Source organism: Zea mays, chromosome 3, assembly GCF_902167145.1.
Source record: "Zea mays cultivar B73 chromosome 3, Zm-B73-REFERENCE-NAM-5.0, whole genome shotgun sequence".
Lineage (NCBI taxonomy): Eukaryota > Viridiplantae > Streptophyta > Magnoliopsida > Poales > Poaceae > Zea > Zea mays.
In genome coordinates this window covers 17,925,200-17,997,093 of record NC_050098.1, presented here as the reverse complement: position 1 = coordinate 17,997,093, position 71,894 = coordinate 17,925,200, and the positions used below count along the sequence as shown (strand labels likewise).

General features: G+C 43.3%; 3 protein-coding genes and 1 non-coding gene across 4 annotated transcripts; 3 read left to right on the top strand and 1 right to left on the bottom strand.

The window, feature by feature from the left end:
• The first annotated feature begins 40,765 nt into the window (after positions 1-40,765).
• LOC103649783 (protein IWS1 homolog 1) lies at positions 40,766-47,334 on the top strand. The gene is made up of 11 exons (XM_008675497.4): positions 40,766-40,920; positions 41,015-41,525; positions 43,429-43,548; positions 45,253-45,470; positions 45,565-45,694; positions 45,787-45,849; positions 45,937-46,014; positions 46,097-46,188; positions 46,286-46,345; positions 46,428-46,578; positions 46,709-47,334. The coding sequence occupies exons 1-11, from the start codon at positions 40,910-40,912 to the stop codon at positions 46,805-46,807; spliced, it is 1,533 nt and encodes a 510-aa protein (XP_008673719.1). The 5' UTR covers positions 40,766-40,909; the 3' UTR covers positions 46,808-47,334.
• Positions 47,335-48,426: 1,092 nt separating this feature from the next.
• On the top strand, positions 48,427-53,491 carry LOC100284897 (membrane protein). Its single transcript, NM_001157792.2, has 6 exons — positions 48,427-49,005; positions 49,349-49,512; positions 49,682-49,845; positions 49,930-50,189; positions 50,276-50,402; positions 53,072-53,491. The coding sequence occupies exons 1-6, from the start codon at positions 48,602-48,604 to the stop codon at positions 53,195-53,197; spliced, it is 1,245 nt and encodes a 414-aa protein (NP_001151264.2). The 5' UTR covers positions 48,427-48,601; the 3' UTR covers positions 53,198-53,491.
• A 9,027-nt stretch (positions 53,492-62,518) lies between these two features.
• LOC103649779 (factor of DNA methylation 1) lies at positions 62,519-68,456 on the bottom strand. The gene is made up of 7 exons (XM_008675493.3): positions 68,087-68,456; positions 66,885-67,974; positions 65,612-65,793; positions 63,805-63,894; positions 63,442-63,723; positions 63,107-63,319; positions 62,519-63,006 (listed from the first exon to the last, which is right to left on the bottom strand). Exons 2-7 carry the CDS (start codon positions 67,939-67,941, stop codon positions 62,773-62,775), a joined length of 2,058 nt encoding a protein of 685 aa, XP_008673715.1. The 5' UTR covers positions 67,942-67,974; positions 68,087-68,456; the 3' UTR covers positions 62,519-62,772.
• Positions 64,200-64,273, top strand: TRNAW-CCA (transfer RNA tryptophan (anticodon CCA)). The gene has a single exon. It is a non-coding gene; the product is annotated as a tRNA-Trp (tRNA).
• Positions 68,457-71,894: the final 3,438 nt, after the last annotated feature.

Below are 71,894 nucleotides of genomic sequence, written 5' to 3'. Positions count from 1 at the left end.
ATCAGATGTTGATTATGAAATAAAGGTCTAATTGGAAGTTGAATGAATATTATCATATGGTGAACAATCCAAAATTATGTGACATATTCTCTATCTAGTTAATTTGGATTTGATTCTTCTATATTAGACACTCACCATAATATGGATTAAGTCATCCCTTTTGAAAGTTCCCTTTGGCCCGGGAACAGGATCTGGATGTCGCCTAGAGGGGGGGGGGGGGGGTGAATAGGCGAATAAAAATTATCACTTTAAAACTTAAATTCTTACTCTACTCGAAGGCTGGATCGCAGTGGAATGAAGAACCCTTCGAGTAGGTTGCAGCGGAATGGAAGTTTCTGTCTCAAAATGTCTTGCACTTCAAATATAGCTTATACCACAGATAAATGTTGAAGTACAGATATAAAAGCGAGTAAGACAAAGAGTCAGAACACAATATAGAACAGAGCACACGGACGCAAGGATTTATCCCGAGGTTCGGCCAAGCCTGAAATGCTTGCCTAGTCCCCGTTGGAGTTAGCCGCACCTGGGCTTGGAGTCTATTTCAACTCCTTCCTCCGTTTGCTCAAATCTGTCAATATGACAGATAGAGCCTTCCACTATGATGAGTTGGGTTACAACAAAGCCGCGGCTGCTTACAATCTTCTTGGCAGCACTCCGGCACAGTAACAATATGCTCAAGACCTTGCTCTAGCTCTTAGCAGCACTTCTCCACTCTCTAAAGGCTTATAGCTTGCCTTTTACACAAACTAGAGTGATGCACACAGGAGGGAGAGTGAGAATTGATCAGAGTAATGTCTACACTTGTTGGTTGCTGTTATTTTCTTATTGGAGGCGCCTAGGAGTCCCTTTTATAGACCAAGGGGGCCTAGGAGCCGTTGGACTTCATTTGGAAGGCAATATCAGCTTTCTGTCGGTTGGTGCACCGGACAGTCCGGTGCACCACCGGACACTGTCCGGTGCCCGATTTCCTTCCAAGAATGGCGCAGTCGACCGTTGCTGTCTTGGAGCCGTTGGCGCACCGGACACTGTCCGATGCACACCGGACAGTCCGGTGCCCCCATATGACCGTTGGCTCGGCCACGCGTCACGCGCGGATTGCGCTGCCGACCGTTGGCCCAGCCGACCGTTGGCTCACCGGACAGTCCGGTGAATTATAGTCGTACGTCGCCAGACTTCTCTCGAGAGCGGCCTGTTCACCGGAGTTCAGCCTGGCGCACCGGACACTGTCCGGTGCACCACCGGACAGTCCGGTGTGCCAGACTGAGTTGAGACTTGGCTGTACACATCCAAGCCTTTTGTATTTCTTTTCTTTTCTTCTTCTTTCTGTTTCTAATACTTAGACAAATATATTAGTACACGAAAACCAATGTACTAAGTCTAGAAACATACCTTCTCTTGATTTTTACTTCTATAGCATTTGACATGCTCGAGCTTTGATGTTGGACTCATAAATCATCAAGTCAGCTTGCCTTGATCTAGATTAACGTTTCTGAGCTCCATCATCCTACGAAGGTCACATAGAACATCTCCAAACATGGGAACAACCCAAACTAAAGGTCAAGGTGCACTTAGCTCTTTTGGGCTGCTTCCAGTCCTGGTTTTGACATTTGTTCTCCTTCCAGTGACCTTGTTCACTTCTTAGAGCTTGATCTTGAGCTTTATGACTTACACCACATAACTATAACTGTTACCTCACTGGTTGTAAGTCATGTCCTTATATAGTGATCCTTGATGTGCCATAGCTCTTCTCAACTCGATCACCCGTGACTTTGCAAGTCTTCTTCTTCACCCTTGGCTTTGGGTTTCTCAGCCTCTTTGACCTTCTCCCGTGCACTTGGTACCTCGAAGCTCTTCTTGCCTTCGTCCTTGGCTTGATCAGTTGTTTCCGAGCTACACACCCGAGTCTCACTTTATGCAATGTCCATCTTACTTGTGATGCCCATTATCTATCCATCATCTAGTCCTTGGACCATCACACTTGTTCACTTATGTTGAACCCTGTTAGCTTTACATTAAGCACCTGTTCAACACTTAACACACTTGTTAGTCCTTTAATTGAGTTGTCATCCAAACACCAAAACCCATAAGAGAGCTTTCAATCTCCCCCTTTTTGGTGATTGATGAGAGCACCTAGAGGGGGGGGTGAATAGGTGATCCTGTAAAAACTTAAACTTATAGCCACAAAACTTGATTAGGTGTTAGCACAGTTTATGCCAAGTGGCTAGAGAGGAGTCAAAACACAATAACCACAAGAATCCAATCACAGAGATGACACAGTGGTTATCCCGTGGTTCGGCCAAGTACAAAACTTGCCTACTCCACGTTGTGGCGTCCCAACGGACGAGAGTTGCACTCAACTCCTCTCAAGTGATCCAATGATCAACTTGAATACCACGGTGTTCTTGCTTTTCTTTTCTCAATCCCGTTTGCGAGGAATCTCCACAACTTGGAGCCTCTCGCCCTTACAAAAGATGTTCACAGAGAATCACAGAGCAAAGGAGGGATTAGCAACTCACACACGACACAAAGATCACAGCGAATACGCACACACAAGACCCAGACTTGAGCTCAAAAGACTAGCACACTAGAACGGAGCTCAAATCACTAGAATGTCGAACAAGTGCGCGAGATTGATGTGTGAGTGATCAAGAGTGCTCAAGGAATGCTTGGTATATCCCTCCATGCGCCTAGGGGTCCCTTTTATAGCCCCAAGGCAGCTAGGAGCCGTTGAGAGCACATCTGGAAGGCTATCCTTGCCTTCTGTCGTCGGGCGCACCGGACAGTCCGGTGCACACCGGACACTGTCCGGTGCCCGATTTCTTTCCTTAACAGGCGCAGCCGACCGTTGCCGACCACTGCAGATCTGGCGCACACCGGACAGTCCGGTGCTTTCTTCCGACCGTTGGCTCAGCCACGTGTCGCGCGGCGATCGCGCGGCCGACCGTTGGCCCGGCCGACCGTTGGCTCACCGGACAGTCCGGTGCACACCGGACAGTCCGGTGAATTTTAGCCGAAGTCGCCGGAGAAAAACCCGAGAGCGGCCTCTTCGGCCGAGGCAGCCTGGCGCACCGGACACTGTCCGGTGCACCACCGGACACTGTCCGGTGCACCACCGGACAGTCCGGTGCCCCAGACCGAAGCAGCCCCTTGGCTGTACACAGCCAAGTCTTCTCTTCTCTTCTTCTATCTGTTTCTAACACTTAGACAAATATATTAGTACACAAAACCAATGTACTAAGGCTTAGAAACATACCTTAACTTGTGATTTGCACTTTGATCATCCTTGGGCATATTTTCACATTTAAGCACTTGTGTTTGCACTCAATCACCAAAATACTTAGAAATGGCCCAAAGGCACATTTCCCTTTCAATCTCCCCCTTTTTGGTGATTTATGCCAACACAATATAAAGCAACTAGAACAAGTGCAAAATCACTTTAAATAAAAACTCAAATTGGTTTTATTCAATTTTGGCATATATGGATCATCCTTTGCCACCACTTGGTTTGTTTTTGCAAATCAAACTCAAATCTCTATCTCTAAGTCAAACACACATGTTGAAGTATAAAGAGAGTCATTCCAAAAGAGATTGATCAAAGATTTCAAAAACTCCCCCTATTTCCCATAATCAATACTTCTCCCCACAAGAAGCCAACTTTTGACAAGAGAGACAATAAAAGCTTTTGACACAACAAAAACTCTATTCTACTATTTTCAAAATCTCTCAAGTGGTAGCTGATCCATTTATCGCTTTGGCCTTTATTTTCTCCCCCTTTGGCATCAAGCACCAAAACGGGATCAATCCTGGCCTTCTAACCCCATTGCCTCACCAAAGTCTTCAATTAAGAGCAAATGGCAATAAGATTTCATGAGATGAACTTGGAATTAGTTACCCTCTCATCGGAGTGCAGTGGAAGTCTTTCATGGTCCAAGTCCACCTTTTCCCTTTCAATCCTCCTTCGAGACTAAATTACCAAACTCAAGCACATGGTTAGTCTCAAAGGGTCAAGTTGTAACACATCTCCCCCTAAACATGTGCATCACTTTGCAACGGACTTGTGAGGTCCAGGGAGTGTTTGTACAACTTGAGCACCATAATAAGCAACATAATGCAAAAAGGAACATGATCAAAAGCATAACTACATGTATGCTACAATTCAATCCAGGTTCCGCGAATCTAAGACATTTAGCTCACTACGCAACCTGCAAAAGGTCTTCTCATCTAGAGGCTTAGTGAAGATATCGGCTAGCTGGATCTCGGTGCTAACATGAAACACTTCGATATCTCCCTTTTGCTGGTGGTCTCTCAAAAAGTGATGCCGGATGTCTATGTGCTTTGTGCGGCTGTGTTCAACAGGATTCTCCGCCATGCGGATAGCACTCTCATTGTCACATAGGAGTGGGACTTTGCTCAGATTGTAGCCAAAGTCCCGGAGGGTTTGCCTCATCCAAAGTAGTTGCGCGCAACACTGACCTGCGGCAACGTACTCGGCCTCAGCGGTGGATAGGGCAACGGATGTTTGTTTCTTAGAATTCCATGACACCAGGGACCTTCCTAAGAATTGGCACGTCCCCGATGTACTCTTCCTATCGACCTTACATCCAGCATAGTCGGAGTCAGAGTATCCAACTAAGTCAAAGGTAGACCCCTTTGGATACCAGAGCCCGAAGCAAGGCGTAGCAACCAAATATCTAAGAATTCGCTTCACCGCCACTAAGTGACACTCCTTAGGATCGGATTGAAATCTAGCACACATGCATACGCTAAGCATAATATCCGGTCTACTAGCACATAAATAAAGCAAAGAACCTATCATTGACCGGTATGCTTTTTGATCAACGGACTTACCTCCTTTGTTGAGGTCGGTGTGTCCGTCGGTCCCCATCGGAGTCTTTGCGGGCTTGGCGTCCTTCATCCCAAACCGCTTTAGCAGATCTTGCGTGTACTTCGTTTGGGAGATGAAGGTGCCGTCCTTGAGTTGCTTCACTTGGAACCCAAGGAAGTAGTTCAACTCGCCCATCATCGACATCTCGAATTTCTGCGTCATCACCCTGCTAAACTCTTCACAAGACTTTTGGTTAGTAGAACCAAATATTATGTCATCAACATAAATTTGGCACACAAACAAATCACCATCACATGTCTTAGTGAAAAGAGTTGGATCGGCCTTCCCAACCTTGAAAGCATTAGCAAGTAAAAAGTCTCTAAGGCATTCATACCATGCTCTTGGGGCTTGCTTAAGTCCATAGAGCGCCTTAGAGAGCTTACACACATGGTCGGGGTACCGTTCATCCTCGAAGCCAGGGGGTTGCTCCACGTACACCTCCTCCTTGATTGGCCCGTTGAGGAAAGCGCTCTTCACATCCATTTGGAACAACCTGAAAGAATGGTGAGCGGCATATGCTAGCAAGATTCGAATTGACTCTAGCCTAGCCACAGGAGCAAAAGTCTCCTCAAAATCCAAACCTGCGACTTGGGCATAACCTTTTGCCACAAGTCGAGCCTTGTTTCTCGTCACCACCCCGTGCTCGTCCTGTTTGTTGCGGAACACCCACTTGGTTCCCACAACATTTTGCTTCGGACGAGGCACCAGTGTCCAAACTTCATTGCGCTTGAAATTGTTTAACTCCTCTTGCATGGCCAACACCCAGTCCGGATCTAGCAAGGCCTCTTCTACCCTGAAAGGCTCAATAGAAGAGACAAAGGAGTAATGCTCACAAAAATTAACTAATCGAGATCGAGTAGTTACTCCCTTGCTAATGTCACCCAGAATTTGGTCGACGGGATGATCCCTTTGAATCATCGCTCGAACTTGGGTTGGAGGTGCCGGGTGCACTTCTTCCTCCATCACTTGATTATCTTGTGCTCCCCCTTGATCAAGCGCCTCCACTTGAGGTACCTGTTCGTCATCTTTGGTTGGGGGATGCACCATCGTTGAGGAAGAAGGTTGATCTCGTTCATCTTGTTCCTGTGGCCGTACTTCTCCAATCGACATGGTCCGTATAGCGGCCGTCGGAACATCTTCTTCATCTACATCATCACAATCAACAACTTGCTCTCTTGGAGAGCCATTAGTCTCATCAAATACAACGTCGCTAGAGACTTCAACCAAACCCGATGATTTGTTGAAGACTCTATACGCCTTTGTATTTGAGTCATAACCTAACAAAAACCCTTCTACAGCTTTGGGAGCAAACTTAGAATTTCTACCTTTCTTCACTAGAATGTAGCACTTGCTCCCAAATACACGAAAGTAAGATACATTGGGTTTGTTACCGGTTAGAAGCTCATACGACGTCTTCTTGAGGAGGCGATGAAGGTAGACCCTGTTGATGGCATGGCAAGCAGTGTTCACGGCTTCCGTCCAAAAGCACTCGGGGGTCTTGAACTCTCCTAGCATCGTCCTCGCCATGTCAATGAGCGTCCTGTTCTTCCTCTCTACCACACCATTTTGCTGTGGTGTGTAGGGAGCGGAGAACTCGTGCTTGATCCCTTCTTCTTCAAGGAACTCCTCCACTTGAAGGTTCTTGAATTCGGACCCGTTGTCGCTCCTTATCTTCTTCACTTTGAGCTCAAACTCATTTTGAGCCCTCCTGAGGAAGCGCTTGAGGGTCCCTTGGGTTTCAGACTTATCCTGCAAAAAGAACACCCAAGTGAAGCGGGAAAAGTCATCAACAATAACTAGACCATACTTACTTCCCCCTATGCTTAGATAGGCGACGGGTCCGAAGAGGTCCATATGCAGCAGCTCCAGGGGTCTTGAAGTGGTCATCACATTCTTGCTGTGATGCGCTCCTCCCACCTGTTTCCCTGCTTGACAAGCTAACCCTTCTACCTTGCCTTGATTCCCATCACCGAATATGATTGAATCTTGGGAATCCTTATTCTTGACGTAGGAGGTGAACATCTTCTTCTCCCCCGTCATATGGTTTGTGCATCCGCTATCAATAATCCAGCTTGAACCCCCGGATGCATAAACCTGCAAGGCAAATTTAGGCTTGGGTCTTAGGTACCCAACTCATGTTGGGTCCTGCAAGGTTAGTGCAAATATCCTTAGGGACCCAAATGCAAGTTTTGTCTCCCTTGCATTTTGCCCCTAACTTCCTAGCAACAATTTTCTTATCCTTTCTACAAATAGCAAAGGAAGCATTTAAAGCATAATAAATTGTGGAAGGTTCATTTGCTATTTTCCTAGGAGCATGAATAACATTCCTTCTAGGCACATGATGAATAGCATTTCTTTTAGGAACAACATTTCTCCTAGTAACATTTCTATCATACACATAAGAGGAACTAGGAGCAAACATGGTATGAGAATCATAAACATATGAATCATAAGCATCATGACTTACATTTCTAGTTTGTCTTCTATCATGATACAAAAATGCATGGTTCCTTTTAGCACTAGTAGCCATAGGGGCCTTCCCTTTCTCCTTGGCGGGAATGGGAGCCTTATGGCTTGTTAAGTTCTTAGCTTCTTTCTTGAAGCCAAGTCCATCCTTAATTGAGGGGTGTCTACCAATTGTGTAGGCATCCCTTGCAAATTTTAGCTTATCGAAATCATTCTTGCTAGTCTTAAGTTGAGCATTAAGACTAGCCAGTTCATCATTAAGCTTGGAAATTGAAACTAGGTGTTCACTACAAGCATTAATGTCAAAGTCTTTACACCTAGTACAAATTTCAACATGTTCTACACAAGAATTGGATTTGTTTGCTACTTCTAATTTAGCATTTAAATCATTGTTGCCACCTTTCAAAGTAGAAATGGTTTCATGACAAGTAGATAGTTCAAAAGAAAGCATTTCATTTCTCTTAACTTCTAAAGCATAGGATTTTTGTGCCTCAACAAATTTATCATGCTCTTCATACAACAAATCCTCTTGCTTTTCTAAAAGTATATTCTTTTCATTCAAGGCATCAATTAATTCATTAATTTTGTCTATCTTAGATCTATCTAAGCCCTTGAACAAACATGAATAATCTACTTCATCCTCATCACTAGATTCGTCCTCACTTGAAGAAGCATAGGTAGAGTTGCGAGTACATACCTTCTTCTCTCTTGCCATAAGGCATGTGTGACGCTCGTTGGGGAAGAGGGTTGATTTGTTGAAGGCGGTGGCGGCGAGTCCTTCATTGTCGGAGTCGGACGAGGAGCAATCCGAGTCCCACTCCTTGCCTAGATGCGCCTCGCCCTTTGCCTTCTTGTAATGCTTCTTCTTTTCCCTCTTGTTCCCCTTTTCCTGGTCACTATCATTATCAGGACAGTTAGCAATAAAATGACCAAGCTTACCGCATTTGAAGCATGATCGCTTCCCCTTGGTCTTAGTCTTGCTCAGCTGTCCATTGCGACCCTTTAGCACCGTCTTGAATCTCTTGATAATGAGGGCCATTTCTTCTTCATTAAGACCGGCCGCCTCAATTTGCGCCACCTTGCTGGGTAGCGCCTCCTTGTTCCCTGTGGCTTTGAGAGCAAAAGGTTGCGGCTCGTTGATCGGTCCATTCAAGGCGTCGTCCACATACCTTGCCTCCTTGATCATCATTCGCCCGCTGACGAATTTTCCTAGTACTTCTTCGGGCGACATTTTGGTGTACCTGGGATTCTCACGAATATTATTCACCAAATGAGGATCAAGAACGGTAAAGGACCTGAGCATTAGTCGGACGACGTCGTGGTCCGTCCATCGCGTGCTTCCATAGCTCCTTATTTTGTTGACAAGGGTCTTGAGCCGGTTGTATGTTTGAGTTGGCTCCTCGCCCCTTATCATCGCGAACCGTCCAAGCTCGCCCTCCACCAACTCCATTTTGGTGAGCAAGGTAGCGTCATTTCCCTCATGAGAGATCTTGAGGGTATCCCAGATTTGCTTGGCGTTATCCAAGCCACTCACTTTATTATATTCATCCCTGCACAATGAGGCTAGAAGAACAGTAGTAGCTTGTGCATTCTTATGGATTTGCTCATTAATGAATATAGGACTATCCGAACTATTAAAGTGCATTCCACTATCTACAATCTCCCATATGCTAGGATGGAGAGAGAATAGGTGACTACGCATTTTGTGGCTCCAAAATCCGTAGTCCTCCCCATCAAAGTGTGGGGGCTTGCCGAGTGGAATGGAAAGCAAATGTGAATTTGAACTATGCGGAATACGAGAGTAGTCAAAAGAAAAGTTAGAATTAACCGGTTTCCTTTGTTTGTCGTAGTCGTCGTCCTTTTGGGAAGAAGAGGACTCATCGCTGTCGTAGTAGACGATCTCCTTGATGCGTCTTGTCTTCTTCTTCTTCCCATCTCTTCGCTTGTGGCCCGAGCCCGAGTCATTGGACTTGTCATCCCTTGGCTCGTTGACGAAGGACTCCTTCTCCTTGTCGTTGATCACAATTCCCTTCCCCTTAGGATCCATCTCTTCGGGCGGTTAGTCCCTTTCTTGAAGAGAACGGCTTTGATACCAATTGAGAGCACCTAGAGGGGGGGGTGAATAGGTGATCCTGTAAAAACTTAAACTTATAGCCACAAAACTTGATTAGGTGTTAGCACAGTTTATGCCAAGTGGCTAGAGAGGAGTCAAAACACAATAACCACAAGAATCCAATCACAGAGATGACACAGTGGTTATCCCGTGGTTCGGCCAAGTACAAAACTTGCCTACTCCACGTTGTGGCGTCCCAACGGACGAGAGTTGCACTCAACTCCTCTCAAGTGATCCAATGATCAACTTGAATACCACGGTGTTCTTGCTTTTCTTTTCTCAATCCCGTTTGCGAGGAATCTCCACAACTTGGAGCCTCTCGCCCTTACAAAAGATGTTCACAGAGAATCATAGAGCAAAGGAGGGATTAGCAACTCACACACGACACAAAGATCACAGCGAATACGCACACACAAGACCCAGACTTGAGCTCAAAAGACTAGCACACTAGAACGGAGCTCAAATCACTAGAATGTCGAACAAGTGCGCGAGATTGATGTGTGAGTGATCAAGAGTGCTCAAGGAATGCTTGGTATATCCCTCCATGCGCCTAGGGGTCCCTTTTATAGCCCCAAGGCAGCTAGGAGCCGTTGAGAGCACATCTGGAAGGCTATCCTTGCCTTCTGTCGTCGGGCGCACCGGACAGTCCGGTGCACACCGGACACTGTCCGGTGCCCGATTTCTTTCCTTAACAGGCGCAGCCGACCGTTGCCGACCACTGCAGATCTGGCGCACACCGGACAGTCCGGTGCTTTCTTCCGACCGTTGGCTCAGCCACGTGTCGCGCGGCGATCGCGCGGCCGACCGTTGGCCCGGCCGACCGTTGGCTCACCGGACAGTCCGGTGCACACCGGACAGTCCGGTGAATTTTAGCCGAAGTCGCCGGAGAAAAACCCGAGAGCGGCCTCTTCGGCCGAGGCAGCCTGGCGCACCGGACACTGTCCGGTGCACCACCGGACACTGTCCGGTGCACCACCGGACACTGTCCGGTGCACCACCGGACAGTCCGGTGCCCCAGACCGAAGCAGCCCCTTGGCTGTACACAGCCAAGTCTTCTCTTCTCTTCTTCTATCTGTTTCTAACACTTAGACAAATATATTAGTACACAAAACCAATGTACTAAGGCTTAGAAACATACCTTAACTTGTGATTTGCACTTTGATCATCCTTGGGCATATTTTCACATTTAAGCACTTGTGTTTGCACTCAATCACCAAAATACTTAGAAATGGCCCAAAGGCACATTTCCCTTTCAATTGATGGCAACACAATTAAAGCTTACATTAGAATAAGATTTAAAGCACAAACTTTGAAATCTAAGTTTATAGAATGCTCCCCCTAAATATGTGCTTACTTCAAAATCATAATTTTGGCCTTATATGCCAATTTGCACATACTTAGGCAATTCGAAGCATTTCTACACCTTAGCACTTTTTGGAATGCATTGTGTCAAAGATCAAATCATGATGCTATAACACACAAATGCACAGAATCAGAGTCAAACACTCATCAATTGAGTGGATAAATCACAGGAATGTCAACCTACTATTATTCACCATTAAGATACCAATTTAGACTAAGACACCAATTTACAGAAATTTTAAAGCACCATTAATCCATTAACCACAAGCACCATTATCCATATGACTATCTATTTCAGAATGAACATAATAGATGCCACTTAATTCATATGAGAATTATCAATAACACAATAACACAATAACAATGCTCAAACTATGCTCAAACTAACACATCACCCTTTAGGATAAGCTTTCCTCTCACGTTGAGATAAACTTTAATGCACAAATTCTCCCCCTTTGACATCAAACACCAAAACCATAGTCAAGCAAGAACATAGGATGATGTCAAGGGATAGCAGGGTGTCAGGCAGGGAAAATGCAACACATTAACATTACTCCCCCTTACACATTAAACACATGCACCACAAGCACTTGAGGAAAATTAAGATATGCACAAAATCAATACCTTCTTTTGTATCTTTACCATGTTACAGTGTACTTTCCATCTTGAAAGTTTAGCCTCAAGGGAGCTCTTTCACACTTGTGCCTGGTCCTTTATCCTAACCTTTTCTTGTTGCTAAGACACCAGACTTAGAACAGGTTATAGTATTGTAGCACGAGATGAAACTTTTATTCTAGTGATTACCAAAGGATATCAATTTAAGCATACTACCAAGGCTACCAATTGAAAAATCATTACTATCATAGTTCCATGATATTTAAGGATAAGCATCTAATATCACCAAATATTGTAGAGCATGAGCAATTTTAAAAATATGCATTTACTCACGACTTAAGATACCAATCGCTTGACTTACGGAGGTACCCAAGTCCTGATTGCTCCATTTCTTGCTCATCTTCTCTTTTCCACCTTGAGACTACACAAGATCACTCAAGAAACAATTAGTCTCAAAAGACACAAGTTATGTGTGCTCCCCCTAAACTTGTGCATCAAGTATTTGAATAACTTGCACTTTGCACATTCTAGCTTCCTCAGAACTAGAGGGGATTACAACATATCTTGGTCAAGGCATACTCTCAATTTTATCACAAAGAGATACCAATTGAGTACCAAATGAAAAGTTGACTTAATAATGCATGCTTCAAATAGTATAATATTTTACAAGCAACCTAGACATGCTTCATACATGACGATCATTTCACCACATGTACCGATTGAAGAACAACACAATCATGCATATAAAGCGTAATGTCTAAGCATGCCATAATTAAGAAGGTTTATTAGGTGCACCAAAAGAAACAACATTTTAAAGGCATAAATCACCTAAGCCAAGATACTACCAATTGAAAGACAAGAACATAGCTATGGTCACACTGAATGGAATTTAATGAAATTGCATAGCTCCATTTTCCATACCTTTGCCTTTATGAGAGCACTTGTTATCACCAATTCAGGGCTCCTTTTGCTCACGCACCTCATAGCTCAAAAGGGCACGTCATGGATTTGAAATTCACACAATACCAAACTAGGATAATCATGTGAACATGGACTAAACAAAATGTCATATTTGCACATAGCATGACTTACAAAAAGTTACATGTTTATCCATATACACCAAGAGAGTTAATCGTTGTGGATATAACAAATGAAAGAGCTACCCATGAATGATTCAAAAGATATATCCTATAGAGCACCAGTCATGATTAAGCAAACATTATTATGATCCATTTAACACAGGCAATCATAAAGCATAACTACTCCAAGGATAGGTAGCACAACAAGCCAACTTAAGAGCAATTACTAAATTGCAATTATGTATTTAAAATACACGGGTACCGTCCTTTGGAGAGCAAGTTGTAGATTCTCATCATAGTCCTTTACTTGATTCACCATTAATGATTAAGTACCTCTACAACTTATTTCACTTGAGATGAACATGGAATTAGTACAGTAATTCAACCTTGGGTCAAAGAATAAACACCAAAACAATTAACAGCTTAAGCATAGAGTTTGATATAACCGTCTTAAGCTCTCCCATGGTCTCCAGTCCATCTCAAGGCACCTGCATGGTCTAGTTAGCACAGTTTGTTACCCACCTAGGGATGGGTCCATGACGTTCAACTAAAAGTGCCTTTGGTACCCAAATAGCCTTTGTGCTAGTTCTAGGTGATCTTGTTATAGATCTAGCACAAGTGTATGATTTGGGTCTCCTAAGCGATTGAGACAAATTTACTTGCTTAGGAACCTTACCTTTATTACATACCTTGGTTAGATGACCCTGCTCACCACACTTGTAGCAGAAGCGTCGCTCAACCTGACATGACGCTTGCTGTTTGTCATTTTCCTTGGTGAGGGTCATCTTGGAGGATGCACATCCTTGATTCTTCATGACCGGACATGAAGTGATCATGTGGTCCTTATTGTTGCATCCAAAACAACTCCTTGTCCCTTCATCCTTGTCTTTGTACGGACAAGACGCGATGAGGTGGCCTAATGCCTTGCACTTGAAGCATCTCCGTTTTCCTCTTCTCTTGTTACTTTTAGATGACATAGAGAAGTTATTAGTGCAAATAATATGATTAATTGAATCATTACCTTTTTCTTGTATCATGTTGATTGCTTCACTTATTGCTTTAGGAACATCTTTTTCAAGGAGTTTGACCCTTGCTGCGGTTTCTCCTTCCTCAAGCTTCTTCACCACGTTTTTGCAGATATCTTGAGGAAGTCGAGCATGGCGTCTTCTCCTCAATTGTCTTTGTTTCTTGTTCCCAAGCAATTTCCTTTTTGACCCTAAAACTTGTTGCTCAATCAATGCTTGGCTTTCTTTTGAGCAACAGGGGTTAGCACATGGTGATATACAATTCAAATGCGCACACGTGCGGGAATGAGGTTCACATGAATTTAAGTTCGCAATTACAACCTCATGAGCAACATTAAGCATGATATGTCTATCCAAGAGATTATTGTGAGAATAAGACAATGAATCATATTTTTCAGTGAGAGCTAGTTTATCATGACTTAGCAATTCTACTTGCCTCTCAAGCATGGCATTTTTCATTCTAAGTTGATCAACACAAGATAAAGCATTATCATTACTACTTTGCTCAATTAACATTGAATCATACTGTTGGACCAAGACATCATGAGAGCACCTTAGCTCCTCATGTTCTTTGGTCATCTTCTCCAGGCTGTTGTTTGTTTTGATGAGAGTCTCTTCTAGCCTGAGAAGCGTCTCGCCTTGTTCCTTGTTCCTTCTCAACAACTTAACCAAGATTGCTTTGTCCTTTTTGTTGAGATGGATATAGAACTGGCGAATCTCCTCTTCTTCCACATCGTCGGTCTCATTTTCCCTGTCATTATTATCAGTGGAAGCAAAACAGGAAAATGTACCTTGTGATGATGTGGACTCCTCATCCTCATATTCTTCCTCATCATCGCTTTCGTCTCCACCATCATTGTTAGCAATAAGACATTTATTACTAGTGGAAGACAAACCTGTTGATGAGGTGGATTCATCGTTTGGTGTCCAACGCTTTTCATCTCCCTTTGATTGGTTAGTATCACAAGCAATATAGGGAGTAGAAGCAACACAATTTGCCACAAAATATTTTACTTTAATTCTATTCCATAAATCATGAGCATCAACAAATAAATTAGTATCACTACTCATGATGGAAAAATAAGCACCTCTTGAAAGAGAGTCAACTAAGATGTTGCAAGCATGGTGATTGAGAGATAAACATCTTAGTTCTTCATTAGAAGGATTTTTACTAATATCAGAGGGAAAAATACTTCTACTAAAGATCTGTCTCAAACCAGGATCAACATTCATGAAGGCATTATAAATAGAGACAGACCAAGATTTGTAATTAGAACCATCGCCTAAAAGAAGTTCTACAGTTACCTCTTGTGACGACATCGTCATCTCCGGACGGCTAAGCCCACACTGGAGAGGCCTAGCTCTGATACCAATTGAAAGTTCCCTTTGGCCCGGGAACAGGATCTGGATGTCGCCTAGAGGGGGGGTGAATAGGCGAATAAAAATTATCACTTTAAAACTTAAATTCTTACTCTACTCAAAGGCTGGATCGCAGTGGAATGAAGAACCCTTCGAGTAGGTTGCAGCGGAATGGAAGTTTCTGTCTCAAAATGTCCTGCACTTCAAATATAGCTTATACCACAGATAAATGTTGAAGTACAGATATAAAAGCGAGTAAGACAAAGAGTCAGAACACAATATAGAACAGAGCACACGGACGCAAGGATTTATCCCGAGGTTCGGCCAAGCCTGAAATGCTTGCCTAGTCCCCGTTGGAGTTAGCCGCACCTGGGCTTGGAGTCTATTTCAACTCCTTCCTCCGTTTGCTCAAATCTGTCAATATGACAGATAGAGCCTTCCACTATGATGAGTTGGGTTACAACAAAGCCGCGGTTGCTTACAATCTTCTTGGCAGCACTCCGGCACAGTAACAATATGCTCAAGACCTTGCTCTAGCTCTTAGCAGCACTTCTCCACTCTCTAAAGGCTTATAGCTTGCCTTTTACACAAACTAGAGTGATGCACACAGGAGGGAGAGTGAGAATTGATCAGAGTAATGTCTACACTTGTTGGCTGCTGTTATTTTCTTATTGGAGGCGCCTAGGAGTCCCTTTTATAGACCAAGGGGGCCTAGGAGCCGTTGGACTTCATTTGGAAGGCAATATCAGCTTTCTGTCGGTTGGTGCACCGGACAGTCCGGTGCACCACCGGACACTGTCCGGTGCCCGATTTCCTTCCAAGAATGGCGCAGTCGACCATTGCTGTCTTGGAGCCATTGGCGCACCGGACACTGTCCGGTGCACACCGGACAGTCCGGTGCCCCCATATGACCGTTGGCTCGGCCACGCGTCACGCGCGGATTGCGCTGCCGACCGTTGGCTCACCGGACAGTCCGGTGAATTATAGTCGTACGTCGCCAGACTTCTCCCGAGAGCGGACTGTTCACCGGAGTTCAGCCTGGCGCACCGGACACTGTCCGGTGCACCACCGGACAGTCCGGTGTGCCAGACTGAGCTGAGACTTGGCTGTACACATCCAAGCCTTTTGTATTTCTTTTCTTCTTCTTTCTGTTTCTAATACTTAGACAAATATATTAGTACACGAAAACCAATGTACTAAGTCTAGAAACATACCTTCTCTTGATTTTTACTTCTATAGCATTTGACATGCTCGAGCTTTGATGTTGGACTCATAAATCATCAAGTCAGCTTGCCTTGATCTAGATTAACGTTTCTGAGCTCCATCATCCTGCGAAGGTCACATAGAACATCTCCAAACATGGGAACAACCCAAACTAAAGGTCAAGGTGCACTTAGCTCTTTTGGGCTGCTTCCAGTCCTGGTTTTGACATTTGTTCTCCTTCCAGTGACCTTGTTCACTTCTTAGAGCTTGATCTTGAGCTTTATGACTTACACCACATAACTATAACTGTTACCTCACTGGTTGTAAGTCATGTCCTTATATAGTGATCCTTGATGTGCCATAGCTCTTCTCAACTCGATCACCCGTGACTTTGCAAGTCTTCTTCTTCACCCTTGGCTTTGGGTTTCTCAGCCTCTTTGACCTTCTCCCGTGCACTTGGTACCTCGAAGCTCTTCTTGCCTCTGTCCTTGGCTTGATCAGTTGTTTCCGAGCTACACACCCGAGTCTCACTTTATGCAATGTCCATCTTACTTGTGATGCCCATTATCTATCCATCATCTAGTCCTTGGACCATCACACTTGTTCACTTGTGTTGAACCCTGTTAGCTTTACATTAAGCACCTGTTCAACACTTAACACACTTGTTAGTCCTTTAATTGAGTTGTCATCCAAACACCAAAACCCATAAGAGAGCTTTCACCTTTAGACTTCATTGAATAACCATGCATATTATCCATGTCATTCAAAATATATTGTGCATGAGGGTTCAAGGAAATTTAGTCCATATTATGATGTTTCTCTATTTTAGCAACACGCTTGTCTTCCACATATAAAGGGTTGCTAAATAAGAAACTAGTGCTTGTGCTACTAATGTCATCTCTTGTGTTGAGTTTATCTATAGAAAATCTATGTTAAGAGATGGTGCTTGTTTTAAATTGGATAAATCACAAACTTAAAGGATACTATTCAACTAAAGTAAGAAGAAGTTGATAAGAGGCCAAGGTATGAAAACTTCCTCTCCTTCAGTTGTTTTAGTATTCTATCCTTAGTGGGATGTACCATAGTATAGGTTAAATTCCTTGCAATATAAAATGTTCAATAGTGCATATAACTTTGACATCAACTATATGTGTGCACTAATTTAAAGGAATTTAGTCTATCCTTTTGGGTTTCAATAATGATGATTCACCATCCACATATAAGGATCATCATTTGTGAAACCCTCTCTTGTGTTTTTAATGCTCTCTTTTCTAAGTGTTACAACGAGGTCCTTCCAAGAGCTTTCAAGATGGATTCAAAATCTACAAAAATGAATGAAGTTCAAGATCACTTGGTTGGATGAAATCACAAAGAGAAAAGAGATCACAGTGAATCAAGAAGGGAGTTATATTTTTTTGACAACCAAATAATGAAGATGTAGTGACATATTTATATGATATCCTTCATTATGAGGTTGAGGTTCATATTAGCATGCTTTACCCTCCAAGATTTCAATTGATATACTTTTAGTTCTTAAACTTTTAATTGGTTTAATTTTCATCATCTATGTAAAGCATGTTATGTTAAACCAAGATATAGTGCAAACATCTCCTTTAACCTCGTATTGTTAATGTGCATAAGTGTACTTTGTGTACTCTTGCATGCACAAATTGAGGAAGAGTTTAGCCTATATTTTGTGAGGCTAATGATTTCTTCAAGTTCATGTTTTGTAGTCTCACACCTTGGAGAACATCAAATGAGGATGAGTGGTTCCAAGGAAATGATCAAATATTTAACACATGTCACCCCATGGATTAGTTCTATTGGGGAACGATATGTGTTCTCTAGCATAAATTCAATTGTTTCAAATATATTATGCCTTGACCAAGATATATGATGAACTCCTCTAAGAATCTTAATTGAATCAAGTGCATGTTACAAGTAATTCGAGTACTTGATGCATACATTTAGGGGGAGCTCATTTTATATCTTGTGTCCTTAAAGACTAACATTTTCTTTTAGTGAATTTGTGTAGTTCTTTGAAGAGAATGAGTTTCTCTTGATCATTTAAAGAGGATAAGTTTCTCTTTGAAATGTCAAGCCTATCAAAAGCTAAGATAGAAATTCATGATTATAATGAAGACCATATGGCATGGAACAAAGGTGTGTCACTCCATGAACTATTGTATTACATTTATGTATCTAGGCTCTTACAAGTTAGTGTATGCATGTATATGCAATATCTTAAGTCACATCATAAGGTTGCACTTGAATCTTGGCTTAAAATATTACATATCATGTCTATTAGTATACCATTTGATTATGAGTAATTCCTTAATTGGTGCAATTTCATATTTTCATACTTTATTTGTACCAAGGTTCAAATTGTAGAACTTAATCCCCTGGCCTCACAAGTCCAAGTGCATAAGCTAAACAAGTATTCATCACTTGTATGCACACATTTAGGGGGAGAATGGTCTATAATTTGAATCTTTGAGACTAACTTCATTTTCAAGTCTATTATGCGTGTAGTCTCAAATTAGAAAGGAATCTTCAAGCAAAGACAATCGCTTCCACTGCAAATTTTTATGGGTATCAAAGATTCTTTGCTCCAATAAATGTATATTCTATACATTTCATAAGAGAATGAGTTTCTCTTGTATATGCTACTCCAACGTCATCTAAAATTGGTAAATATGTATCACATCTTTTTGGATTACAAATATCTGAAGTAGCATAGCTTATAGATTCTCCTGTCTAGAACTTAATTGATTAAATAGTGCACATGTTTCTTATGTTGCATGATTATGTTCAATTGATACTCCTTTTATGCCAATGGTACTTTAAGTTGCAAATAAGTACTCTCTACAGGTATCAATTGAATTCATATATATGTGTGCACTAAAACTTGAGGAGAACTTAGTGTAATATGCAATTAGTGATCTGATTATCTATCAAATTGTATCAATTGGTGGTTTTCAATTGATTTTTTTCGTACATGATCACTAGTTGTATAATTCATACTTGTGTAATTTTCATGCTGCCTCTTGTTATGATAAGAAAATGCTAGGTGACATCTAGACTCCAGGTATCAAGATTTATCTTTCAATTAGTATGACAATATTCATTTGATATCTTGGACCTATGTCACAAATATGCCAACAAGAGATTGCAAAATGAACTCTAAATACAACACAAGTGTGGAACACCCCTTTGAAAAGGTAAAACGCAAAGGTACATCACTTATGACACTTCTCCATTACCTTTGTGCCATATAAGGACCCTTTTCATGATAGTGTGTTCAAATCTTGATTAATCATAATTTCTACCCTTTATATTCTTTATATCTTTTTTTGGAGATTTATGACAAAGGGGGAGAAATTGTGCATTAAAGCTTACCTTTAGTCTTATCTAACTAAGTGTAAGAAGACTTTTGAAAAGGGGGAGAAATAATTGGCAAAAGGGGGTTGAATCATAAGTAAAACATAAGATGAAGGAAATTGATGAGTGTATAATATGTCATGAGCATCACGTTTATTTATGACACAAAGCACCCTATGAATAGTATGATATAAGTTGTCTTCACTCTTTGACCCAAATATGTGGTTTTGGCATTTGAGTACAAAATTGGTATTTTCTGAAATGCACATATTTAGGGGGAGGAAACTATATCATAGGATTCAAAATCTTATTTATCAAATCTTATGTAAGCTTTAAATGTGTTGTCATCAATCACCAAAAAGGGGGAGATTGAAAGTGCATTCATCCCTTTTGTGAGTTTTGGTGATTTGGATAACAACACATTTAAAGGTCTAACAAGTTTGCTAAGTGTTGAACAGGAAATTCAGTATGATGAACATACTTGAATAGTGTATAATGATCAGTGAACAAGGTTCAACACAAGGTCAAATAACCAGTGAGACAATGCAAATGGATATAATATGGTCTCTATATTGGTTTGAATATATGGACAAGTCCTGAGAAATCACTATGCATAAATATGATCATAATAGAGGTTGAAATGATTAAGAGGATTGGTCAAGCCAAAGTGAATAAGATATGAGGAATCGTGAATTGGCTTGACCATATTACTATTAGTCCATATATGAATATATGAGAATCAAAATAGAGTTTGATTGATCTTAGCAGTTATATTTAGATGACATTCAAGCAAGGTTCACAATATTGAAGAAATGATTCTCTCAATGGATGCTCAATAATGTGACTCAAGAATGGCTTGATAGGGTGAAGATAGCAAGGAAAGGGCTTCGAGGAACTAAGCGAAGGTGAAGGCCCTTGTAGACCGAGGTACCATGGCTAAGGTGAATAAGAGAGTACTTGCACTAAGTCGATGAACTAATCAGCTATGAAGAGTTACAACATGTTGATGCATCAGTAAGGTGACTTGAAGGCTTGAAGCCATGATTTGAACTCATATATGGTGAAATGGCACAAGTCACATGCTCGATTTGTGTTTGCTTCAAAAGGTGAGACAAAGATGTTTGTGATCCTTATGAAGCAACATCATGGAGAAATCACACTTGAGACACCAATGACTCAAGGAGTTTACTTAATTATATTTTATTTGACTTGAGTATAGGAATCGTCGTACTATCAAGGGGGATCCATAAAGAAGGTTGGTGTTGGTACTAAAGCTCAAAATCCTTGATCTAAAACTTCCATTTTACCCTTGTTAATCTTTAGTGAAAGTATGTAGTACAACCTTTTTAAGTCTATCTTGGCCAAAATTGCTTTTTGGAAAATACAGGTTCAACCGGTTCTAAAACAGGTTCAACCGGTTTTTGCACTGTTCACCTTTTTGGAAAATACTGGTTCAGCCGGACACTCAACCGGACACTCAACCGGTTTTTGTCTGGTGGAAACAGGTTCAACCGGTTTTAAAACAGGTTCAACCGGTTTTTGCAGTGTTCACTTTTTTCTGCCAGTCTGCTGTGTCAGCTAAAAAGCTGTGCGCAGCTTTTTGAAAAACCGGTTCAACCGGTTTTGGGACCGGTTCAACCGGTTTTTGGGCAGAAAAGTCAAAAACGGCTAGTTTTGGAGCCCCACCTATATATACTCACTCCCACCTCTCTCCTCCAGAGAAGAGCACGACTTGGACTCCATTCCTAACTTGAGAAACACCTCCCACTCTCTCTCACACACCTCTTGCCTCTCCCATTTCAAATCTTTGGAGAGAAATCTTTGAGTGAGTTTGAGAGCTGCAGTTTTTGTGCTTCATCTCCAAATCTCTCTTGCTCTTCTTGATTCGAGCTTTGGTACTACATCGAGTTCTTTGTGGATTCATTACTCTTAGAACTTCTAGCTCCTAGATGACTAGGTGTCTCTTGTGAGTCTCCAAATCTTGTGGAAGACCACAAGAAAGTTTGTATTATCCGCTCGTTTGAGCAAAGATTATTGTGTGGGCTTGACCTTTGTGGTCGGCAAAGGGAGGATTAGGGTTGAAAGAGACCCGGCTCTTTGTGGGCGCCTCAACGAGGAAGTAGGGCACCTTGGTGGTGTGACCGAACCTCGGGATAAATCTTGTGTCTCTTGTGTTCTTTCTCATTGTGTGTTTGTGTTCTTCGTTCTCTCACCATTTCGTGGAAGATTTGTTTATATCTTTTTGGTGTGTGGATTTTGAGAAGTGCCCTTCTCAGATCTACTACTTTGAACCCTGTGGATCAACTAGAACATCTCATTTCCAAAGTTAACTGGGTGGATTTCGAGATCAATTCAGTTTTATATCTCATTCTTTAGTTGAGCTCGTGCAAACCGGTTGAACCGGTTTTACCCAGTTCATTTCTAGTTTTTGTTGAAAAAGTTTCCACTTGCCTATTCACCCCCTCTAGGCAACTTTCAATTACCTAATCTAGCATCTGGTAAAGTTTGAACCCAAGGCGCCACCATTCGACATAACAAAACAGTGATTTGTTCTTGATTTCGGTCAGTAAGACAAACCCAACTTGGGGATTAGACAACTCCTTAACCCTGCCACGAAACGCCTCAGCTACTACATAAGATAGATAGGGTAGAAAGCAGGGAAGAAATCTTACGCAAGGATCATGCCTAAATTTGCTCGGATTTGCGACCTATGGCATTTGAAAATGACTAAACCGAGTAGAGCCACTTATTCAACTGCTTGTCTATCTGGCCGAGCGCGTAGTGGCCAGCCCCCCCCCCCCCCCCCCCCCCCCCGTGCCCTGTCAGCCTGACTGCACGGCCACGCCCGCGCCTGTTTATAAATTCTACCTTGCGACCTCAGTGGCACGTTACTTGACCCCCGCCACCGTGCCTAACCACCCAGCCACCTGATTTCAATGTTGGATCGAGCTCCGGCGCCCACCATCACCACCGAGCCACTGCTCGCATGGCCAAGCTTGCTTCTTATCCTCTTGATCCTTAAGTTGAACTCATTTTGAGCTATTCTTAAGAATCTCTTCAATGTCCCTAGGGTTTCAAATTTGTCCTGCAAAAAGAACATCCAAATGAAGCGAGCATAATCATCCACAATTAGACTATGGGATATATAAAAGGGTTTTTCAAATATATTTCATTATGAAAATTGTGTATTGTAAATATGCCATTACAATTTGTTATACCCGGTCAGTGCCATTACCTACGATCGTGTGGATAGGGTTCATCTGAGAAAACGTAAGTGTCCTTATTGACTTCGTTATACCTACCAGATCCCTTTACCAAGTCAGTACTCTAGTCTTCCCCTCTCTCGATGTCGACGCGGTGGTGGCAACCACGGTGAACACCGACAATGACCTGCGAACGTGCGATGCTTTGACGCTGGATTCGGAGCTCCCCCACCACCCTCGAACAGATTTGGATATGGAGTCCCCACTCGGCAACGCATCAGATGCAATGTAAGTTAACCCTAAACCCACCCACCGTCAATCTACAATGGAACACGAGCAGTATGTCGTGCCTTAGTATGATAGTTTTGGTTGATTTTTCTCATCTTTGCATTTTGGGTTTGCAATTGTAGACCATGGTTCACAATTTATGTTCGGGTACAAGGCTTTGCCACGGTAGGTAGCAATGGTAGGAAGTGTTATATGAAAGGTCTGTCCCGAGAATGGGTTGTTGATGCGGATAGCTTTACAATGGACTTCCTGTTGTCTAGTTTAATGGATGAGATAAGTTGGGGTCCAGATCAATCCCCTTTTGTTTGGTATTTCGACAGAGATGTGTATGAGGATGTTAGGCTATTCAGTGATGAGCATATTGCATTTATGTTTGAAATGTACAAGGTTGACAAAAATTGGACCTTATTGTTGGAGTATATGACTCACCCCTCCCCCTCTTACAGACCCACCCCCTCTTACAGAGTGTAGCACCCCAAAAAATTCAAACTCTGAAATATTCTCAAACTTGCTCTAAATTCAAAATGAATTTCAAATTTTGTTTCAAGATGTTCGTTTGCAAGTTGATATCAGCAAGTAAAATATAGTGGTCTATTTTCTCTCTAAAATCCTCCTCAAAATATACTACAAATATTTCCCCAGTGATCACCCTCAAACTCTTTCAGAAATACTGCACAAATATTGCACCGATATATCTCCAAGTATTTTCTTCTTGAGAAATACCTTCAGAATCATTTTTTAAGTCCCTACAAATATTTTCTTCATAACTTTCCTCATGCTCATACGTATACGTATGCCTCTGGTGTCATACGTTGAGCTCTACAAGCTAATTACACTCATATAAGACAAATCCATGCTAATTTCCCACTAATCCTCTCATCCTCCCACTAATCCTCTCATCTCTCCCCCTAATCCCCCCACCATGGCTATAAATAGAGGGGCAAGGGCCTCCTCTCATCCCACCCCAAGCCATTTCATGGCAACTCCCTCCCCCCACACACACCCACTCCATGTTCCACACAAGCACACACTAGCACAAGGATCGTTCGATCGTTCGTCCCCCTGTTCTTAGTTTGTTCGTTCGTTCGTCCGTTCGTCCGATCGTTCGATCGTTCGTCCGTCCGTTCGTCCAAATAATATTTTTCCTACCGTTATGCTGCCGAAATTCCGATCGTTCGTTCGTCCGATCGTTTGATCGTTCGTCCGATCGTTCATGGTTCGTTCGTCCGTTCGTCCGTTCGTTCGTCCAAATAATCTTTTTCCTGCCGTTATGCTGCCGAAATTCCGATCGTCCGTTCGTTCGATCATTCGATCGTTCATCGTTCATTCATAGTTCATATCCATCGTTCACCGTTCGTTCATACGAACTATTCACCATCACTATTTACCGTTACTTTTATCGTTACTTTTTACCGTTACTATTCACCGTTACTTTTTTTACCGTTACTTTTTACTGTTACTATTTACCGTTACTATTTACCGTTACTATTTACCGTTACTTTTTACCGTTACTATTTACCGTTACTATTTACCGTTACTTTTTACCGTTACTATTTACTGTTACTATTTACCGTTACTTTTTACCGTTACTATTTACCGTTACTTTTTACCGTTACTATTTACCGTTAGTATTCACCGTTACTATTCATCGATCATCCGATCACCCCAAATTTCAACTACTCATCCATCATGTTGTTCAGTCCACCTAAGACCAGCCAGACCCATATTCCAGTTTTACAAACTCCGGCGACCGTGATTTTCCTTCCAGTGGGAACTTCCCATCTGGTCACCCATCCTAGGTTTCTCCAAGTTGAGCACGCTTAACTTGAGATTCCTTCGAACCAGGCTTCCAAACTCAGATTCCAATAATTCTCGTTTCTAAATTCTTATCGAATTATTCCCTATCCAACCATGTCATCCCATAAGCATGGTTCATAATCCAGAAAACTCCTAAAATACTCTTACCCCATATTCTGCCTATAATCTCTCTGTCCAGACTAAGTCAGACGATTCATTCGTCACTATTCTCACCAACAGTGAACTTCACTGTGCTACACCACATACACCTAGCTATAAATACACCCAGTTGCCCTCTCCCTCTCCACACACACTCAACACCCTCAGCCAAGGCAAACGCCCACCCACTCAGTTACTCCGCTCTACCGGCTACACGCATAGTGTCGCTTCGCCTCCAGTCCACCCTCCTGGTAAGCACCTCTGCTCCACCACTAGTAGTATCTCAACACCACATGACACAGATTCTACTCAAGACTCTACCCATCCATATATCTCTATTCAGACCACTATACTAAATATTTGTTGGTATACTTGCTTGTTTGTATGTTTGCTTGTTCATGTTGCATAGTTATCGGAGCGTTCGTATTGTCTCGTGGAGGCCAGATCTACAAGTCTATGCCAGGAGCCAGAAGCCAGTTCCGCGAGCTCTTCTTCCCCCTTCGCCGGATAAGCACGGCAAGCTCACTGGATCCCTTTGATGCATAAATTACCTATGTTTTTCAACCACAACCCTCAGCCTGTTATTTTATGCATGATATGATTTTGAGACAAGTTATTATGGCCACCAAGCCGCTTGCCGCTATCAATCCCTGATATATTTGTTACAATTGATTTGAGAAAAGGTGTGAGTTTTCAAAAGAAAATGCTTTTCAAAATGTGTATGATGAAGGGTTTTCACCCTTATCACCTTGTGAGTGGGATAATCAGGGACTCCCTGGTTTAGGGGAGGGCCTAAGGTGTTGGCTCAGCTGGTTTAGGCGTGAGCAGAAGGATCGTCCCCTCGTATAAGGACCGGTTTGTCATCTTTCACTACCTGTACTCATGATAAGTACAACCACTCGAGACTGTGTGGGCAGTCACTCAATCTGAACTTGTACGGTCCAACCCCAGGGTTATGAAGGCTGGGGAGCATCGGGAGGATAAGGAGGGGGAATGTTTTGTCCGGTTTGGACATGGTGGTGGCCTGACTCCTTCCGGTATAACCGTTAAGGTTAGGACGTGCGAGGAAAGAAAGAGATTCGACATTCGGGTCTCACGACGGTGAGATCGCAGAAACCGGACTAGTGGGTAAAGTGTACACCTCTGCGCAGAGTTTGAAAACCTATTCGAATAGTCCGTGTCCACAGGAATGGACAAGTCTGGTATGGTATGGCAATTAATGTTTGGTTTTCAAAAAGGGTGCTTTTGAGAAAAGTGGTTTTTAAAAGGTTCGGCGGTTGAGCCGTGAGCTATGGTGGACGGGAAGTCCAGTAGCTGCTTTTGAAAAGGAAAACCAGTGGGAAACTGCTGAGGTACCTGGATGGTTTAGTCCAGGGGATTTTAGTATAATACTGAAAAACTTCTTGCTCCTTTTGGAGAGGATGCACTTTGCAAAAATACAAAATGTTTTTCAAAACAACTCTGCATAAAATATCGTTATTTCTGCAAAATATCTTGAGCTCCACATATTTCGTGCATTATATCTGATTTCCCCATTCTGCGGGTGAAGGTGGGCTGCTGAGTACGTTTGTACTCACCCTTGCTTATTTATTGTTTTTCAGAAAAAGGAGATCGGGTAAGAGTTACGACTGTTCCCAACCTTGCCTATGGCTGTTGGACCGCTGATTTGCTTCACTGCGTATATCGGGCTACTTCAGCCCCACTCTGATGATATGTCCCGAATTGTGGACCAACTCTTAAAGTTGTTCGCCACCTTTATAGGTTTGTCTTTTAAGCAGATCTGTAATCATCTGATGTATAAATATGTTTACTAGCCTCCTGGGACTAGTAATTGTATCACATTTGAGTCCCAGAGGATTGGGGACGCTTCAGGTGGTATCAGAGCTGTTAGGTTGGCCGCAGGACGTAACCCTTAGCCTGATCCAAAAGTTTTTGAGTCAAAACTATTTTCTTTAAAAAAATTCTTGCTCTCATCCCTTCATTTCAAAAATGCTTTCCCCCTTTCCTTCTCTCAGAAGTCAGATGGAGGTTCGCTGCCAAACGAGCTTTTGCCAGAATGAAGATGGTTTCCCCAAGTTGTTGAAAGCATGCACAGTTCGCCTCGGAATCAGGAGCCAGCTAGAGTATGATGGTCGTGAATTCGTCGAGCATGGCACAGAGAAGTGTGTCGTGACTGTATACATTGGATTCAGTCCGCACCATGTGGAATGGAGTGTCACTGCTGCTGGGCACAGATTCAAAGACACCTGTCAAGTCGTCGCTCGCAATGCATTGAGGGCCCTGTGTCAGATCTATGAAGAAGAAGTGGCCGACACCCCGCTCAGATTCTTTCCGCCCTTTTAGAGAAACCGTCTAGTTTGGATGGCCAGGATGTGTGCATTGGAAGGTCAGCGGCTGCTTGAGGACGACCCCACAGTCGTGTACCTCACTGCATACCTGCTCACCCTGGATGCCTAGTATGATTTCTTGGCTCGGCACCACCGTCAGATGATTGCCCGAGCAGAAGATGCAGAGAAGCTCAACCGTAAGCTCCATGTGGACCTCACCACAGCTCAAGCCCGTGTAGCTGCCTTGGAAAGTCGTGAAGTCATTGCTGTTGAAGCCCTGAAGCAAGCCAAGGATGAGCATGTCCAGAAGCTGATAGAGGCCTACTTGGTAACCCATAACCAACGTAGAGCCCTGCGGATCCAAGAGCCCGCTCCATCCAACCTAGTTCAACCAAGGAGAGCTGAAGACCCCACAAATTCTTGAAGGTCACCCGGTCTCTATCAAAGGAGAGAAGAAGGCTTGGGAACTACCGGAAGGAGCCATAGTCTTGGAAGGAATTCCTGTCTTCCCTCAGGCTATGGATAAGCAAGAGCACCCCGAGTCCTCCCAAGATCCCCTGCCAGAGTTGTTTGAACCCCTCACCATGAAGAAGATTCCAACACCCTCCCTTGAGGTCAAAGAAGAAGCTGCAAGCACCCCACCAGCACCGCCGCCCTATGAGGAGCTACAAGAGCTAGTCCCGCTTGAAGAAGAGTTCGACCCCGTCTTGCCATCTCAATCACTGCCAGAAGAAGTCATCAACATCAGCTCCCTGTTGACCCATCTAGGAGATGTCTCAGATTGAAGTTGTGTGCAAGCCTTGCCAGAAGAGAATTGCTTGTTCTGAAGTTAGTATGCCCAGTCCTCTGCATGCATTGGGTAGTGAAGTTTTTCTTCACTTTGGCTAGAGCCCTGCATGTATGAGAGGTAATCGCGTAGTCCCGTGCTTTGAAAAACTCTATTTGTGTGGCCCCCTAGGGCATTTCAAAATGAATTTCGCTTGATGTTTTCTCCCCTTTTGAGTGCATATGTGATGCTTTAACGTTAGTGCTCATAAGTCGCATTTAGCATAGTTCTCAATTCAGGAGCCAAGCAATAGTAGTTATGCTTAGCCCCCGAATCTGAGTAGTCCGTGCTTTGGAAAAACTCTATCCTTCCCTTATTCAAAACATTCAATTTGTTTATGCTTATCATTGCTGAGCTTGTGTGTATTCTTTTTTTAAGAAAGGTTTTCTCTAAAAACATAGATCACAAAGTAGATCTAATCCTCACCTTATGCTTCCATTCTCATCTTAACTCATCTCAAGAGAAAAGTGCCTTACTGTAAGGAAAATGGACCCCGGGCCATTTGGCTAAGTAAGTTTTGGTGTTTGATGATTAACACAATCTGTGGACTAACAAGTTTCCTAGTGTTTATGTTTGTAGTTCATAGGATGCAAGAACTACTTGGACTAAGGAATTGAGGAAAGCAACACCTCAAAAGAAGACATTAAGAAGATCAAGAATAGTCCAAGAAAGAAAGGCGTGTGCTGCCTGCAGACTGTCTGTGCGTGGAGCACCGGACTGTCCGGTGGCACACCGGACTGTCCGGTGCCCACACACCAGACTGTCCGGTGCATCTGGGAACTGCAGCCCAACGGCTAGTTCCAGGTGGCACCCGGAGCCTGCGGCGCCAACGGTCACCTGCTCTGACAGGAGGCAGACAGGCAACGGCTAGGCGCACCGGACAGGCTACAGTGCGCTGTCCGGTGCACCACCGGACTGTCCGGTGCACACCGGACTGTCCGCTGTGCCGCAGAGAGCAGCAGCTTTTCTCCAACGGCTACAATTGTGTTGGGGGCTATAAATACACCCCCAACCGGCCATTCTCAAGTGTGGGAGCCCAAGCAACATACCAAGCAATATTGTAGACATTCCCAAGTGCTCTTACACCCAAGTGCTTAATAGAATCACTCGGTGATTAGCGTAGGTGCTTTGCGAAGTGCTTAAGTTAGTTAGACCGCTCTAGCGCTTGCTCTAGGTGAACCCTAGTTAGTTGAGTGAGTTTAGACAAACCACACAACCCCTCGGCTCTTGCGTGAGTCGTTGAAATTGTACCGAGTGGGGCGAGAGTCTTGCGAGACCGTGACAACCGTGTTTGTGTCACGGCCGCCACCGTGTACGGAGGGAACGAGGCCCGCGGCGTTTCGGCCGGAAGCTCGATAGTGGAGACGGCGGGGAGCGTCCGAGAGGAGCCGGAAGCGGAGCACCACTTGCGTGTGGAGAAGGCCCGCGGCTCTCTACGGAGTTACTCGACCGAAGGTGCTTGGCCCTCGCGTGGGCTTCCCTTTGCGTAGGGGCACCAACGAGGATTAGTCGGAACCTTGCGTGGTTCCGGATACCTCGGTAAAAATACCGGCGTCGTCCACGAGAGTTTGCATCTCTACTTTGCTCTTTAAGTTTCCGCATTTACATTAAGCTTTTAAGTTTCAATCTTGTATTCATACCTATATAGTGTAGATTGGAACTTAGCCTTTGCGGTAGAGATAGCAACACTTAGACAAAACCTAGTTTGCACATTCTAGTTTGTTTATTTGCATAGGTTTTGCTCTAGGGATTTATTTGTGGCCTAGTTTAGAGAAAGTTTTAGAAGTCCTAATTCACCCCCCCCCTCTTAGGCGTCACCCGTTTCCTACAAGTGGTATCAGAGCCTGGTTTGGCTCATTTGAAACGTTTTAGCTTCACCGCTAAAAGAGCCGACACTTTTTTAGAGGAAGGGATGGATACCCATAGGCCACCACATTTCGACGGCACTAACTTTCCCTATTATAGTGCTAGAATGGCTTGCTACCTAGAGGCCGTTGATCTAGGTGTTTGGAGAGTCACTCGTGACGGGATGAAACCCCTCAAGAATCCCGAGAAACCAACCACGAGTGAGGAAAAAGAAATTCACTTAAATGCTAGAGCCAAAAATTGCTTGTATGAATCTCTTAGCATGGATATTTTTAATCAAGTATTTACCTTGAAAACTGCTAATGAGATTTGGCTAAAATTGCATGAGCTTCATGACGGCACAACTAATGTCCGTGAGCAAAAACATTGCCTAGTCTTAAATGAGTACAATTCTTTTGCTATGAAAGATGATGAGCTTGTTAGAGATATGTATTCTCGTTTGAATCTAATCATAAATGAGCTCAACTCTATTGGCATTAATAAGCTAGGTGATGCGGACATTGTGAGGAAGATTATCTCCCTGCTACCTCAACGAAGATATGGGAGCATCATCACCATCCTTCACAACATGGAGGACTTGAGCAACATGACCCCGACCATTGTGATTGGGAAAATCGCGGCTTTTGAAATGTCGCGAAAAATGTGTCGGGGAGAGGAGCCAACTTCCTCAAGGCCATATGCTTTTGCATGTGATGAGAGGAAGGGTAAAAAGAAGGCTTCCACATCAAGTTCCTCAAGTGAAGAAGAGGAAGAAGAAGAAAGTGATGATAAAGATAATCAACCATGCACATCATCCTCAGAGGACGAAGAAACAATCCGACGCGTCGGAAAGGTAATGGGGATGATCCGCAAGATTAATCTAATGGGTGTGCCCCTGCAGGTCGAAGATATTTTCTTTAACATTGACAGGAAAAAGCAAAGAAAGAGAGGATGCTTCGCATGTGGGGAGAAGGGCCACTTCAGGGACAGCTGTCCAACTATGGCCAAACCCAAAAAGGAGAGGAGCAAAGGCAAGGCGCTAACAAGCGTTAGAACTTGGGATGACTCTTCAAGTGAAGATGAACCTCCAAGGACGCGCAGCCATCGGTCCTCATCACGCTCATCACGGTCATCACACAAATGCCTTATGGCAAGAGGTAACAAAAGCATTCCATCCTCTAGTGATGAAAGTAGTAGTGATGATGAAGGTGAGGGAAAGCCCTCCGTAGATGAGCTTGCGGAAGCCGTTGAATTTTTCCAGGATGTTTGCACTAAGCAAAAAGCTCAACTTAAAACCTTGAAAAATAAGTTGGTTAGCTCTCAAAATGATTACAAAGGTTTGCTAGAAAAATTTGAAACTTTTGCAAACTTGAATAGTGAGTTGTCAACTAAAATTGAGCTATTGGAGTCTAGTGCTCCATCCACTGCTACCGATGATGATCTTTTTAAAAAGAATGAAAAACTTAAGGCTAAGTTAGCTAGCTCCCAAAATACCATTGAAAATTTGCTAGAGAAAATGGAAATTCTTAGCATACACAATGATGAGCTAACTACTAAGCTAGAAAATATTGGTAGCACCCCAGTAGCATCTCTAGTTAAAATTCCTGAAATTATTAAAAAGGATGCCTCTACTTCTTGCTTTGATTTAATTAATGACACTAACCCCTGCAACCAAGTTCTTGTTGAGAATATTGTTATAGAAACATGTTCGGATGAGGTTGCAAAGGAAAATGAGCAATTAAGGCAAGAAGTGGCCCGTCTTGGCAAGGCTTTGTATGAAAAGAAAGGCAAAGCCAAACAAATCCAACCTCCACAGGATAACACCACTGCGGGAGTGAACAAGCCTATGGAGGGAGAAACCGTGATTTGTAGGTTATGCCACAAGGAAGGCCACAAGTCTTTCCAATGCAAGACGATGACCGGGGATAAGCAAAGGCAAAAACTCAAGCAAAAGCCATCAAGCAAAATCTCCAACACCTACAAGGTGGACAAAAAGGCTGCTACACCATATTTGATCAAGAAGAAAAAGAATGGAAAGGTGATAGCAATCAAGGCCAACAAGCAAGCTAACAAAGGAAAGGGGGCCAAACGCATCTGGGTGCCAAAGGAAATTATTTCAACCATGAGAAGCACCAAGAAGGTTTGGATCCCGAAAGGAAAATGAGTGGACCAAAGATCATCGGGGAATTTGGAGACTTGGCAAAGATGGGATGTATATCATGGGATACATCATAATGGATAGAGTTTATTGCCAAGAGGATTAGTAAAAGACTTTAGACCCAAATTTCCCCACCCATGACTAAGGTAACTAGATTTATTGTATCTCCTGTTTTTAGATATGCGTATCTATTTACCTTGTATCTAGTTTACCTTTCTTGCCTAGTATTACATTTGTTATTTACCTTTGTTTTAAATTATGCATACTAGGTAAATCATATGGTAGGATTGCTTGCTTTTAATTTATATCCTAAGCAAACTTACAAGGCTTAAAACGTTTATTTAAGCACGGCACATAGCTTCTACGTCACTTCATAGTAAATGATACATCATTTGATAATTATGAATTCTAGTAGTGGTAAAACACTCATATCCTACATTTGGTATCATTTATCTTATATGTGCCAAAGCTCGAATTATGGATAACCTGCCCCTCTTGATATCAAATCAAAGTGCATGTCTCCTACAAGTATTCAAAAAACTTGTATGCACATCTTTTGGGGGAGATTCCTCTATAATCTAAGACTTTGAGACTAACACTCCCTTCAAGTCTATTTTCTTGTGATAGTCCCATTGTAAGGAAAATGAAGTCCCCGGAGAAAGACAACAATCTTCCACTGCATATCTCCAAGAACTGTCATTATACATCTTTTACACGTCTTCTCCGACATTTGGTTAGACTACCATTTCATATCTTATACTTCCTTGTTGCTATAAATGCATAAGTGGTTCAATCATATTTTGTTATCTATGCATAAGGGAAGTTAGTCTATTCAAATTATGACTTGCTCCTCTAATTTTCACATGCTTTTTCCTAAGTAGTTGATCTCTGTCAGGGGGAGTATTTCTTCGTCTCTAAAAAGGGGGAGAAATTTCTTTCTAAAAGAGAACACTCATTTAGGGGGAGTTTTTCATATGTTTTTGTTCTACAAGAGTTTCAATTCCTTATGAGGGCAAGTTTTATTTACTTCCTACATGCTTTTAATGTCTTCCTTTTCGGTGGTTGATTCCAAAGGGGGAGAATTTTAGGGACCAAAGCAATGAAAAATGTATCAAACACCAAACACCACCCAATTTACAATTTTTTAAAATTTCTGCAAGTGCCCTGTCAAGTGGTTTTGGTTATTTGGTCCAAAATAGGAAGTAAGTGAATTATGGAGTTAGGGGGAGGCTTAAGTCCATAATATCACATTAAGGGGACAATCATGCATCCTTGCAAGTAGATTGCATATTTACATTCAATACTTGTATTATTTGCTTGCTTTGGTTGTGTTGTCATCAATCACCAAAAAGGGGGAGATTGTAAGGAAAATGGACCCCGGGCCATTTGGCTAAGTAAGTTTTGGTGTTTGATGATTAACACAATCTATGGACTAACAAGTTTCCTAGTGTTTATGTTTGTAGTTCATAGGATGCAAGAACTACTTGGACTAAGGAATTGAGGAAAGCAACACCTCAAAAGAAGACATTAAGAAGATCAAGAATAGTCCAAGAAAGAAAGGCGTGTGCTGCCTGCGGACTGTCTGTGCGTGGAGCACCGGACTGTCCGGTGGCACACCGGACTGTCCGGTGCCCACACACCAGACTGTCCGGTGCATCTGGGAACTGCAGCCCAACGGCTAGTTCCAGGTGGCACCCGGAGCCTGCGGCGCCAACGGTCACCTGCTCTGACAGGAGGCAGACAGGCAACGGCTAGGCGCACCGGACAGGCTACAGTGCGCTGTCCGGTGCACCACCGGACTGTCCGGTGCACACCGGACTGTCCGGTGTGCCGCAGAGAGCAGCAGCTTTTCTCCAACGGCTACAATTGTGTTGGGGGCTATAAATACACCCCCAACCGGCCATTCTCAAGTGTGGGAGCCCAAGCAACATACCAAGCAATATTGTAGACATTCCCAAGTGCTCTTACACCCAAGTGCTTAATAGAATCACTCGGTGATTAGCGTAGGTGCTTTGCGAAGTGCTTAAGTTAGTTAGACCGCTCTAGCGCTTGCTCTAGGTGAACCCTAGTTAGTTGAGTGAGTTTAGACAAACCACACAACCCCTCGGCTCTTGCGTGAGTCGTTGAAATTGTACCGAGTGGGGCGAGAGTCTTGCGAGACCGTGACAACCGTGTTTGTGTCACGGCCGCCACCGTGTACGGAGGGAACGAGGCCCGCGGCGTTTCGGCCGGAAGCTCGATAGTGGAGACGGCGGGGAGCGTCCGAGAGGAGCCGGAAGCGGAGCACCACTTGCGTGTGGAGAAGGCCCGCGGCTCTCTACGGAGTTACTCGACCGAAGGTGCTTGGCCCTCGCGTGAGCTTCCCTTTGCGTAGGGGCACCAACGAGGATTAGTCGGAACCTTGCGTGGTTCCGGATACCTCGGTAAAAATACCGGCGTCGTCCACGAGAGTTTGCATCTCTACTTTGCTCTTTAAGTTTCCGCATTTACATTAAGCTTTTAAGTTTCAATCTTGTATTCATACCTATATAGTGTAGATTGGAACTTAGCCTTTGCGGTAGAGATAGCAACACTTAGACAAAACCTAGTTTGCACATTCTAGTTTGTTTATTTGCATAGGTTTTGCTCTAGGGATTTATTTGTGGCCTAGTTTAGAGAAAGTTTTAGAAGTCCTAATTCACCCCCCCCCCTCTTAGGCGTCACCCGTTTCCTACACTTACCCAAGAAGATACCGGGAGGCTTACCCTTGAAGCATGGAATAAGCTACAGAGGAACCTATCTAGTTGCTCAGTCAAAAGGACCGACCGTGAGAATCAAAGCACTGCCCCTGAGTCAAAGTAAACAGGAAAAGAGGACAGAAGGAGTTATTACCATACAGAGAGGCAAAGATTCTTGGAACCAGAGACCACAAACATCAGGGTCATTGACCCCACCACTCACCCAGGCCCCTCGCACGCATGCTCGCCTCCATGCGCACTACCACCGCCCCACGCCCCCTTTGCAGCGCACCCACCGCTGCCATCATCGCCGGCAACACCAGCCCCCCTCCCCTTGTCGCACCCGCTGCCGCGTAGCACCTGCTCCATCACCGCCACTCCGCAACCGAGCACCCCCGCTCGCCTATAAACCCCCCCCCCACCAGCTCCCTCAACTCCCATCTCGCTCAAAGCAAAGCACACTCCAGATAAATCCCCTCTGCCAAATCGCAAGCAACCCCATTTCCCACTCCTTCGCCCCTAAGATCACAATGCTTGGTGATTCTTGGGTTGAAGACTGTTGTACATGGTTCAACATCTTCGGTTTCCTCCTCTGTATGATGGTAATACTCATCGATAGAATCCTCCAGTGGTAAGAGCAAAGAGAAAGAAAGAGGCAGTGAAAAGTGAAAAGTGAGAAGAGAAAAGAAGATAGTGAAGAGAAGATAAGAAGAAGGTTCTCCCAGAATCAACCCTGTGACAGTCATTTCTCCGCAGCCTGGTCAAGCAGCAACAGCAGAAGAAGGCCCTGTAACACCCTTGTTATGAGGTACTTCAAGGAGTTCAAATCCCCAAGATTCAAGAGTTCTACCCTCATTCTTTTTAAGTGGGGTAGTGTTCCAGTAAGGTTCCTGCTATGGAGAAAAAGAAGAAGGCCTGTAGCAAGCTTGTGGAGGACCCGATCATCCAAGCATATAAGTTTCTGGATGAGAAGTGATCACCCAAGTTTTGTTGATGAAGCACCAGAAGACTAATCAAGGAAGGAATCCATCTGGGAGTTCGCAAGAGAAAGGTTTGCGTGTTGGCATCGATGCTTCCTCAATAAGCTAAGGAAACCTAGAAGCCTGAAGATGATCTTTGAGTACCAGAATCAGCGTTTGCAATCAGCAACCGGATGCTCCTGAAAGGCCAAATTTTGTTGAAGTTCCATCTCCTCGAAGAGTTGCAAAGTGAAGATATGTAGTTGAAGTAAAGCTATACCTATAACCCTTCTAAGCCGAATCTCGAGGACGAGATTCCTTTTAAGTGGGGTAGATTTGTAGCACCCCAAAAATTCAAACTCTGAAATATTCTCAAACTTGCTCTAAATTCAAAATGAATTTCAAATTTTGTTTCAAGATGTTCGTTTGCAAGTTGATATCAGCAAGTAAAATATAGTGGTCTATTTTCTCTCTAAAATCCTCCTCAAAATATACTACAAATATTTCCCCAGTGATCACCCTCAAACTCTTTCAGAAATACTGCACAAATATTGCACCGATATATCTCCAAGTATTTTCTTCCTGAGAAATACCTTAGAATCATTTTTGAAGTCCCTACAAATATTTTCTTCATAACTTTCCTCATGCTCATACGTATACGTATGCCTCTGGTGTCATACGTTGAGCTCTACAAGCTAATTACACTCATATAAGACAAATCCATGCTAATTTCCCACTAATCCTCTCATCCTCCCACTAATCCTCTCATCCCTCCCCCTAATCCCCCCACCATGGCTATAAATAGAGGGGCAAGGGCCTCCTCTCATCCCACCCCAAGCCATTTCATGGCAACTCCCTCCCCCCCACACACACCCACTCTATGTTCCACACAAGCACACACTAGCACAAGGATCGTTCGATCGTTCGTCCCCCTGTTCTTAGTTTGTTCGTTCGTTCGATCGTTCATGGTTCGTTCGTCCGTTCGTCCGATCGTTCGATCGTTCGTCCATCCGTTCGTCCAAATAATATTTTTCCTACCGTTATGCTGCCGAAATTCCGATCGTTCGTTCGTCCGATCGTTTGATCGTTCGTCCGATCGTTCATGGTTCGTTCGTCCGTTCGTCTGTTCGTTCGTCCAAATAATCTTTTTCATGTCGTTATGCTGCCGAAATTCCGATCGTCCGTTCGTTCGATCATTCGATCGTTCATCGTTCATTCATAGTTCATATCCATCGTTCACCGTTCGTTCATACGAACTATTCACCATCACTATTTACCGTTACTTTTACCGTTACTATTCACCGTTACTTTTTTTACCGTTACTTTTTACTGTTACTATTTACCGTTACTTTTTACCGTTACTATTTACCGTTACTTTTTACCGTTACTATTTACTGTTACTATTTACCGTTACTTTTTACCGTTACTATTTACCGTTACTTTTTACCGTTACTATTTACCGTTAGTATTCACCGTTACTATTCATCGATCATCCGATCACCCCAAATTTCAACTACTCATCCATCATGTTGTTCAGTCCACCTAAGACCAGCCAGACCCATATTCCAGTTTTACAAACTCCGGCGACCGTGATTTTCCTTCCAGTGGGAACTTCCCATCTGGTCACCCATCCTAGGTTTCTCCAAGTTGAGCACGCTTAACTTGAGATTCCTTCGAACCAGGCTTCCAAACTCAGATTCCAATAATTCTCGTTTCTAAATTCTTATCGAATTATTCCCTATCCAACCATGTCATCCAATAAGCATGGTTCATAATCCAGAAAACTCCTAAAATACTCTTACCCCATATTCTGCCTATAATCTCTCTGTTCAGACTAAGTCACACGATTCATTCGTCACTATTCTCACCAACAGTGAACTTCACTGTGCTACACCACATACACCCACCTATAAATACACCCAGTTACCCTCTCCCTCTCCACACACACTCAACACCCTCAGCCAAGGCAAACGCCCACCCACTCAGTTACTCCGCTCTACCGGCTACACGCATAGTGTCGCTTCGCCTCCAGTCCACCCTCCTGGTAAGCACCTCTGCTCCACCACTAGTAGTATCTCAACACCACATGACACAGATTCTACTCAAGACTCTACCCATCCATATATCTCTATTCTGACCACTATACTAAATATTTGTTGGTATACTTGCTTGTTTGTATGTTTGCTTGTTCATGTTGCATAGTTATCGGAGCGTTCGTACTGTCTCGTGGAGGCTAGATCTACAAGTCTATGCCAGGAGCCAGAAGCCAGTTCCGCGAGCTCTTCTTCCCCCTTCGCAGGATAAGCACGGCAAGCTCACTAGATCCCTTTGATGCATAAAATACCTATGTTTTTCAACCACAACCCTCAGCCTGTTATTTTATGCATGATATGATTTTGAGACAAGTTATTATGGCCACCCAGCCGCTTGCCGCTATCAATCCCTGATATATTTGTTACAATTGATTTGAGAAAAGGTGTGAGTTTTCAAAAGAAAATGCTTTTCAAAATGTGTATGATGAAGGGTTTTCACCCTTATCACCTTGTGAGTGGGATAATCAGGGACTCCCTGGTTTAGGGGAGGGCCTAAGGTGTTGGCTCAGCTGGTTTAGGCGTGAGCAGAAGGATTGTCCCCTCGTATAAGGACCGGTTTGTCATCTTTCACTACCTGTACTCATGATAAGTACAACCACTCGAGACTGTGTGGGCAGTCACTCAATCTGAACTTGTACGGTCCAACCCCAGGGTTATGAAGGCTGGGGAGCACCAGGAGGATACAGAGGGGGAATGTTTTGTCCGGTTTGGACATGGTGGTGGCCTGACTCCTTCCGGTATAACCGTTAAGGTTAGGACGTGCGAGGAAAGAAAGAGATTCGACATTCGGGTCTCACGACGGTGAGATCGCAGAAACCGGACTAGTGGGTAAAGTGTACACCTCTGCGCAGAGTTTGAAAACCTATTCGAATAGTCCGTGTCCACAGGAATGGACGAGTCTGGTATGGTATGGCAATTAATGTTTGGTTTTCAAAAAGGGTGCTTTTGAGAAAAGTGGTTTTTAAAAGGTCCGGCGGTTGAGCCGTGAGCTATGGTGGACGGGAAGTCCAGTAGCTGTTTTTGAAAAGGAAAACCAGTGGGAAACTGCTGAGGTACCTGGATGGTTTAGTCCAGGGGATTTTATTATAATACTGAAAAACTTCTTGCTCCTTTTGGAGAGGATGCACTTTGCAAAAATACAAAATGTTTTTCAAAACAACTCTGCATAAAATATCGCTATTTCTGCAAAATATCTTGAGCTCCACATATTTCGTGCATTATATCTGATTTCCCCATTCCGCGGGTGAAGGTGGGCTGCTGAGTACGTTTGTACTCACCCTTGTTTATTTGTTGTTTTTTAGAAAAGGGGATCGGGTAAGAGTTACGACTGTTCCCAACCTTGCCTGTGGCTGTTGGACCGCTGATTTGCTTCACTGCGTATATCGGGCTACTTCAGCCCCACTCTGATGATATGTCCCGAATTGTGGACCAACTCTTAAAGTTGTTCGCCACCTTTATAGGTTTGTCGTTTAAGCAGATCTGTAATCATCTGATGTATAAATATATTTACTAGCCTCCTGGGACTAGTAATTGTATCACATTTGAGTCCCAGAGGATTGGGGACGCTTCACAGAGCCACCCCCAGATGATGAAAACAGGACAACAACAACAAATGTTGAAGATGAGACAAACTTATTTGACAATGCAGAGGAGTATGTGGGAGTTAATGATGAGTATATCTATGGGGTAAAATCTGTCCCTGCTAACAATCCAAAGCCTAATGACAATCCAAACATTGATGATAACCCAGAGCTCAGTCCCAATATTGAACCCCAAGCTGAGAACATTGATGATGTTGAGTCACAGATAACTAACCATGACCTAGAGGCCTTTGAGGTACTACAAGATGCTGCCAACCCAGTAATAGAGCTTGGTGCTCTTTTCCCTGACATTATATCTTGTAGGAAAGCTATTAGACATTATGTTGTGATAAGGGGGTTTGAATTTTCTAATTTGAAGACAAATAAGACAAGGTTTATTGCAAGATGTTCACGTGAGGGTTGCCCTTGGCGCATACATGTATCTAGGCTGCACCACCTGTTAAAGTTGCTAAGAAGCTATCTTCTAGGCTTTCTAGGAACCAGTAAAATGGTTGTAATAAACTAGTGCATGTAATGGATGTAGTTGGTTGTATTGCCTTTTGGTGATGACCTAGTGCATGTAATGGATCTAGTTGGTTGTATTGCCTTTGGTGATGAACTAGTTGCATGTAATGGATCTGTTGATGAACAAGTAAATGTGATGGATCTGGTGAACTTCTGAGTCATACATCCTGTTTCAATTGGTGACACATTTTAATTGTCCAACTCAGAACACATATCAGAACACATGCATTAGAATTTCAGAGGATTCATTACATTCCAAAACACACAGATTCACCTAGCTAGAATTGCTACTAACACAAGACCTAACAATATTACAAGGCCTACAAATCCATACACTATTTTTTTTGACAATTGATGCTTCATCTGGTCTAAATCTTCGGTTCCTTCAATGTAATTTTCATTTGCTCCAACTCATTCTGAAGACGCTTATTCACATATTCTTCACCAAAATTGCCTTAATTAGCATGTCACAAAAAATCTTTCATAATCGTCTTACTGCTTAAAAAAGGCACACCTGTAAAAGGACTGACACCGCAAGATCGTCGACAATAGGGAAACACACTAGAGACGGTGAAGAACACCATGGAATGAGAAGAACACGCATGTTCTAACTGTTACGTGAGGGGTGAAATGGAAAATACGAAACTACAATATACCTGTAAGCACAAGTAATGGCACGGAACAGTTTGCTTGATGTAATAATGGCATCAACCATGTATAACGAATTCTAATGGTATATTTAGAATATGCAGTTTTCATAATGATAGATATATCTGAAAATCCTATATAAAATTTGTGGCAAGGCACGGACACGGACACGGACAGTAGTCTGGATTTGAGTTAAAACAAAGCGACCTTCCTCCTCTCCCTCCAGCTCCAGTTCGTCTCTCTCCTCTCCTCGCCTAAGGTTTCGCCTCCTGTGATCCCGTCTCGCCGTCGTCGCCATGGGGGACAAGTAAGTATCTCTCCGTTCCGTGCCCCCATCCTTCTGTCTCTCTCCTAGGGTTTTGACGCCTCACTCTGATTCCCCTCCTCGATCTACACCCCAGCTACGACGACGAAGGCGAGCCAATCGTGGACCTCGACGAACGGGAGCCCTCTCCTGAGCCACAGCCCTACGAAGATCTCGATGACGACCTCGGCGACGGCGGCGATTGGACCCGCAGCCGCTCCCCGACCCCCGTCCACGGCGACGACGGTGAGGCGGGGTCCTCCGCCAAGCCCCGGAAGCGCCTCCTCAAGAAGGGCGGCGGTGGCGGCATGCCCGGCGACGACGGGCTCGATGACTTTGGGTTGGAGGACGAGGACGCGGACCCCGCGGCTGAGGCGAGGAAGAGGAAGGGGTCCTCGGCGCTGAGGGACCTCGCGAGGGGCGGGGCGGGCAAAGAGAAGAAGGAGAAGAAAAGGCGGAGGGAGGACGACGGGAGGGGAAGTGATAGTGGGATGGTGAGGGACAGGCGGGGAGCAGGAGGGAAGGACTCAGGCGGTAGGGAGGACCAGGATGATGGGGAGAGGGAGATCCAGGAGCTCTGGGATACCATTGCGGGTGGTGACTCAGAGGTAATTATGATTGTGTTTGTGTGCCAAATGTTTCAAATCGATTCAGTTACTTTTCAATTCTAGCTAGTTCATTATTGCTTCTGTTGCCCTTTTATTACTGTACTATATATGTGCATTAGCTAGTTGGAAGCTGGAACTACTGTGAACTTAATATGAAAGGTTCCTGGAAAATTCGATCTCTATGCACTGCCATAGTGATCACTCTATTTTTGATACTTTGCCATGGAATATACTAGTTATATTTTTTATGTGTTTAATGCTTTTTGGAATTGTCACTTATTCTCATGAATTGTTTTCTTGATGGTGAGCTCAACAAATGTGTCTGTTATTGGTGGGGTTGGTTCATCTGGTTGTTATCTTGTTATCGGCATCCTTTAGTACTCAGAACATTTTTTTAGGTGTTAGTATGATGTTTGTAGCCAAACCTCTGGGACCAGGATGTGTAGCATCTCCAAAGTTTTGCAGGTAGCATTTTTAAGGGAACTATGCAGGGGATTGACAGACTGCTTATCGTCTATTTATATGCCTCTGGATTAGTTCTGTAAGGTAGACTTTGGTGATTTGCCTCTATGTCACAACTCGGGCAGCATCGTGATATCTTGTTTATAAGGAGATTGTATGACTGAAATGCTGCTCTGTTGACTTCTCTACATAAAAAACTTTCTTTGCGATTAAGTCCTTTTTTTCTCAAGGAGAATTACTTACTATGGAATCAGGATGGTTGAAATATATTAGGTGCATATCAAGTCAGACTATTGGACCTTGTTATTGTGCTTTTTAAGTCGTCACCTAGGTGTTTCCTTGGCGGGTCGAGTTTCCAGGCTGGGTGTCAGCCTTGCATGACCAATTCGGCTATGACGTCCGCTTTGGAACAAAAGTTGTTACCTAGGTGTGATTTGGTGCTGTTGAAGGCCCGAGAGGCCTGAGGCAGACGCTGCATGAGCACGGGCATGGGAGTGGGAGAGAAGCTGCACACATGGAAAAAACAGGTGCAGGAGATTTTGGGAGACCGACAGGAGTCACGCACTGGCGGAAATTGTGCGCTTACAGGTCCCATGAGGCCATAACTCTTCTCTCTCGTGCCAATTGACAGGGAAGGGGAAATGGAAAAGGATGCACACCTGGTTCTTGGCAGCACACTGCCAGAACCTTGCCTCTCCACCTTTTCTACTCCATTGTTTAACGCTTCTGTCCTTTGATTTGAGCCTCCCTTCATCTTCTCCACTAATTTGCGCCCTTGATTGGTGCCTCCTCTGGTCCTCCTGCTATGCTGATTGATTCACGGTTCCTTCTCCTTCTCTGTTGGTCCTGTATCCAGTCTGGAGTCATAAGGTCACGGGATACGTACATAAGCATCTCATCCTCTCCCTTTGGCTTCCCTCTTCTTGCATGTGCACTGCCTCTGCTCTTTACTTGGATATGCTCTGCAGTCTGTGTATTCTCTGCTTTCTTTCCTGCCTCTTCTCTGTATTTATGCTACTTGTATTTATTTTGCACTAGCAGGATTACCTCATCAATTTATACTATGGAATTAGAGACTAATCTGTTGCTTTTGAGAGATGAGAGATTTCAGATTCGCTATTTTGCCACTTTATATTGTGCACTAACACTCTGGAAGCCCTAATTATGTTATTACATGCTAAGAACTGGCAATATGATGGGTGGTTTGCTTCTGAATTTTAGTGGTGCTTTATATTAAGCTGTTTGTATGGCGCCGCCTTACATGCCTACTTTACTCGGGGGGGGGGGGGGGGGGGGGGGTTGACGGCTTGACTGTCTTAATAAGCATGCTTCTTATTATGCATTGTGAATACCACTTTTAATTACTTTTAGACTACTATTTTCATTGTCTTGTGTAGACTAATGCTCTTCACTGACATGATGTTCTAATCTGATGGAACAGGATGACCAAGAAGGTGTTAGAACCATAGATGATGATAATTTCATTGATGACACCGGGGTTGATCCAGCTGATCGTTATGGCAGTGATAATGAGCGGCATTCACCTGGGCATTATGCACAGGTATTTTTTCTTAATTGTCCAGGTGCCTTACAGCATTACCATTTTGTATTCTTTAAGTTGAATTGTCATACAGGCTAAACAAATGTCTGTTGGTTAATTGTATCTTATGTATTACTCTTGGTTGTGTTCCATGCCAGACGTTCTAGTGACAAATTGACATTCGTTAACCTTAACCTGAGAACTGGTTGCTGTTCCCTATAAACTTAAGTATGCTGTTAGGCATCCTTTCATAGCATTGCATGATTTGATAGAAGCTTTGGAGTTTAATCCTCATTGATGAAGCTAAAACCATGGTCATAATAGGCCCTTCTTGGGCTGAATATGTCTATTCCATAGTTTTAAGGCGTTAAGGCGACCGATCCCCTTCTATTGTTTAAGGGTGTGTTTGGTTGTAATGATAGGACGGGACGGGATGAGACGATCCCTCAAATAATGTTGTTTGGTTCAGGGTCAAAGGTTGGGACAAGACTATCCCAGTGTTGTCCCCAGTTACCCCCCGAAATTGGAGGGACGAGAGAGGACGCTAGGGGACGTCCCTGTCCTGACTGTCCCGCAACCAAACACACCCTAAGTGGTAAAGCAATAAAGCATAAGTCATAAGGCAAGGCAACGCCTTAAATATATCTAAAAATAGAAAATATTGATATTTGAGGAAGTGTTTAGGAGAAAATATCAATAAAGAAGAGAAAAAAGAGAGAAAATAAAAAGAAAAAAGGTTACCAACCCAAACAACTTACAAATCAGCCCAGCAAGCCCATTAAAATTAGGTTAGCACTCCCCACTCCCCGGTAACACCTTCCAGCCAATTATTCCCCTTCCCTCCCGTAGCCACCAGGCTTCCTCTGCGCCACCACCAGCCACTCCCCTGCCATGCATGACACCAATCCTCCCTCCCTCCCCTGTCCCCTCTCCTTTTCCCTCCATGTTCTTTCCCGTTGCTGCACAACAGTGGTCTCGCTTGCGGCAGCCGTCACGGCTGCTCTGGGCGCCTTCCAGGTCGTCGGCTGCCGGCACAGGCCCCCACTAGCGCGTCCGCCTTCCTCTCCCTGGCATGGGCGCCAGCGGCCATAGCTCTCTCTCGCACCTATAGATTGCCAATAAGCACGAGGCCCGCGAGCCCGGCACAAAGCCCGATGTTTGGGCCCGGTCCGAGCCCGACACAGCCCGGTTCTATGTGGGCCCAGGCCGGCCCGACACGAATAAGCGGGCCGGGCTCAGACAGGAAACTAGGCACGATGGGCTAGCCCGACACGACCCATTTACCTCTAAGCCCGTTAAGCCCGCTTTTTTGCACTAAAACGTGCTTACCGGCCCGCTTAGCCCGCTTTTCGGTCTGCTTTTTCATGCTAAACGGGCCGGCCCGGCCCGTTTAGGCCCGCTGCGGGTCGGGCTCGGACAGGGAATCGAGCCCGCGGGCTTAGAAGGCCCAGCCCGATTTTCTAACGTGCCTGGCGGCTCGGGCCCAAAACGGGTCGGGCTTCACCGGGCCTGGACCGGGTGGCCCGTTTGGCCATCTCTACTCGCACCCGCCTTAGGTCTCGGAGCAAGGCGAGGGTGATGGTGACGCCTTACCTTGCCGGACCGCTTTACCGCCTAGGCGACGCCTTAAAATCTGTCTAGTCATTTCTGGGCCATTGCACCATGTGAAATGATATCTTTTGTTTTCTTTTTTTAATCACTGACAATATGGGTTGATGACTATAGGCTGAGGAGGGTGAGGAGGATGATGAAATTGAGAGACTCTTCAAGGGTGGTAAGAAGAAGAAGAATGATCGCCCTCGTGCAGATATTGGTCTTATAGTGGAACAATTCATTGCTGAGTTCGAGGTAGCAGCTGAAGAAGATGCAAATTTGAATCGGCAATCAAAGCCAGCCATTAACAAACTTATGAAGCTTCCTCTGCTCATAGAGGTTCTCTCCAAGTAAGATATCTGGAATCTTTCCTGTAGTCCCAGTGCATATTGTCATTTGTTTATAGCTATCAATAATATTTTTTTGTTTATCTCTGTTTCACAGGAAGAATCTTCAACAGGAATTTCTTGACCATGGAGTTCTCACTCTTCTAAAAAACTGGCTTGAGCCATTACCTGATGGAAGCATGCCAAACATGAATACTCGATCTGCTGTACTGAAATTATTAGCTGATGTAGGCATCTTTAAGTTTTTTTTTTCATTGTAGAACTTCGTTTGTTTTGCGCAAGAATGTAGTTGCTGATGGAAGTTTCATGCCTCTTGCAGTTTCCAATTGACTTGGAACAATATGACCGAAGAGAGCAGCTTAAGAAAAGTGGCCTGGGAAAGGTATGCTTATACCAGTCCCTCTGATATAAATTATTTTGCAGAAGATTATTTGTCATGCACTAAGTCTGGCCAATGGTGCATATTTAGGTCATTATGTTTTTGTCCAAATCTGATGAGGAGACCACTGCAAATAGGAAATTGGCTAAGGAGCTTGTTGATAAATGGGTAAGTCTGTTCTCAGTATCCATATATGTTTGTGTTTGGTGGTTGTGAAGGGTTCTTAGTTGGTACTTGTAAAAAAAATCAGAGTCGACCAATATTCAACAAGAGCACGAGATTTGAAGACATGAGGAGATATGATGATGAAAAAGCACCTTACAGGCGGCCACAAATGAAGAAGTAAGTGCATGCACTTATTGGCCTTTTGAGGATTATATCTTGTCCTGTATATTATGTGTGTACTTTGTGTTCTTATTGGTTATCCTCTGTCATGAAGACCATCAAGTAGCTCTGGAATGGAATCCAGAGATGATGATGTTGATGCTGACTTTTCACAGTAAGTTCATTATATTTGGATGCATGTTTTCAACATTTTCTAATTGTTAGTTTAATATGTTTTATTTATGCTTTGTATTTAGACGCAAGTCTGGGCAAAGTAGTTCAAGGCAGCATGCTTCTAGGCCAGAAGCCTCGCCTTTGGACTTTGTCATTCGTCCACAGTCCAAAATTGACCCTGAGCAGATACGAGCTCGTGCTAAGCAGGCTGTCCAAGACCAGCGTCGGCTGAAGGTTTTCCTTCCATCCTTAAAACATCTTGGCTTTGTCTCCCTTCATAAGCTAGCTAGGGTTCCTTCATGCTTGTTGACTGTTGAAGTAGGACCAACTGAGCAATAGCTGATTCTTCTCGTTGGACATGCAGATGAACAAGAAATTGCAGCAGCTGAAAGCGCCCAAGAAGAAAAACCTTCAGGCGTCAAAGCTCAGCGTGGAAGGCCGTGGCATGATCAAGTACCTGTAGATCACCCACTGTGGCATCCGCAGTCAGCAGTGTCCTGCACATGATACAGCGCCTGCAGGGATTGCTGAATTGGTATGAAGCATCCTACCACCATTCCATGGCAAACAGCTCGGCATCAGTAATTGCTTGGATCTTTTATCCAAGTATTTTTCTTGCCTGCAACATCCGTGCTTCAGAAACCAGTTGAGTTGGCTACACTATCATTGCAGAGGCATATACTACGAGCTTGCATAAACATGGCGCTTTCCTACCAGAGTGGTGCCTTTATATTGTATAAATATTTGTCATGTTTATGAGTTACAATTAGCTAGGGTTGAAGTTCGATTGTTTGTACTTGAAAGAAAGTCATCACTTGTGAAAAATCGAAACATAGTGCGACAAATGATTGGTTGTGCTTACCAAACTGTAACTCAATTGTGATAAATTACAATTCTTCAGCAGTCCTCATCTTGCTGCTTTATTGTAAGATAGTGTGCTCAGGCTCAGGCTATCTGCAGTGACTCTTCTATGTCATTCTCTATTTTAAACAGTGTTGTCTATAGTGTAAAATATTATTTTATATGATCATATATATGATATATATATATATGATCTGTTGGACACAACCTTATTTCCTTTGTCTTAAAATGATTTTCATCATTATTTCGAAGAGTCAAATAATCTAAACTTTAACTAAATATAAAATTTAAAAATTATTAGTATCTATGACGTCATATAAGAATATATAATATCATATTTAGATGGATCCAATCATATATTTTATAATAAACCTATTTGGAGCATGTTGAATTGTTGATACTGCTATTTTTCTATAAATCCTGTCAAAGGTGATATTGGTTGGTTTCTACTCATTCTAGGACGTGTTGAGATTATGCTATTGCTGTCATAACATGTTTCATTATTTGTGGTAATGTGAGTTACTGAACACTTGATCCATTAGTAACTAGATGATGTTAGATAAAATAATGTTAAAGAATGTTCCGAAATCCAACCTAAAGGCTTAAACACATGCTGCCCATTGTTGAAAGGAAAATCAGTATGTCGTGTACTATCCCTGGGTGGACCATGGATTGCCAGGTCTTTTTCAGACTGTACCAGACGCGGACAGGCAAATCTATCCATAGCGATATTCTCTGTAACGTACGTAAAGGAAAGGCAGTTCACGGAACAAGTCATTAATTGACAGCGACATGGTGGTTTGCCCATCTTTATTTAGTGGTTTCCTATCAGCGAGTACGCAAAAGAAAGCGATGTCGAATTCCGGCTTAATTCAAATGGACTATGTGTGCATCTTTCAATTGAAAATTTAAATTCCAAAGTTTATGTGATACCTTTTCTTTTTCCCCCCTCTAGTCTACGTGTGCACTCGCACAAGAATGGAATAGAACCAGTATAAAATTTGTCTGCTTCAGAACGCCGGCATCTAGTAGTATTCACTTTCGTTAAATCCGTAAGAGTAACGAGTGAAATTCAATTTGTAACATGTCCTCTAAAACACCTCAATTTCAAGTTAGAGAACTCCTAAGAACATGATTAGTGTCCCAGCATTCCCCAAGACCCCAGTATATAGGGAAGCACTAAAATTAGGGGTCATTCTTCTTTCTCCGTCCTTTCCATCCCAGGTCGCCACCGCGTCTCCGCCCTTCCCTCCTCCCCACCATCTTCAGCACGAGGCAGCACGCGCGGACGTCCCTCCCGACACGGAGAACCCCGCTCCGCGCGCTCGCATTCGTCGCGCCGCCACCCAGGTCCCAGCCGGCCGCGCGCCCGCGCCCCCCCGCCGCCGGCCGTGCCATGCCGCGGCGGGGCGAGACGGCGGTGGTCCCCATTGACGTGGCGTCCGCCGGCGGCGGGCGAGGCGATGAGCGGCCCAAGAGAGAGCGCCACCGGAGTCACGGCCCCGGCCGCCACGGTCCGCACCGGAGTCGCCCGCCGCCCCCGCCCCCGCCGGCGTTCCGGCCGTTCCGGCGGTGGTTCCCGTTCCTTGTGCCGCTATTCATCGTCGCCAACATCGTCCTCTTCGTGCTCACCATGTACGTCAACGACTGCCCCGCGCACGCGCGGGCCACCGGCGCCGCGATAGGCGGATCGGTCGGCGAGAGCGCCACCGCGCAGGGCTGCTGGCTCGCGCCCGAGCTCGGGAGGTTCGCGTTCCAGTCGTTCAAGGAGAACCCGCTCATCGGCCCTTCCTCCGCCACGTACGCCACACTATTCAAATCTGTCCAAAATTTGGATCTTTCTGCAGTTTGCTCGGCTTACATTATTGATTTAGATGTATGCATTGTGGAGCATGTTAGAAACTCTGCAGAATTTTGTGAAATGTGCTGTCTTTGAGATCCTCGATTGGTAGTACATCGGTCAGCTATATTATATAATCTTGATAAACCTTATTGTTTGATAATGTATTAAGTACGTATCACTTTTCACCATCGATAATTTTTTGTTGGTAATTATGCCCTCGGGTGGCAGTACTTCAATTTGGGGCTTATTTTGTATAATCTTGATACCTTGAAGGTTCATCTAACATGTTTTGATTCCCAGGCTGTTGGAAATGGGGGCACTGGAAACCAGTAAAGTTACCAAAGATCACGAAGGGTGGCGCCTCATTACATGCATTTGGTTGCATGCTGGAGTCGTCCACATACTCGCCAACATGTTGAGCCTCTTAATGATCGGAATCAGGCTCGAGAAGGAATTTGGTTTCAGTAAGTGACCCTGTCTAGTTCGATTAAAGAAAGTTTCAGTAATTGTCTTCTTTTTTTAGGAAAACAGATTCTCTGTGCACAATGCATCTTTATTATCTAGATTGTAACCTGTTATTTCAAGGCCTGTGATCATATAACTTGACCATTGATTGACGATTGTCTGTTGCAGTAAGGATTGGTACACTGTATGTGATCTCTGGTGTTGGTGGCAGCTTGCTGTCTTCTCTATTTATGGTGTCAAATATATCAGTCGGTGCTTCAGGTGCATTATTTGGACTATTGGGCTCAATGCTGTCAGAGCTCATAACAAATTGGACGATATATGAGAACAAGGTCGATTCTAAAATATATGCAGTATTTTCACAAAACATTCCATATTCCATTTTTCTAATTCTATTCTTGTTTCGAAAAAAACAGTTTGCAGCACTCTTGACTCTAGTTATGATCATTCTCATCAACTTAGCTGTTGGGATCCTTCCACATGTTGACAACTTCGCTCACCTTGGAGGATTTATGTCAGGGTTCTGTCTTGGTTTTGTGCTGCTAATGCGACCACAGTTTGGATATATTAACCAAAAGAACTCTCCTCTTGGATTTCCCATGGGCGTAACTAAACGGAAGTTCAAGACATATCAAGTCATACTTTTGGTTATTTCTACAATGATACTAGTTTCTGGGTAAATATCTTGACAATGAGATGAATGATAATGACCTAATCAACCACTACAGTTCAACTCTTTTAGCTAAGCTTTATTGTTGGCAGGTTCACCATTGGATTGGTGTTGCTATTTCAAGGGTTCAATGCTAGTGAGCACTGTTCTTGGTGCCATTATATGAGCTGTGTGCCTACTTCAAAGTGGAGTTGCAACGCACCAAATAACTACTGTATGGTATGTTTTTCTGTAGTTATGATTCTTACTAAATGTACTTAATGGCTTTGATGGGGTAATCACCAGTTCCTATATTTTTAACCTGTCAAGTCAGGATAAATTGTGTTAAATATGAAATCATAATGTGTATATTAACACAGGGTATGCATGAATGCCAAACTAACTCTTGAGCATTTTTGTGCTTTATAAAATGTCAGAAAAAATCACGAGCATCATTAGAACTTCAACTAATTTGATGTTAGTAGCAGCAATTCTGTGCTTGCTTTCCTATAAGCGTAATGTGAACTTCCGTACGGAGATTGTTTACTTCAATATGCATGTTACCATTGTTGCAGCCATTAGGTCATGTACAACTCTGACACTGCTGCACGGTACTCCAAGTATAAGACTGTCATGGGCATAATAGGGAGTGAGAGGCAACAACCAGGCTAGGATAAGGCTAGAGAATAAGATTGAGGTGAGCTAGGATAAGGCTAGAGAATAAGATTGAGATGAGAGAATTGTGGAGAGTTAGTTAGCAGCAGATAAGTCCAAGAAAGTAGGAGTTAGTTGAGAGTTTGTAGGAGAAGTTGGTTAGTCATAGGGCTATTTATAAGCCGCATAGCACCAAGGAATAAATCAAGCAAGATCATTATCAAACCAATCTCTCTCCCTTGCAATGACCCTCTCAAGCGCCTAGGGCTGCTACCCTAGAACCAAGCCTGCGGCAGAGGGGTATAACCTCGCCGGAGAAGACAGCTATACCCATGGACCGAAGGTCCATGACACCTGGTATCAGCTCCAGGTTATCCTCACCACCACCAGCCGCCCATCCCTCACCACCACCAGCCGCCGAGCCATCTGCCGCCGCAACGCCCTCCCACCCGCCCTCTCCAACTCTAGATGCATTCACTCGGCTCGAAGAGAAGTGGGATCAATTCGTTGTGATGTTTCACCGCTACAAGGAGAAGACAGAGAAGGAACTCCAAGCAGCGGTGCGGCTTCAGGCGGCAGCGCGAGGGTTCCTGGCACGCCGCCAGGTACAGTCCCTTCGTGGGGAGAAGCACCTTGCTGTGGCCTCCAGGGCCACCCCATGGCCGTCATCACATGAGCAGGCCATGGTGCGTCTGCAAGCCGCAGTGCGCGGCTTCCTTGTTAGGCGGGCGGTGCGGAAGCTACACTTGCTGATCAGCTCATCGCTGCACCAACTCGTAGCCTGCGCGTCCAACCACCAGATCTCATCTATACTTTTTAAACCCCCTGCAGAAGTCGAGATCTGGATATGCAGCCCCCTGCACGGCCAAAGAGGGTCGTCTCCCTCATTCGGGCAACTGCCTTGGTGCTGGACAGACCCAAGGGCTGGTTCCTCCTTCACCTTTCATCCAACGTGAAGTCCGCAGTTCAGCTCTTTCCTTGGGATCCAGGAGGACATAGCTGCAGTTCAAATTTATATTTTAATTCCACAATTATTTTGTATTTTCGTCTTAAATAATAAAGGTAAGCTGAGATGTAAAAGGCTTAACCTTAAGTCGTGTCAGGTAAGTCTATGGCAGCTCGAGGACGAGCTGGTCCTCAAGGGAGGGGGAGATGTCATGGGCATAATAGGGAGTGAGAGGCAACAGCCAGGCTAGGATAAGGCTAGAGAATAAGATTGAGGTGAGCTAGGATAAGGCTAGAGAATAAGATTGAGATGAGAGAATTGTGGAGAGTTAGTTAGCAGCAGATAAGTCCAAGAAAGTAGGAGTTAGTTGAGAGTTTGTAGGAGAAGTTGGTTAGTCATAGGGCTATTTATAAGCCGCATAGCAGCAAGGAATAAATCAAGCAAGATCATTACCAAACCAATCTCTCTCCCTTGCAATGACCCTCTCAAGCGCCTAGGGCTGCTACCCTAGAACCAAGCCTGCGGCAGAGGGGTATAACCTCGCCGGAGAAGACAGCTATCCCCATGGACCGAAGGTCCATGACAAAGACACAACTAAAACACAACATAATACAGTGGATATGTCTAAAACATGTGTCTTACCGTATTCATTGCACCAATCAGAGCATTTGATAAATTAAATTGACTAATTAGTTAGTCTCCTGTCTCGAGCATAGAGCTAAGACACCGTGTCTTCGTCAAGATACATGTCTTGAGTTTTTTTACATTCACCCTCTTAGACACACTTAAAGACATAGCTCAAGGCACCCATTGCACATGCCCTTAGGCTGGCTCCAACAAGGTTCCCTAGAGGGTTCTGTACCCTAAATATAGAGGATCAAACGGTACCCTACGTTCTCCAGCAACGCCTTCTAAACGGTTCTCTAAATTTAGAGGACGCTGCTAGATTCTCTATATATAGAGTTTGTCTAAATGGTCCTCTATCCATTTGAATAATTTAAATTACTGGTTTAACAAAACTAAAATATGTACAATACATTTGAGAGTACGACAAATACATATGTACAAAAAAATAAAATTAAAAATGTCTCTAATATGGGTATTTGAGTATAGAGGACGTGATTTAGAGGACCTTGTTGGAGAGAAATGAGATATAGATGATGAAATCTTTTAGAGAAGACTGTAAAGGACATATATAAAGGATGAATATAGAGAACGTTGCTGGAGACAGCCTTAGTGCTTAACTGTTGTTTCATTTTTTTTATTTGTATCCTTGTTGTAAGTTTACTAATATAAGCTTCTTCTGCAGTCTTCACAGCTCGGAAACCAACTAAATCTGACATGTGAAAGCACTGGAAAGACCGCATCATATGTTCTCAGCGATCCAAACAACTCGGAGGCGATTAAAAATCTTTGTGTCGGTCTTTGCAGTTAATAGTAATGTCTGCATTTTCTAACAGGAAATTAATGCTAGCATATCTATGGATTATATGACTAGAAGCCTATGCTTACATTATGATTCTCTGGTAATGCTATTGCGGCTTCTATGGTATTTTCTTCTTGTGCATGCTATGTACTATGAATGTGAGTTGGTGGTTTAAAAGATGGACAATTTGAGGCACTAGTTACTGCAAACTGAGCATTTGCCTTTTACTGTCAAGAAAGATAAAAAAAATGCGTGAAGCATAAAATAGAGAGAAGATAGGCATGATGAATCTCCTCGTTTGTCAAAATTGTTGCTCCAGATAGCTAGAGAGAGGAAGATGGGGCAAACATTGCAAGTACACTAGGAATCATGACTTGATTAAGTAAAATTATTACATCAAGTATACTGAAGATGGCTCCCAAGCTAAGCATTAAGACATGCATGCTAACTCCTGTGATTCTATTTTTTCCTAGGTTAGCATTCCTCTTAATTCTTTCCTTCCACTTTTGGCCTTGTTAACAGAATGTTTATGTTTTTTTCCCCTGCAACTTTGGGTAGTCAAGGGATGTAAATGCTACAGGAGCTGACGGAATGATGCAAGTAAATCAAAAACAAAGAAATACAGAAGTGATTTCGAATGCTAACTCCGAATCCATTTTACATCCCTGGTTTCCGGGGGTGTAATTCTTGCATTTGGATTTTATTCTCCTGATCACGGCATGAAATTTGTCAGCACTTGATATCGACAGCTAAATTCTATCCATTTGTGTCTATGGTTTTGCTCCCTTCATATTTATAGTATAGCTGATGCTTAATGAGTACTCTTGTCACTGTATGCTACTATGCTTAAGGAGCTAAGGGATTTGATTAACTACTAAGCACGGTATAGCTTCTCGAGCTGAGCTGCTTTTGCGTTTATCGCTGCCATTTCTTCCTGAACAGCGTGCATGTAAGTGCATTTGTATATGAGTTGGGTGTTTGTCGTGTGTGAAAACAGATGGTGCGAGTGATCTTGCTGACTGTTCTGTGTCCAAATAGGCAAGGACAAACCTTGTGTTCTTCATGAAGCGTCTGGACATGGTCCCTTGCCTTGGCCTCCGCCTCTCTTTCTTCCGTCTCCAACGAATTGATCTTGACAACAAGCTAATTGAATCATCATATTCAGAACTCTGAAATCTAGATAAAAGTAAAACCACGGGTATACGAGTGTATTCGAGTTCGGTTCTGCATCCCTTCAACTCCTGGATTCGGTCCACACTCAACTGGATCTCTGCCCTGATCTCACCCAGCTCTGCCCTGAGCTTCTCGTTCTCAGCACCGACGCCACGGTTCAGCTCCGGCAGTTCATTGCCGGCTATGGCTTTCACCTCTGTCCATTGACAAACACAGTGAGCGTATGTTGCGTCATCGGTTCTGGAAAAGAGAGAAAAACCTAACATAATTTCCTTGCAGCTAGCCCTAGACGAGCCAGCGGATTGTTTTTTACATCATTGATGCATGCCGTTGAGCACCAAATTCACCGTAGGCCGGACGGTCCGCAGTTGTGGCACGGACCGTCCACGCGCGCGGAGCCAGTTAGGGTTCCGAGTTTCTGGTGGGATTTGTCAGCTAAATTCATGGAATTAGCTCGGGAGACGGCTTGTAACGGGTCCAGACGGCTTGCAACGAGACCCAAGCTATATATATGGAGGACGGCCGATTGGAACACCAACAATCGATCAAATAATAAATATACATCCAGTTCTTTACCTTTTGTCTTAGGAGTAGATAGTAACTTAGTTTCCTCTCTCTAAATATTCACCTCTCCGGCTCTACGTCGATTAGAGGTATCTTGGGTGACCTGCTGATCCTAAGACAAAGTCTAACATCTCTCCTCCCCGACGGGGTCCCTCCAGGGAGAGACATCCAGGCACTGCCGACGAACTCCGCCACCCCTGCGCAAGCGCGGACCGTCCGACCACCAGGCGCGGACCATTCGGCTCGTCAGGTAGTAACCCTAGCCCCTGCGCCAGGTCACGGACCGTCCAACCCCTTGCCGCGGACCGTCCACGCCTCCGCAGAGAGCACTGTCGCCGATTCTCATCGCAGTGATTGGTGTCCGGATCGACGTCAACACATGCCTCAAGGGCTAATTTTACTTGCTTTACTTCAGGATTCAGGTTCTAAGTTTTGTTGGAAAACTACTACAATATCTAGGATTGTGACGGTATATCAATCATATTTAATGGTATATTGCAACAATTGTACGACTTCAGTGCCATGATAGACCCTCTCCATAAAAAAATAAAATTAAAGTGGACTCTCTCCACAAAAAAGGTGGACATATGGCCCACATGTCAGATATTAAATTGTAGATACTACACTTATCTTAATCAAACGACAGAGAAAGATATAAGTAAAAAGGAGACATGTTCTTTTTTATAGCTCGCTCGATCGCTCGTCACCTTCACCTAGCGAGGCGGTACTCCGGGAGCACTCGTGTAGCTTCATATTTGTTGGGCTTGAGCGTTTCCTCATGGTCCATATGGAAGGCAACAGACTGATTGTTAGGCGAAACGGGGAGAAAAACGAACTTACTCTAATGTTTCACGTGTGGTTGCGTGTCGCTTTGTGTCATGTTATGCTTGATCGTTTTCTCGCGGCCTATTTGGAAGATGTTTGGTGAGATGTGGGAGAGAAAAATAGATCTAATTTACATGTTTCATGTGTGACACGCCACGTGACGGACTTTAAAGGAGTAAAGATAAGTGGCCACAGTTCTTTCATCATGAAAGCACGACTTGCTAGCCAATTAGAGAACTGCAAGTGCGATCACATGATTCACATGCAAGTATTTCTGACACATCATGCAGAAGAATATGACTTTATGTTAACTTAAACTACAGTTCTCTGACGACTGAACTCGTAAAACCAGGAAGTTCAGGGCGTAAGGATGCCTCCAGCAATACACGGTAAAGCGTCCTGTACTCTAAATGTAGGGTTCAGACGCGTCCTCTAGGCGCCCAGCAAGGTACTCTATATGGCACTCTAAATTTTAGAGGACGCCGCACGCACCCTAGATGTGGAGAATTGCAGACGTCCGGTATCCGGGCGAGGGGTCTGGCTCGCGCGGGGGTGAAAAATCCGGAGGCGCTGTTGTGCCGTCGCTGGCGACTTCGATCCATCTTGGCGAGGGGGCATCGCGGCGCTGCTCCTCGGCGGCACCGGCCAAGCTGGGCTCCAAGAGGCCGTGCTCGAGCGGGTCCGGAGGCGGACCGCTCTCGGTGGCTGGAGGCAAGGAGGTGGCCGCCGACGAGTCAAAGATCCAAGGAGCGGGTGCGACCGTCGGTGTTCGTCGCCGTCGAACCGCCATCGCCAAGAAGCTGAGAAGATCCACGACACCGACGAAGGAAGGTGGGGAGAAACGCAAGCGCATCTCGACGCCGCCATCGTCATCGTCTTCCATTCGGTCGGGTGGTCCAGATCCGAAGACAAAAAGGTAAACATTGAAGATCCATTTTGCTTTCTATGATTCTAGTACTTGAAATGCTACAACTCGTCCAGATCTAGGGTTAGGTTCACCGAACATACATTGGATGGATGTAGGATTCCTTGAGCACTAGGTTTTCTGTTCATAATTTTTGTTGCCATTAAGAAAATTTGATTGTGGTACAAGCTTCGATGTTCTAGTAATCGATGTGTATTTACAAATACATGGCGACTGCTTTAGACAGACTGAATCATGACCACTATGCTATCTCTTGATAATTGATGTTCACATTAAGGAAATTTCTTTGTGCTAGAAGCTTTGTTCATATAGGAATCGAGGTGTATTCACAATTACTTGGCCAATGTTTTGACACACTGAATCATGACCACTAGGTTTTATCTTGATAATTGATGTTCATAATTCATGTGATGATTTGAACTGCCTATTGGCAATACTAGCTGCTCCGGAGTATATTTACCATCAATGTAGCAACTAGGCCACAGTATACATAAAATTTTCACGTACATATATTAACACAACCATATGTTTTATGTAGACCATGGATTCGGAGAACGCAAAGCTCCGAAGAGCACTCGCTCATTTAATCAGAGTAGTGGAGCGGCGTTGTGCCGACATCGTCGATGTCGTCCACGGTGCCTTCCAACCAGTTAGCGGACCAGTCCTCAATGAAATGAATCGTGCTTTAGTTCAGATCGAGGACCTCACCAAGGACCTTGATCACCTTGCACTGGAAAAAGACTGGGAGATGGAGCACATGGCCCCTTCTCCAATTGCTGAATCATCAGAAACAGAGGATGAGCTTCTACTTGATTATGATTCAGAGTTGAATCCTGACGATATCGTCGGCTACGACGACGGACGCGACTACTCCACCGACGACACCTATCCCTACTAGATTAGCATGCACCTAAGGAATATGTGTATGTGTTAGGTTTATGTTAGTGGAACTAGTCTTTTGTATGTGAACACAACAGATGTGTGGCACAAGTTAGTGGTTTAGTTGATGTCATGTTTATGTTGTCGACACCTATCCGGACGCGATGTTGATGACATGTTTATGTTGACGTGCTCTGTTAAATGTTATCAACTTTCGAATATATCTAGTCTCCATCACTTCTGAGTTTCTTCTGCCTGTCCTGTTTACTTTCTAATGGTTGTGCTTTCATTTCAAATGCTTGTCTCAAATGTAGTACACTTATTCATTTTAATCTCATGTATTTTTTATGTGAGTACCTTCAATGTACATCATGGGTATGGATTGGAACCAAGTTATGGCACAGTATGGCAGTTTTCTATCCGAGGATGATGGCACTCAGTTTGACAACACTGCATTTCCTCCTCCACCTGATATACCAGCCCGGGCCTCACCAGCAGCACCTCTAGTGAAGAAGCCTCCTCAATGCACAAAGCTAGCCAATTTCACGTCTGAAGAGGATATGAGGGTTTGTCAAGCATGGTTGGCTGTGAGTTGTGATCCCATTGTCAACACTGGTCAGAAGCGTCAAGGATTTTGGAATCGAATTACAGAGGCATACAACTCTCGTAGAGGATCAATGCTAGAGAGGTCTACGAAATCTCTCATGAGCAGGTGGGACAGTATCAAAACTCAATGTTCTACCTTTGCTGGATACATGATGGCTGTGCTTCGACAAAACCCAAGTGGCATGACTGATGCAGATAAGGTACGTAAATGTTCGTAAATGTAATTAACCACATACCAGTGTTTCATGAAATGCTTTTTTTGTTTTGCAGACTTCGCTTGCGGCTACTCGGTTTGCTGCTGTTGAAAAGAAGCCCTTCCATTTCTTACATTGTTGGTCCATATTGAAGGATCAACCAAAATGGATGGACCAGCACATGGGCAACCAAAATCCTCCACCCAACCCAATTGGTACCCAATCAAATACTATTGACTTAGATGCTGCTGAAGACTCAGGTCCATCAAGCTTTACTTCGAAGAGACCGCTTGGTCGTGATTCAGCCAAGGAAAAGGCAAAGAAGCAAAGATCAGAGAACACATCATCCACTGATTCCGAGTACCTAACACGGATGGGTGAGCTATCTTTGGAACGGTTATCTGTCTACAAATCAGTAGCTTCAACTAAGGAGAAGAAGTTGGAGTTCATGAAAAAAACAGGAGAGGCAGAAACTGATATTGGAGAGGAAGAAGCTAAATTTAGAGAAGATGAAGATGGAACAACAAAAGGTGAAGGAGGACACGGAACAGGAGGTTCTCATATTGAGCATGGATTTGACAAAATGTAACCCCCTACTTCGACAGTACTACGAGGCAAAACAACAGGAGATTCTGGCAAGGGTTACTGGAAGCTCGTCGTCAAGCAAGTGAAAGTTCATTCTAGTGGTTGAGGAAGTACTGTAATTTGTTTTCGAGAACAATTTTATGTTTCTGCACTTGACAATTTTCTGTTGTGTGATGTTTGAACTCAGTCATGTTGCTTAATAATAGTAGACTTGTTATATCATTCGTAAATTACAGCATGACACATTGGACAACCACAAATGTGAAGAACTTCATCTGTTTGCAGTACACATAGTAGTAACATAAACTTCATCATACTTAACACATAGTACAAACATAAACTTCATACTTAACACATAGTAGCTTGGGAATAACAGAACCGACGACATGACACATTAGACATGACAATAAGACAAACATACTTAACACATCACAGACATAAACTTCATAATTAAGCAGCTTCGGATCCATGCTGCGCCCAGTGGTGGTGGATTAGATCAACCTGCAACTGATTATATTTCACTGGATCATGTAGTTGGTCGTACCTGTTGTTGATGTACTCATTCCGCTCCAAAATGGAACCATGACTAGTGTCCGCCAAAACTCCGATGTTGTCGAAGCTTGTGTTCAAAGACGAAGGACCTTCATCTTCTACGATCATGTTGTGCAATATGATGCATGTTTTCATTATATCTCCAATGTATTGTGGAGACCAACCATATGCAGGACCACGAACTATGGCCCATCGCTTCTGTAGTACTCCAAATGTTCGTTCAATGTCTTTTCTAGCAGACTCTTGAATAGTGGCGAAATGTTGGGTCCTCACATCATACGGATGACGGATTGTCTTGACAAACGCTGGCCAGTCCGGATAAATACCATCTGCTAGGTAATATCCCATGTTGTACGTGTGTCCATTGACGGAGAAACTCACTGGTGGACTATCACCATTAAGATGCGAATCAAACAGGTTTGAACGCTGAAGAACATTGATGTCGTTACAGCTACCAGGCATGCCGAAGTATGCATGCCAAATCCATAGGTCATATGAGGCAACAGCTTCGAGGATTATTGTAGGGTGTTACGCCACTCCCAATGCAGTTGGGCAGTTACGCCACTCCCAATGCATGCAATCCACACTACCAAGCATACCAGGGAAGCCGCGTGATTCTCCAACTTGGAGAAGCCTAGCGATATCAGCAGTAGTAGGTTTCCTGAGATAGTACCCCCAAAAGCAGTTTGGATGGCGGTGCAAAAGTGTTTCAAAGCCTCATGTGCCGTAGATTCACCAATGCGTACGTATTCGTCAACGGCATCCGCAGGAACACCATATGCAAGGATACGTACGGCAGCAACAACTTTCTGAAGGGCAGATAGACCTAGCTCACCGGCACAGTTTGGACGTTGAACGAAGTAGGGATCCACTTGTTGCACAGCAAGAACGAGGCGCTCGAACACATGGCGACGCATGTGAAACCTATATTGCAAACTTTTTTCAATACAATTGTCAACTACGTACCATGGACGTGAATAGATGTGCGTATGAATAAACATACCTCCTCCGAAATTGTGCATCCGTGTACATCGGTTGCGCGCAAAAGTAGTCGGCTCGGATTCTTGCATCACCACTGATATGGTCACGATGGATTCGAACACGACCGGGAATGGAATCAGCATACCGACGCTCGTTAAGTGCACGACGCCTACGATGTTGGTACATCGCAACCTCGAGCTCATGGTCTTCATCTTCCATGTCTTGCGCCATCCTAAGAAAAATATTGGAATCTACGAACCGGTTCATTGTTGTGGAGGAGTGTATGCGAAGTGTGAGTGAAGTGTTGAAGTAGTGATTATTTATAGAAGGGATAGGCTTCGGAGAGAAGCCATGCTCTTGTCGTACAACCGAAGCTAGACATGGCTTGTTGAAGAAGTGTCGTGGCTTACGGTGGAAGCATGTCATTTTCTTAACATTTTTTTCATACGATGCAAATACCGTGACACGTTTTTTCGACAACAATTACAGACAACATAAAATGGAATGTTATTTATTTTTTACAATTCGAAATTAATAATCAACCATTGTTTTTACATTATTATTTCTAAAATTATTGAATACAATATTTGTAGCATCCTTTGAATACCATGAAATGAGTACAAAACAAAGAAAACAGAAAAAGAAATGGAAAAAGGAATTCTGTTAACACTGTAGCTTTAGGGGATCGAATTTAGGGGACCTTGCTGGAGACACAGAAGATATAGAGGACAAAATCTTTTAGAGTATGCTGTAAAGTACAGGAAATATTCCTTTAGGGGACGAAATTTAGGGTACGCTGCTGGAGACAGCCTAACTGTTGCAGGAAGCTCCTCAACCAGATAATCCTAACCGTGAGGACGACTGCTGATCACATTTGGCTTGAGCACAACTCTGAACGAGTCATGAAATTTAAATGCTTCAGAAAGCATATAATACAGTACTCTCTCAATCCTTAAATAAACCAATTTTTAGAGTTAAGTCAAATATTTAAATTTTGATCAAATCAACCAGACATGTGAAATCAAACTAGTATTAAATTCACCATACTTTAATAATATACTCATTTGGTAGCATAAATATTTATATTTTTAATATACAAATTTGCTACATAAAAAACAAGACACCTCTAAAAATTGTATTATTTAGAGACAGAAGGAATAAAGTTTCGACACTAAGGATGGTTATCTCGATGCGCTTGATTATAAGGCAGCATTCACTGATTCTATATAAGGCCGCATGATTGACTGATTACACATGAACAAACAGATGATTAAATACAAGAAAGCCAAGCATGCCAGCGTCCTGAATAAATCAATTTCTAAAGCAATCTTTTAAGTGAAAGCTTTAAATATTTGACTAAATTCGTAGAAAAATTATAAGTATTTTTAACAAATAAGCATATTGTAGGCATGTAGTTTATGATAATATCTAATGGTACCAATTCAGTATCATAAATTCTAACTCTTTTTTGTAAGTTTAGTTAAAGTTGAAAAGGTTTGACTTAAGATAGCTTCAGAAATCGATTTATTCTAGGAATTGATCTGTTCAGTGACAGCGGGAGTAATAGCAGCAAGAAAGATTACTCAGCTCAACGATCCAGGACTGCTGCGCTGGACGAAATAGTCTGCTCACTCGATTTGTGGTCAGCTCGATTCGATTTAGGTCATCTAGTTTAAATCATTTCATGAGCTGAGTTGACATCTTAGCTTATTTATTAATAAGTCAGCTTGGTTTGTTAACCAGCCAGCTCGCGAGCTATTACATTTCAATAAAATCAAACTATATACATATCATTTACGTAATAATTGATGAACATGTTATATCAAACTATATACATATTATTTACGTAATAATTGATGAACATGTTACATGTAATATTTATAGCCTACAAGTTAAACTAATGATTGATAAACAATGTCTATATATTAAATTAATTTATACAAATATAGTTCTGGACTAATAAACATATGTGTGAATTAATGAGTTATATTAATTTGGTGTTATATTGATGTGGTCTGTGAAATTACTATTATAATTATTATTCTCTATTGTTAAATTAGTTTAAAATTAACTAGAAATTAATTATTATATACATATTGTTTTTTCTGTTCTCACCTGACTCGCGAGCTAAAGAGCTCGTAAACGAGCCTAGCCAAGCACACTATATGGCTCGTTAGCTCAAACCATACCCAAGCCTGAACATTATTACGTCAGATGTCACTACACAGTACAAGACAGACTGCCACTACGGGATCGAGCAGCACACGACTGGGCTTCACGGCATGGCCAAGGGCACCTACTCAGCCCCTCCTGCGCTTGGTCGTCGTGTCCATCTGACTGAACAGGTACTTGAGCACCTCCTTCATCGTCGCCTTCCTGCCTTTCCTGAAGTTCCACAGCTCGGGCACAACATACCTCCCACTTGGGTTATACTCGTTTATCTCCATCAATGCCGTCTTCACCGCATTACACACGTCATCGCCAAACTCAATCCACAGAAACTTCAGTTTCGTATCATCGTCAACCAGAATTTCCTGCGACGAATGAGGATGAATGTGATTTCCGAGCAAATACAAGTAGGTTCTATAAACACTAAAGATAATAACACATAGCTGAACAGTACTAAGCAAGTACCTTGTCCTCTCCGTCAACATGAATCATCTTAAAAGGATACCAGGATGGATTCTTTAGTTCCTCCTGCCAATTTGTGACCAGCTCTGCTGCTTTGACCTGGTATTCATTGTTCCCATATTTTCTCTTACATGCATTTAGGAAAGGCTTTTCATCGAGTTCCCCCATTCTTTTGATCCCAACAGCTGTCCGTCCATTTAGCTCTTCCTCCAAACCCTGATCATTGTGCAAATCATTACACCATTTTAAATCATACTATGAACATCAATTGGTTGAGAGATTGTTGGACGCATGGTAATTACTAAAAAATAAACTATAACAGAGAAAATGGGCCGTACCTTTATCAATTCTTTTCGGGCTTGTTGTAGCTCATCATTACTTTCACGCTCTTTTGTCACCAGATCACCACTCAAATCCTCCAGGCGCTTCTTTTCCCGCTCAAATCTTTCACTCAGCTTCTCCATCTTTTCATGGATATCTCCCCCGTCATCGTCTCCCTCTAGATGTTTCATCACTTGGAGTGTACCATTCAACCGTTCTACTTCGAGCTCAAGCTGTTGCTTCTCATGCAGCTCTTTTTCCAGCTGAAGCATTCTAGCAAGTACATCTTCCTTTTCCCTCTGATGTTATTAAGGTGTATCAATTCTCATCTCCACAATATAGATAAAGATTAAAAAAACAACATTAAGGAAAGTGCAAACCTCTTGGTCAGCCAATAGCTTCAGAACATCTGCATCAGCCCTCTGTTGCTCTATGCTAGCTAGCTCAAGTTCACTATTATCATACTTTGTCTGTATGTTTCAGAAGAGAAACACAAAAAATTGTATAAGATACTGCAGCATGAACTTATGCTGTTATATTGATATGCTCAGGCTGTTAATTTTAGTTTTATATGCACACAATTAGGTTGTAGAAAGAAAACTGGTGTCCATAGGAAAAGTGCATAAAATTAAGACGATAAAGTACTTAATAGCAATATGTCCCTTGTCAAAGTGAAAGTAATGATGAAAAATCAGTTTAAACTAACTTTGCAATAGCAAATGAAGTCCTTGTTTTGGAATAGAAAAGGATTTTCTTTTTTCTTTTTGTTTTGAAAGCGCTCTTAGTTCAGTTTGGTAGAACGCGGGTCTCCAAAACCCGATGTCGTAGGTTCAAATCCTACAGAGCGTGATTCCATATATCTTATGTCGAAACTAAAATAACTTAAAAAAAACAAAGTAGAATTGCAACTCCAATTTGACCTCCTCCAGACCAGAGAGGAGGTCAATCAAAAAAGAAATATTACTCAATCAAAGATCCAACTGATCCCCACGCCTGTATTGCAAATACGCAGTCACGAATAATCCCGCTAAAGTAATAGGAATTAGGCCTAAGACGATTCCAAATAGAAAAACTTCAATCATTTCGATTTGTTCGAGGGGATAAAAAAAGAGGTACGATCTATCTCTAAATAATAGTCTAAACTACCCACGAATCTCAATGACCAAGAAAAGAATTGGTAATTAGTGTGGAAAAGAGTCTAGAATACCAAGAATCCAAAAGAAAGATTCTTCTATTCAATTCATTTCAAATAAGACGTATCTTGTTCAAGCTAATAAATAGAGCTGGGGTTATAGTTAAAGCAGCCAGTAGAAAACCGAAATAACTAGTTATAGTAAGCATGAAGGGGTTCAATTCCATTTTTTTTACTACACTACATATGTTGGTAAAGCACTTACCTAAGTTTAAGTTATGGAAAATTCATAATTCATAAGAACTAGATCATCTAACCCCATTGAAAAATGAAATTGGATTTTCGGGAGAATTTTGGAATAAAAGATAAATAAAGAATTGAATTTGAAAAAAAAAATCTTTCTATTTCGGATTCGGATTATTTCTTTTTTAATAGGATGGATTTCATCCTCTTTTTGGAGCAAATTTTAACTCATTGTATTCCATATGGAATAAGAGAAGAAGAAAAGCATTCTACGACCCCCGAGGGGCCCCCTCAAAAAGGGAACTATTCCTAAAATTTACTTTTTTTTATTTATTTTTATTCGTTTTTTGAACCCCAACAAAAGTGGATTCAAAGTTACTTCAATTATCCTTTTCTTTTAAGTTCTTCTTGTAAAGTTCCATGCTTGCTGTTTGGTCAAGAAAATTAGACCTAATCCAACAAACAAGACAAGGATTGATTACGAATCTTGATTCTTCAAAGAATGTATTCCGTTTCTTTCATAACGGATTATCCACTATTCGATTTTCTATTTATTAGATATTATTTTATGCTAACCAATTAAATTCCTTTAACTAAAAAGGGATCGATTTTGCATATACTTATCTTTGTATTGCGTCAATATGAGAATATTCTTCCTAAATTCTTTATCTTATTAATCATTCAGACACTCAAATAAAAGAATGTTTTTTACACCCCCCATAAATCCATATCAGAGCATCATATACATAATACCTCAGAAGCAGTTATATATGCATAGCTTAGTCCTTCACTTGTATAGTTGTTTAGCTTACCTTCTGCTTCTGATCATCGAGTGTCTTCCTGTCGTTAGCATTCTCAGCTGACATTTTTTCAAGCTCCTTAGCTCGTAAGTTCAGTTCTCTCCTCTTATTTTCTAAGTCAATCCTCAAGTTTTCATTCTCTTGGAAAATCCGTAGCGCATTTTCACGAGCCCTGCGATGAAGATTGCGCATTTCTGAAGAGAGAATATAAAACTTATAAGATAAATGAAGAGGATATAAAACTTACATGATAAATGACTTCCAACCGAAATAATTTGCTTTGTCGATTTTGTAAAGCCAAGAAATTCAAGCACTCAAAAACTCTGTTTTCAAGTCGTCCAACTAATCTCAGTTATTCGGTCTGGTCGCCAGACGCCAGCAGGTCCTCGACTAGGAGGAGGCCTCGATCAGGTCCTCTCGTCGTCCAACTAGAGCGATTAAATCGTCCGATTAGGGAGCAATTCGACCAGACCAAATTAGGTGCAAGTCCGGGGCAGAAATTTTTCTAGGGCTACTGCTGTAGGTGCTGGTTCATCTTCTCAGCCTTAAAGAACGTATGTTAGGAAAAGGAAACTTTCCAGAAACACAGCAACTCAAGGTCTTGGTGAAGATGACAGTAATCAATATGAAGATGCTACTGAACCAGCTGAACCACCACCACCAGAAACAACAACAAATATGGACCAAGATGAATGTGAATTAGTTGGAGGGGGAGCTGCTGCTGTCCCTGCTGATGTCTTTCAGCTGGACAATGATCTTCTGCTCTAGGTCTCTACTCTCTAGTAACTGTGAGTTTGCTTGTTTAAATGTTTAGAACTTTAGATGAGGTCACTAGGTCATAAGGGATTTATTTACTTTCAGTTTCAGTAGGAACTTCACATCAATATGAAGTTTCAGAGTTGGTCTATTACCTATTTTCCTTCATTGCAGCGTCTAGTATCTATCTATCATCAGGTAAGTCTTTTGTTTTGTCTTACTGATAAATATAATGCTAAAGCATATAAGACAAGGAATAACTTCATGCATCATAATGTTATCTCAATAAGTCCTGCATTCATCTAACCAATTCATAATTTCTTTTTCTCCAAATAATCCATGTACAATATAAAAAGAGGGAACAAAAACCAAACAAATAGTTTCAGGACTTCCATGAAAAATATAAAAATGTAAAGTACAAGACAGAGAACATATGTGAATATGCTCTAGACATACATGTCAAGCATGCAGGAAAACTCTATACCATAAGTAGAACCAAAGGAAAAGGGAGGCAATTTGCACAGATTACCTTCATTGTATGCCTCATGAAGTTTCCTGTTGTCCTCCTCAAGCCTTGAGATGGAGAGTTCTGTCGCATTCTTCTTTGTCTCCAAATCCTGCAAGTATCGGTTCTTTTCCTCGATCTGGGATGCCAGTATCGCCACCATCTCCCCTGATTTCTCTAATTCAGTCTTGGAAACCTCGTCTATTGTTTGCAGGACAGTGTGCTTTCTCAAGAATCTTCCTACCACAGTCGTTGCATCGTAGTCCTCAGCTCGGGCAACCCACCCATAAACCTTGACATCGCCTTCGCCATCTCCCTCCACGGAACCAAGACCACTATCTCTCATCTGAAATTCCTTCTTACCAAGCTTATTGACGCTGAAATAGTTCTCTATCGTAAGTGCATCATTGAATCCACTCCAATCATTGGTAAACCTCACAATTGCGAAGGTTTCTGTGACTTCCATCTCATCGACAAACAAAGGCACAACCTCAACCGAACTGAACAATGCTACTCTACCAACAAAGTCCTCAGCATTAAAGCCTGCCCCAGCTGCAAGAACACAAGCCCACGGCCAAGCAAACCTCTCAACCTCCTGTGGCGGACCCACTTTTGCCGCCACAGAACTGGAACCAGCAGTATCTACATTAGCCTTGGCCTTCCCGTTGCCATTGGCGCTGTAGTTCTCATTAGCAGGGGTAGTTGTAATGGCACCTTGAATGCCAGTTATACCGACGAGGTCTTCCGCAAAGGACGGATCGGTGCGGACAAAGCGTGCAAAGGCGCGGTGGTTCGCGCGTTCGCGGCCGTGACGTCGGTGCTTGCTGGAGACGCCGATGCCGTCGGCATGCTGGAGGAGGTCCTTGATCTTGTAACCCTGCTTCTTCTTGCCGAGGCAGAAGGGGCAGCGGAAGGTGCCGTCCGGGTTGCGCACCCGGTGCTTGCCGGACTTGAGGAGGCCGAACGACTTCTCCTCGTAGTCGCTCTCCGCATCCGAGTCGTCCTCGTCAGGGTCGTCGGAGTCGCCCTCGGCCGCGGCCTCCTCGTAGGGGTCTACGTAGCCGTCCATGTCAAGATCCATCCCCGGAGCCCGGGGATTCAGCAGATACGATTCCTGCTCAGAAGAACAGCCGTTCTTTGTCGAATCTTTCGGATTAAAGAGGGGATGTTTCTCCCAAATGTTCGTCAACTCATGCATCTAAAAAAGAGGAAATGGGAGGACTCGCCTTTTCCCCCGAAAGGCCGAACTGGAGCACGGTCCCTGCAAATGGCAGCGAAACCTCAGTTGGGCGGAGAAACCCCTGGTCAATATCAATCCGGCGGCGATTTCGCGTACTCTCGCACAGGATTGAACGCCCTAGCTGGATCTATGGTGGCATGGCAGAGTCGGAAGCGGCGAGAAAGGCAAGAACTCCACCCGGAAAGGATTTAAGCGCAGAGTACGGACACCTGCATTGCCACAGGCCACATCAGTACAGCACGGGGGAGAGTGGTCTGGGGGAGCGCAGCCGCGCGGGAGAGAAGAAAGGGAAAAGACGTTCCCACCGCTTTGGGAGCCCGTCCCCGTCCCGGACCGGGATTCCAGGAGCTCTTTTCCGCGTCTGCAAGATTTTTTTCCCCTTATTTTCCTCTCGTTTTATGCAGCATATATCATTCGTTGTAAAATGTTTCTTACAGTAAGATTTCGAGAAAATGAAGGTACGCCAAAAGATTTCATGTGATTTTCTAATCAAAGCTATGGTTAAAAGCTTAAAATGGAACATGAGTATTTTTGAGAAGCAAATGGAACATATGTATGCCTCTCTTTCTCGAATATGGATTTAATTTTTAGGCTATGTTTAGAACTGCTTGAGCTTCATAGAATTCAGTAAAGTTGATAAAGCAGATCATTAGAAGCTTTAGGAAATTGTAATGTTAAAATTACAAACTTTTATCAAATGCTGAATGTTGACACCTTTTTAGGGCGTCAATCACTTAACACGAATCAGCGGCGGTGCTCTCTGCACAGGGGCGGAACACTGAATCACTTGCCTGAAGCTGGAGTTTGTTGCTTGCCCTAAATGTTGCTTCGAGCGGGTGTGTTTGGGATCCTCTTCGGACAAACATTGGCGTAGTGCCCAACCTCACCACACTTGAAGCAAGTGGTGACTGTACCCTGTCCAGCAGGTCTCACCGGGGTGCCAGTGGGGGCAGCCTACCGAGTATGTGGATTCTGTGGAGTCGCATGTGGTGTATACTGAGCAGGACGTTGCCCTCCTCCAGGACGAGTGGGTGTACCCTAGGGTCAAACATAGCGAGGACGGGTGTTACTGCTCCCCTGCCCCTGGGTGATAGCCTTCCTCTTCATCTCGCTGATCTAAACACGTTTGTGTATAGCCTTGTCCAAAAGCCTGTGGAAAGATGGGAAGGTGTGACATACCAGCTGATACTAAAGTGGCCCAACAAGTCCCTCCATGAAATGCTCCTGCTTCCTTTCATCATCAGCAACCTTGTATGGAGCGTACCTTGACAGTTGAATAAATTTATCACGATATTCACTGACTGACATGTTGCCCTGCTTAAGTGACAAGAATTCCTTCTTAATTTTCATCAAGCCTGCATGAATATGATAGTTCCAGAATTGTGTAGAAAATTCTGCCAACGTAATAGTGTTGGCAGCGGCATGGGAAGCACTGTAGGAGTCCCACCAATCAGCAACGGGGCCAGTGAGACGACCCAAAGCATAGAGCACCTTCTATCGATCGGTGCATTGAGCAATATTAAGCATCTTATCCACTGATTTCAGCCAATCATCAGCATGTAAAGGATCTAGAGAGCTGGAGAATATAGGTGGCTTGTGACTAGGGGTGGTAACGGGCCATTTAATTTAGCCTAGCAAATTTAAGGATCGAGTCAAGTTAGAGCCGGATCATAAAACAATACAATTTTGAACTAACAAAATTAAGGGTCTTGTTGGTTTGTGAAGCAAGTATTAGGGCCATGATCCATTACCACCCCTACTTGTGACTCGTGAATTTCCGGTGCTTGTCCCAGGGTGGAACTGGTGGTGGTGGTGGAGGTAGTGGTGGTTGTTGCTATTGTTCCAGTCGTTCTTGTCTCATCTCTTGTCGCATTTCCTACCGCTCCTGACGCATCTCCTGGCGTTCTTACCGCATCTGAGCTTGCATTTCAGTCATTGTGTTCGCCATTTGCTGCAGCCTGCAGCAGCTGCATCTGAGCGACAACCACTAGATCTGTCCTAGCCGGTGAAGGGTTCAGAGGATTCATTTCTGGTTGTGGTTGGTTAACAATCCTCCTGCTGTGGTGGTTGGCAGGTAGATCGATTCCGCCTCACTTCCTGGTATTGACCATCTGGGTTAGAAACACATGGTAAGATAGAATTGCAGATAAGATGAGTAATTACGAGACATGATCTTTTGGGGGTTTTATTATCTCAGTAGATTAGTGTGTCACCTACTAATACTAATACATTACCTTATGGTGGTACATGCTAGAATGCTATGCTATACTATTTCAGTCAATCAAAGAAGCAAAGCAAGCATTTATTATCAGAACAAACATCCAAACAATTTAGATAGAGAAAATATATTTTTTGTCTTAGGTCTCCTATCCCTTTAGGGAGTCTTAGATGTAGGATTCCAAGGTGTGAAATCCTTCTTGTTCTTCTAGAGTAGAAAAAATAAGAATAGTCAGAGTAGAACAGTCGAAGGTGAGACAGGATCAAGAAAAGTATAGAAAGAATTAGAGCAAAGGTAAGTAGGTAAGGGTTATGTCTAGTTCTATCTAGGTTTCTTCCTACAGTCAACATTTCCTCTAATACCACTTCTGTCACACCCCGATTTAAGGGGTAAAGTCGGGTGCGTCTCATATGTGTGCCAAAGAAGAACAACACATATAATAACCAAGTGTATAGAGATAAATATCACAAATATTATTATTACATAGCGAAAGAGTCTTACAAAAATAAAAGATAACAATAAAGCAAACTAATAATTACTTCTTGGCGCCATCAAGCTGACTCGGAGACGCCAGCTAGATTAGCTCATACTCCTCATTGTAGCCTCCTCTTGGACCACATGTTCTTCTCCTATGGGGGTTTATATATCGCAAGGGTGAGCTCGCAAAAGATCATAGCTCAACAAGTTGTGAGGAATAATATGCATGAACTCACCAAAGGTGGGAGTTCATGTGAAGTGTAAGGCTGACCAACAAATAATGGTTAAAGCTGAGCATTGCTTTTAATATGTTGGTCAAATTTTATTAGCAGTTACTAAATGTAAGTATATACCAGACCATAGCAATAATGGATAAAAATTAATAGTAAACCACAATGCGATGCAAATGACCAGTTAAATTTAATTTCATAAGTTACTCATGTGAGGGTCCGAGCCGCTCATGACCGTGAGCACGGTTGATATAACAGTTTTACACTCTGTAGAGGTTGTGCGTCTTTACCCACAAGTCATGTTACCCATCTGGCAAAGGGTTATGAATCCCATACACCTCTACCAAGGAAGTGAGGCAGGGTAACACTACGAGGCCTTTACAAAGTTCCACTAGCTTCAGAAAACTCACTACAGTTCTAGGGAGCGCAGCATAAGAATCCCCCACCTGAAAAGCCATCGCAGCAAAATCAACCCGAGAACCTCCCTATACCGACCACTCCCCTACTGCCCTTGCCCCTTTTGGGTAAGGTAGTCCTCCACTAGCTTTCCTAATTAGTCAGCCAAGGGCGTCCCATACCACCCTTGTGGTAGCACTGTTTTCCGGGGTGGTTCTCCATGTTTCAATTAACATAATGATCTTGTTATGAATAGTAAATAACAAATTGATAATAAAAGCATGATCATGAATAATGTGTATCTTAACACCCAAAACCACATAAAAGCAATAACAGGCACTACCCAAAAGTTTAGTGGTAAACAAGGTATAAAGATAACCAAACTGGGGCGACCTATTGGGTCCCATCAAAATTAACCTATGCAGATCTGTCGGTACCCTAAATCAGGGGTACCCTCTCCTACAGCATAAAGG

What these genes read in the sequence shown, in the direction of transcription:
- LOC103649783 (XM_008675497.4), top strand. An exon ending in TTGCGGGTGGTGACTCAGAG is followed by an intron (nt 41,526 to 43,428) that starts GTAATTATGATT and finishes CTGATGGAACAG; the next exon opens with GATGACCAAGAAGGTGTTAG. An exon ending in AGGCGGCCACAAATGAAGAA is followed by an intron (nt 46,189 to 46,285) that starts GTAAGTGCATGC and finishes TCTGTCATGAAG; the next exon opens with ACCATCAAGTAGCTCTGGAA.
- LOC100284897 (NM_001157792.2), top strand. Translation starts at nt 48,602, where the DNA reads ATGCCGCGGCGGGGCGAGACGGCGGTGGTCCCCATTGACGTGGCGTCC. An exon ending in ATCGGCCCTTCCTCCGCCAC is followed by an intron (nt 49,006 to 49,348) that starts GTACGCCACACT and finishes TTTGATTCCCAG; the next exon opens with GCTGTTGGAAATGGGGGCAC. An exon ending in CACCAAATAACTACTGTATG is followed by an intron (nt 50,403 to 53,071) that starts GTATGTTTTTCT and finishes CTTCTTCTGCAG; the next exon opens with TCTTCACAGCTCGGAAACCA.
- LOC103649779 (XM_008675493.3), bottom strand. Translation starts at nt 67,941, where the DNA reads ATGGATCTTGACATGGACGGCTACGTAGACCCCTACGAGGAGGCCGCG. An exon ending in TCATGAGGCATACAATGAAG is followed by an intron (nt 65,794 to 66,884) that starts GTAATCTGTGCA and finishes TTCTCTCTTCAG; the next exon opens with AAATGCGCAATCTTCATCGC. An exon ending in TCGATGATCAGAAGCAGAAG is followed by an intron (nt 63,895 to 65,611) that starts GTAAGCTAAACA and finishes TGAAACATACAG; the next exon opens with ACAAAGTATGATAATAGTGA.